This window comes from Coenobita brevimanus, chromosome 112 (genome assembly GCF_032717465.1).
Source record: "Coenobita brevimanus isolate Jiangsu-jjx chromosome 112, ASM3271746v2, whole genome shotgun sequence".
NCBI lineage: Eukaryota > Metazoa > Arthropoda > Malacostraca > Decapoda > Coenobitidae > Coenobita > Coenobita brevimanus.
The window spans coordinates 23,174,367-23,246,455 of NC_137065.1; positions in this window are offsets into that span (position 1 = coordinate 23,174,367).

Below are 72,089 nucleotides of genomic sequence, written 5' to 3' on the forward strand. Positions count from 1 at the left end.
TGGTGTGGATGTGGATGTGATAGGAAGCATTATGAGGAACACACTGAGGTGGTTTGGCCATGTGGAGAGGATGGAGGGTGAAAGACTGACGAAGAGAGTGTATGTGAGTGAGGTGGAGGGGGGAAGAGGGAGGGGGAGGCCGAGGATGAGATGGAGGGATGGGGTGGAGAGGTGTATGAGAGAGGGAGGTGAGAGTTGGGAGCAGGGCAGTGAAATGGCGGGGGATAGGGCGACTTGGAGGCGATTTGTTTGTGGCCACCCCAAACGGGATTGAGGAGTCTGGCAATAGATAGATAGATAGATAGATAGAAATTAAGTTTTTAGAAATTAAGTTTTCTGTCATAGTTTTGGCTAATGTTTACATCTGGAGATGTAAGGAACATTTTGAAGATTTCGTCACGTCTGATTTAACTGCGTTCTATCTTACCAGAGGAATCAGTTCTTGCCATTACTGTTATTGTATATTGTTAATTTAAGTGTAATATTGTGTGAGAAAATGTGAGTCCTCTCCTAGGATCAAGAATATGCATAACTGCATCAGAAAATACAAGCTCTTTACTAGAATATTTTGACTGCGCTAGTAGGGGGAACCGGGGCGGAGGGTATATATTAAGCGGCCCATCTGGCTTGCAAGTTGCTGGCAGTGTGACAAGGGTGTGCCAGACAGTGGGTTTTAGTCAGTTAACCATGAGTGAAAAATGGAGTAAGTTCTGTTTTTTGCTACTGAACAGTCAGTGAATCAGTGACAGAGAGTCAAACAGTGAGAGTAATCAGTGAAGAATGGAGCAGTTAAGTAGAGACTCGGTATGAATTAGCCATTGAAAGAGCAGTAGTGAGTGGAGGACATAGCTGACGTTGAAGAGAGAAGTCAGTGTTTTGCAAGCGCAGCTGTGCTTTGAAGGACCAGAACTCTGAAGTTTTAATCTGCCTTCAGTTCCCTGACCTGTCTATGTGTCTTTCTCGATGTATCAGTGAACCTTAATATTGTAACAACTGGTGTCAAGAGTGGAACGAATCCAGTGGTTGTAACAATTGGTGTCAGGAGTGGAACAAACACCAGTGTTGTGACATCTGGTGTCAGGAATGGGATACATATTAAGAGATGGAGATGCATGAACAGGTTGACAAAGCAGCGGATGTATCTTTTGCAGATATGTTTGCAGTGCTGAGAGAAATGCATCAAGATCTAAAGAGATATACTTGCAATGTCTAGAGCACAGGAAGAAGAATAAAGGACATATGAAGAAGAAAACAAATATCAAGAAGTGCAGCAAAAAGTAGTGTACAGCAAGAAAGAGAGAATAAGTGATCAAGTAAGAGAGGTGAGAGAAGATAGTTCCAGCATAGTGGAGGATAAATTGAGAATTAAAATGCAGGAAGTGAGTGACAGGGTCTAAGTCCATGCATAGTGATTGGATGAAGGTCAGCTCCCAACATACCCCTTAGGTGCCAGTGATTGGTGTGCAGAGGGAGATGGTGAGATTGAGGGAGTAGCATTCCCAATGGTCATTGATCCACAATCAGGGAAGCCGTGTGAAGTGGTGTCATAGGCAACTTCCAGGGACTTTGCAGCAGCTGTAGTGAGTCACAGGGTGCTATACTGGGTTTGGGGGATTGGTGAGTGTCAGGATGCGGCAGGGAGGTAATTAATAGATGCTGGCCGTGGGTGTTACCGACACTGGGGACCCCTGCATCTCGGGTTTGGACTGCTTGGTGTTTCACTGCTGCCTGTGTGACTTCCATTCAAAGTAAATGCGGGTAAAAGGAAGGAGTGTTCCACTAAGGGCCGTGGAGCATGGAAGTATACTAGTGATGACCAGATGTACTACATTTATTCCCTCTGAGCCAGAGATGCTGCTGCCCTGTAATATCTACATTAAAGCTGCACACTACCCTGAGGTTGATGGAGAACATGTGCCATGACATGACAGAGGGGGAGCGATGCTGGGCGAGACCTTTGTCGAACCTACAGCAGAGATCATTTTCATTGCCAACTTTTCACATTGTTCTAAGAAGTTACATCAGGGCAAAGTTATAGGTTTCTGCCAAGAAGTTGATTAGGAGACACTGAACATTGTATGCAAGAGGGCCACAGTTAATCCCCAGGAAGAACTCCCTAACCACTTTGCCAAGAATTCCTAGTATCTGGAGATGCCACGGATGGAGCAGCGGAGGAGCTCTTGGTGAGGCACACTGACATTTTTTCCACAGGAGGCCTAGACATAGGAAGTGCTCTTGGAGTGAAGCTGAGGACCTACTGGACACCGAAAATGACAGGAGGGCCCAGGAGAATGATGGAGTTCACAGCACTGCCAATCCAGCTCTTCACACTGAGGGACCTAGAGAGCAGAGGCGATAGCAACAACCCATTATTCTGTAAGTTTATGCTGTATATACTTCTGTATAGGTAGGATTAGGTGGCTGTGTTAGGAACATCACAGTTTTAAGTGAGGGGCAGTGTTCTGATGGTAATATTAGGGTAGTGTTTTATGTACTGAGATGTGGGGAAACTTCTACAAATTAAGTATTGTCGTAGTTTAACCCACGGCATCCAGCATATACTTCCACCGACCCTTTTCCTAGCTGGGCATTTCAGGAAATAATCACGTTTTTGTTTAACTTTAATATCTGAGCTAAACCTTAACCAAACATAAAAAAACTGTCATAATACTCACCAATCCTTCGACTTCAAGCTGATGGCCTCAGATTGTCTGTGAAGTGCATGTAGTCAGTGAGAGAGAGAGTGGGGAATTGGGGCAACTTTTGGTGTTTCTTGTCCGTGTGCATAATATGTGTGGCTGAGGTGCAGTGACACAACTAAGGCTTATACTAGCCCTCCACAATAATAATACTTCCAGAAGACCACACTCAACCACAAACACCATTTCCGTGTAGGTTTTTCAGGAGTGTGGTGTGAGTGCAGTTGTGAGTATGGTTACTATAGCAATGACCTTGAGGCAGGCTGGCTCTGCTCACCAACAGGCACACAAGCCTTGTAGCCTCACCACCGCGCCACCATGCCTCCACCAGAGCCCCCCCCCCCACATACACACGTGGAGATGTATGTCTGGCTTCCATTGTTGCTTGATTCTAGCACCGCTGTGCCATTAGAAGTCTGGGTATTACTACTAATACTACTACTACCACCACCACCTCTGCTACTACTACTACTATTACTACTACCCTACCACAACTACTACTACTGGTACTACCACTATTACTACTACTACTATTACTACTACTGCTACTACTACTATTGCTACTACTACTACTACTACTACCACTACTATTACAACTACTACTACTACTGCCACCAATTACTACTACTACTACTGCTACTACTACTGCTATTACTACTACTACCACTATTACTACTACATAAAACCTAAATAATAATATTGTGAAAATAGTTATCCACGTACTATCCATAATATACAATATTTTTCACTATAACAAAATTTTTTCCCTGTGATTTGTACTTGTTCATCACAACAAATAAGTACACACACAAAAACTTTTAATAAAAAATACAGTAAGGCACTGATTTCATCATGAAACAAACTTCCTGCTTCCATTATTCACATAAGTATACACTGAGCATTGGTGCGAGGCTTGCCCTATGGCTCTTCCTCCTCCCTCCCTTCTCCACCTCCTCCCTTTCTCCACTCCCTACTTCCTCTTCCATCTCCTCATCCATGCAATATCCCCCTCTCCAGGATCGTCATATCCTCTGAACCATTCCCATTATCAGAAATAGCGGGTGAAAGTACAGGGGGAAACAATGGGTACACAGTGGTGGACTCACATGATCCACCCTCCTCATCCTATGCACAAATATCAACACTCATCATGGCGAGGTCACTTTCTTCAGAGGAAGAGTCACTTTCCCCACTCACAGTTGGTCATAATGTCACTACAAGTCCTCTCCCTATCACACTATCACTAAGACCTTTTCTTTTCTGGTCTTTGGACTTCATTGGTGTTGAAGTCAGCAGCTGCAGGTGCTCAGCTGAGGATCTGGACACAGGGAAAATTTTTTGTGCAGGTCTATCCATTACAGATGTATGCAGGTAACTGGAGCGTGACTTAGACGCATGCAGGAGGGTTGCCAGTGGTTGCATGTGGTGGAAATAACCCAAGGAATATTCAGACAATGCTGCAAAACACTAGATCATGTGTACGTGCCACCCGGATATCCCCAGGTCGTCATGTATACATGACACCTGGACGCCATGGGTCGATAATGTTTACATCTGGAGATGTGAGGAACATTCTGGAGACTTTGGCATGTTGTGCCAGGAAGATGAAGTCGATGGTCATTATTTTTGCATGAAATGTATGTGTGTCTCTGTCTGTGTGGAAACTCAGATCTCAGAAAGTATTGATTGTAGAAGGAAAAGTTATTAATAAAAGTTGTTTAGAGTCACAACTTGAGTTCACATGTCACTCAACCAGCACTGGGAGTCATCCAGGATAGATACAAAATAATCAAGTTTACATTGATATTATTACAGTCTACGTGGCTCATGGATGATGGGTAGTCTTGTATGTTTTACTTTCATTCTATCTTACCTTAGGAATTAGTTCTTGTCATTATTGTTATTGTATATTGTTAATTTAAGTGTATTACTGTGTGAGAAAATGTGAATTATCTCCTAGGATCAAGGATGTGCATTATTATATCAGAAAATGTGAGGTATTTACTAGAGTATTCAAGACTGTGCTAGTAGGGGAGCCATGGGGGGGTAGGGGAGGGCAGTGATAGTTCGGATCTTGTGTAAGTGGGAGAGTCTATTTACATCAACTACACAGAACCTCCAAGCTAGAAACACCAAATTTTCTTATGCAGGTCAGGTTTTATGATTTATTGCATCTCCTATGTAATAATTCGAGTGTACAGTGAACTCTCACATTTGGCGAGTTTTTATTTGGCGAATTCATTTTTGACGATGGGATGGGATTGTACACAACATTCTAATATGGCGACAGAAATCTCACATTTGGTGAGTTGTTCATAATAAAAATATAATAAAAATATATTTTATGCCAATTAATTTCAACAGTTTTTTTTCATTAATCTGAATTAATTTCAACAAAATTTTGTTTGTATCATGAAATTCAAGTCTCATCTTCTCAAACCTCTTGAAGTAGCCAGATTGTGCTACAAGTAGTGAATTGGGCTACTTTTGGAAGCCCTGTGCTACTAAATTTTGTACATAGGCTAATTATGTTGGGCTACTTTATACCAAAATTTGCAACTTTTGAGGCCTGTTTCTGCTACTTTTAGTCACAAGACTCTGGCAACCCTGGTTCCAAGACATCTTTGTTTACACTTCTCTGCCTGCCACCATCACGTGCAGTACACTTCTCGGCCAACCACCATCACGTGTGCAGCATTTTGTCTGTGTTTTATTGCGATTCCTACCTGTGCTGAGGACTTGAGAACACCTAACGGCTGATGTAACACAGAAATGTGGAATGGGTGACCTTGGCAGACCACCAACTAAGGCATCCACTACTCGCCAAATGTGAGAGTTCACTGTATATCATAAGCTCTACCTTTAATATGCAAAGCATCGAACTGTGCATTATCAGGGTGAATCTGTGCTGATGTCGAACACATTACTATGAAAAACGAATGTTAAACTCTCGTGTGAAACTTAAGGGTACCCATCAATTAATTATATTGATTCGGGATGATTCGGACATTCATGGCCATAGCAACTGATAACACTACTTCTTTTAATCATTTAGATATGGACACATAGTGAAACACCATTCTTAATAGTTTATATATTTATAGTTTTATTTATTTAACCTATTCCTCAAAGAGTAAAAAGAAGGAAGAGGTATTACAACTTCTATTTCAGTTTTGCAGGTTACAATATGCATTAAAAGTCTTAAGTTAGCCAGCCAGAAATAGGGAAATAAATTAATAAAACAAGAGGTTAAGTTTCTTTTGAAGTCTTAAATAAGGCCTAGAAAGTGAAAAGTGATGTCAGGATTCCAGAGAGAGAGAGAGAGAGGGGGGGGGAGGCCAATTATGCATAATTTTGAAGCAGAAAGTAAGAGGTTAAGTCAGTTATTTATAAATCTGGTGAAGGTTATTTTGGTAATAAAATATTTTTTTTTTTTTTTTTTTTACAAATATTAAGTGGTTCATTTGGATTCTGAAGGTTAATTTTGTACTCTAGGAATATAAAATGTCTCTGGATCACTAAATGTTTGTTTTTTTCCTATCCAACTTTTATAATTTTAAGAACATGCCCAGTAATACACGTGCCCGAACCATCCCATCCTTCTGTCTGATCCATCACCACTAGTAGGGATGGTTCGGACTATTTAGTCAGTTGCGTTTCGTTAACTATAGCTTAAAGCTGAAAAGAGCTAAGAATTTCATATAATCAGCCTAAAGAGCAAAATGATGTAGCAACGTTTGGATATAAACCATATTACATTCCTGCTTAAACCTGAATTTTTACAAATATATTTTTTAAAAAGTGTCCGAACCATCACTGCCCTTCCCTATGTATTAGGGGGCCTACTTGGCTTGCTGGCAGTGAGCCAAGAGTGTGCCAGACAATGAGTTTTAGTCAGTTAGCCGTGAGTGATAGGTGCAGCGAGTTCTGTTTTTCGCCAGTGAACAGTCAGTGAATTTGTGACATGGTGAATTAGGCAGTGAGAGCATTCAGTGAAAGACGGAGGAGTCTAGATAGTCAGTGAGAATTAACCAGTGAATGAGTAGCAGTGAGTGAAGGACACAGTTAACGTGAGAGAGAGAAGTCAGTGTTTTGCAGGTGTACCTCAGCTGCGCATAGAAGAATAAAATTCAGAAGTGTTCATCGTACCAATGAACCCTAAGGTTGTCACAACCATCATCAGGAGTGGAGAGAATCCTACGGTTGTCAGGAGTGGAACGAACTCCATATATATATATATATATATATATATATATATATATATATATATATATATATAAACCTTCTACACAAATTCCTTGACTGAGCCAATCTTTCCCTTATTCCCTGCAAATTTCCCAATTTCATCTCTCCACCTCCTGTCTGGCCTTTTTTCTGCAACACTAACAATCTCTTGGTATCCAGTCAGTCAGCCTCTTGCTCTATTGGTTATCCCTTATTAATGCTACATGGTCTACCCACCTCCATTTCTTCTTTTTTTTTTTGTGCGAGGAGGAAGGAACCAAAGGCCGCTAGCCCACAATTATTGTTCCTTCCAAGAGAAAAACAAAATACAAGAGAGAGCCAAATTCAAGATCCGATCATTTCGAGATGCCTGGACACACTGCGTTTGAAAGACTGGAGATCATAGGAAGCAGGAAATACAGACAGAGGGAGACAGTTCCAGAGATGACCTGTTGCATAAATGAAGGACTGGGAGTAACGGTTAACCCTTGCATTAGAGAGTTGGTCAGAAAAGGGATGAGAGTTTGCTGCTAGACCGGTGCTACGTGCCCATCGTAGAGGTGGAGGAATGCAGTTCAGAGAAGCAGTGACCATTGAAGTAGCGATAGAAAAGAGATAAAGATGCAACAGTGCGACGAAGAGACAGAGGTTGAAGGGAGTCAGTAACAGGAGGAGAGTTAATGAGACAAAAAGACTTTGACTCCACCCTATTGAGAAGAGCTGTATGTGGGGAGCCTTCCCACACATGAGAGTTGTACTCCAAACAGGGATATAGAGTCAACAATTGTGCAGGGGTAAAGAAGGAACAGAGTCGGCTTAGCACACCTAATCTCATGGAAGCAGATTTTACAAGAGATGCAATATGACTTTCCAAGATAAGTCCCGAGTGAATGAAACCCCAGGCATGTTCAAGGATGATGCAGGATTAAGCTGAATATTATTAAACATTAGTGGGTATACATGTGGAAGATTATGACAGGTTGATAGATGTAAAAACTGAGTCTTTGATGCATTAAAAACAACCAGATTATTTTTACCCTAGTCAGAGATACGAGCCAAGTCAGACATTTGGTGCACCATAGCCTCATCCGTTGTTTGTTGAAGTAACTGCTGAGATGGACGTTGCAAGAACCGAATGGAAAGGTGAAGGGTGGAGTCATCGGCGTATGAGTGGATAGGTTTAGATGTACAGCTTAGGTCAATGATGAATAAAAGGAAGAGAGTTGGTGATAGGACAGGGTCTTGAGGAACACCACTGTTGATAGATCTAGGATAAGAACGATGGCCGTCTACAACAGCTGCTACAGAACGACCAGAAAGGAAGCTATAGATGAAGGCACTGATAGAAGGATAGAAACCTTAAGAGGGCAGTTTGGAAATTAAAGATTTATGCCAGACTCGATCGAAAGCCTTTGAGATGTCAAGTGCAATGGCAAAGCTTTCACCAAAGTTCCGAAAGGAGGATGACCAGGAGTCTGAAAGGTATGTGAGAAGATTGCCAGTGGAGTGTCCCTGACGGAACCCATACTGATGATCAGAAAGAAGGATGTGATAGGAAAGAGGCTTTAAAATTTTTCTATTAAGAATTGACTCAAAAACTTTTGAGATACAGGATGTTAAAGCAATTAGACGATAGAGGGTTGGGAAAGGTCACCCTTCTTTGGGACTGGCTGAATGAGAGCAAACTTCCAGCAAGAAGGAAAGGAACAAGTTGACAGACAAAGGTGCAAGAGTTTGCCTAGGCAGGGTGTAAGCACAGGAGCACAGTTCTTGAGGACAACAGGAGGGACTCCATCAGGCCCATATACCTTATTAGTACTGAGGCCTGAGATGGCAGAAAATACATCAGCTGAAGAAATTTTAATGTCAGCCTTGAGGAAGTCAGAGAGGGGAAGTGATGGAGAAACAGCACCGGAATCGTCTAAGGTGGAATTGGAGGAGAAAGTCTGAGCGAAGAGATTTGCTTTATCAGTAGAAGGAATAGCTACAGAGCCATCTGAGTAGAAAAGAAGAGAGGAGGATAAGGTAAAGTTGTTAGAAAGGTTTTGGGGAAGGTGCCAGAAGGAGTGGGAAGAATTTGAGCTGGAGAGTTGAGAGCATTTAGTACGGATGAAATTATTTTTTGCAGGGCGAAGAACAGACTTAGCACGATTCTGGGCAGAAACGTATAAAAGATGTGATTCAAGGGTGGGTTGGCTCCGGTACTTTTAGGCCCTCTCCTTGTTGCGGACAGCATTAGAACAGACGTGATTAAATCAAGGCTTTCTTGCGTTAGTCAGAGGATATGAGAAAGGAATGTATGCCCCCATGCCTGAGAGAATAACCTCCGTAATATGCAAGGCACACTCAGATGGCTCCCAGCTATGGAGGCAATAATCATTCCAGGGAAAATCAAAGAAGTACTGCCTGATGGCCTCCCAGTCCGCAGCTCCAAAGTGCCACAGACGACGTTTCTTTGGAGGGTCCACAGGCCGTACCGGAGCGATAGGACAGGTTAAGGTGATAAGGTTGTGATTGATGTAGCCCAACGGAGAGAAAAGATTAACAGTGTAAGCGGAAGGATTAGTTTTAAGGAATAGGTCAAGTATGTTGGAGCTCTCTCCAAGGTGGTCAGGGATAAGGGTAGGGTGCTGTACAAGCTGCTCTAGGTCATTAAGGATAGAAAAGGTGTAGGCTTGTTCACCAGGTGGATCAGTGAAAGGAGTGGAGAGCCAAGGGTGGTGGTGAACATTGAAATCTCCTAGAAAGGAGATTTCAGAGAAAGGAGAAATGGAGAGAATGTGTTCCAACATAGAAGTAAGATAGTCAAAGAATTTTTGATAGTCTGTAGAATTAGGAGACAAGTAAACAGCGCAGATATATTTAGTCAGAGAATGACAGGAAAGCCGAAGCCAGAGTGTAGAGAATTCAGAAGAATCGAGTTCAGGAACACGAGAGCAAGATAAGTCGTTGCGTATATATACACAACAGCCACCTTTGGCTTTGAAATGAGTATAGAGAAAGTAGGAGGATACAGAAAAGGGTCTGCTGTCAGTTGCCTCAGACAGCTGAGTCTCAGTTGGAAAAAGAACGTGAGGTTTAGAGAAGGAGAGGTGGTGGTCAGCACCATATACTTCTATAATACTGTATATTTGTCTTTAGTCTGCTCTCTCACTGATGTTGATCTTTTCCTGTCTTTTAAAGATATTCCCAACACTGACCTTCCCACTGCTCTCTGAGAACGGATTAATTTATTTTCCATCGATTGCGTTAGGGTGGTAAGTGGTGGCGACCATTATCCACTCACTTGATGTAGTGCTGCCTACTTCCTTCGCCTTTATCATTCTTTTTCTGTGTCTGCCCTCCTCCCTTCTTGTTTCTCACCATCATCCACCTACTTGATGTAGCTAATGCTGTTTACTTCTCCTTCACCTTTGTCATTGTTTTTCTGTATCTGCCCTTCTCTCTTCCTATTTCTCCCACCTTTTCTGTCACATTTTATTACTATTCTTTCCTTTTCAGGTGGCTTTACATTAAGTGACAAGCCAAATGGTTTCCTGTAAGCCAGGAAACCATTTACAACTCTGGGTGGTAACCATATAACCAACCCATACGTGTTCCCTATGTGTCAGCAAGTGGGTTGGCGGAGGGTTAGTGCACATCCCCATATAGCAACTAACTCAAAGACAAACGGCCACCCCTTTTGGGATTATGACATCTGGCTATAGATAGACAGATTTTGTTAGTTTCCAGGTCTCACAACCATACGTCATTGCTGGAATCATACATTCCTTATATACTAATCGTTTCATACAAACTGGCAAGTTACGTTTCATGTCTCTATGTTTACCGAAAGGTTCCCATCCAACTGTAATGTGTATTTTAATTTCGCTATCATGATCTTTCGTTAAGTTTAGTATTGCCCCAAGTAATTGTACTCCTCGACTTCTTCAAAAATTTCTTAGCTTATTCTGATGATGCTCTTTGGTGTTTGTGGATTAAACATTAGTTTTACTTCGGTTTATCTTTAGTCCTAATTTGAGACTTTCTCTGTTCAGATCATTTAACAATTCATGTAATGTCTCTGCTGTTTCTGAGATTAGGACAGCGTTATCTGCAAATCTTAAATGGTTTACCCTGTGCTTTCGCAGTCTAGCTTTCTGAAAATACTTATGAGGCATGCTGTAAATAATTTTGGTGATATTGTATCTCCCTGACGGACGCCCTTCTCAGTCTTAATTTTTTCGGGTTTTTATGTAATCTAACTGTAGCAGTTCCCTCTTTATATGTTTTGGGGCAGTTTTACAATGTTCTCATTCACTCCTTCTTCTCGCAATGAATTCATGATTGACATGTGCTCTGCTGAGTCAAAAGCCTTTCGTAATCAATAACACCTAAACACAGTCGTTTATTATATTCTGTAGTTTTCTCAGTTAACTGATCCATTGTGTGTAGATGATCAGTAGTCGAATACCCGGTTAAGATATCCTGCCTGTTCACGAGGTTGGTTTTCTTCCAATTTTGTTTTTATTCTGTTCGTAAGGACTTTAGTGAAGAGTCTGTAAATGACTGATAATAATCTAATGGGTCGATAATTACTAAGACCCTTTGAGTCACCTTTCTTGTAAAGTAAAGGAACTATTGCTCTACACCATGTTTTGGGTATTTTCTTCTTTTTTATATTGGGTAAATAAGTGAGCAAGCCTGTTTTGGAATAAAATCAATCACGAGTTCGAAATTGGTGAATGTAGGTCAAGGCCTGTGTGTCTGTTACCACAACATCTTAGCAACTGCTCAAGATTGAATTGAATTGAATTGAATAAATGAAAATATGGCATGGTGGCGCAAAAGCAGAGGTCATATGCCGCTGAACACAAACATTATAAGAACGTCAAAATATATAAAAATCATAAAAAGCAAAGAGAGAAGCGATGCATAAAACAAACCTACAGTATAAAAGAAACTACCAAGACTAAAACAAGGTGGAAAAATTGAGGTTAAACGAGAACATTATAAAACACAAATTAAAATATGGTAAAGCCCTACAGCTTGTGGAGAAGGCCAGAATTCAATACAAAGGAGAAGGTGCCTCCCCCCACAGCACAAGCCTCTTCCCAAAGCACCGAGGAGAGAAAGTACGATCCATTGCTGGCTCGGCATCCGGAAAGGTACTGCCAACGAAGGTCCCCAAGACAGGGGCATTCCACAAGAATATGCCGCACAGTCAAAGGAACCAGACAGTCGTCACAATAGGGAGGGGATGCCCTCTCCATTAAAAAACCATGAGTCAGCCTGGTGTGGCCAATCCGGAGGTGGGGCAAAACTGTTTCCCACTGTCATGATAGTCCCACATGCCCCCCATCGCCCAAGTTCCGACGAATGCTGCGGAGTTTGTTCGCCCCTACTGCATCCCACCTTCTCTGCCAACAGAGACAGACAGCCTCCACAGTGGTTGTACATAAATCCTCAGATGGGACACGGAAATGAGGAGAGGAAGAGCGAGAGGCAGCAGCTCTAGCCAAAGAGTCAGCACGGTCATTGCCCATGACCCCCACATGTGCAGGGACCCATCACAGTTGTACAGAGTATCCTTGTCTACCTAATATGTAAAGCCATTCCAAGACAGACAGGACTAGGGGATGTGATGGAAAGCTATGAGACAAAGCTTGTAATGTACTGGCTGAGTCACTAAAAATGGTAAAAGAAGCTGAAGGAAAACTAAAAATTAATTCAATTGCGATTAATACGGCAGTAATTTCAGCAGTAAAAACAGATGCAGAAGGCTAAAATCACGAAAAATGACACCAAAGCCTGTCCCCACATGGGATTTAGGGCCATCAGTATATACAGGAATTGAGTCACTGTGAGCAGAGGCGTGTTCTAAAAAATAGGACAAAACTGCCTGTGAAGAGAAGGAGGCTTTCCTTTCAAGAAAGTAATCACATGGTCGTACCTCAGGGAGAAGCCAGGGAGCCACTTGCGGAACATGCATAGGGCAAACAGAGTAGGACTGAACACCCAACTCCCCCATGGCAGCCCTCGCTCTGTACCCAAACGGGTGTCGATAGTGAGGGTGGGTGTTATAAAAGTGAAGAAGAGCAACCTCGGAGATAGCCTTACAACTCAGTGAGGCCGGAAGATGGTGAAGACGATGCCAACACTGCACCAGTAAGGACTGCCTGCGGAGATCCAGTGGCAGTTCGTTTGCATCAACCAACAGACTTTCAATTGGAGAAGACCGGATAGCCCCAGTTGACAAACGAACCCCAGCATGATGGACCGAATTTAGTGGCCACAGCCTTGTCTCAGTAACAGATGAGTATACCACACACCCATAGTCCCATTTGCTTCTTACTAAGGTACGGTAAAGGTGGAGCAGGATGGTTCTGTCAGCGCCCCAAGACTAGTGAGATAGAGTCCGTAGGAGAGACAGGGCATAGAGGCACGATAGTCGTAAAGAACGAATATGTGGTATCCACGTCAGTCTTCTGTCAAAAACAAGACCAAAAAACCTTGTCTCGTCCACACATCGCACGCTGTGGCCATATAACTGGAGGTCTGGGTATGGGTGTACACCTCTCAAACGGCAGAAATGCAAGGCCACCAACTTCGTTGGTGGGAAACGGAAGCCATGCATGGTGGCCCACTGAGAGACCCTGTCCAGAGCAATCTGCATATGGCGTTCAGCCATGGACATTCGGGAAGCAGCATCCCATAGAGCCAAATCATCAACATACAACGAGGCTGACACCCCTTCTGAAACTGAGGACACAATACCGTCCAAAGCTAGAGCGAAAAGGGTCATGCTGAGGACACTTCCTTGAGGCACCCCTTCCTCCTGAGGGTACAAAGGAGACTGGATGACACCAACCTAACCCTGAATGAGCGGTCACACAGAAAATTTACTATAAATAGGGGCAGCCTGCCACATAAACCTAAAGAAGGAAGTTGCTGGAAGATACCAAACCGCCATGTAGTATCATATGCCTTTTCTAGGTCAAAGAAAATGCACACCAGATGCTGCTGCCTAGCAAAAGCATCACAAGCTGCAGGCTCAAGACAGACCAGTGCATCTGTTGTTGAGCGATATTTTCGAAAACCAGACTGACACGGAGAAAGACATTCATTTCTCTCTAGGAAATACGTTAGGTGACTGTTGACCATTTTCTCAAGTAATTTACACAAGCAAGATGTTAAGGCAATTGGCCGATATTCCAGGGGACTGAAACCTGCCTTCCCCGGCTTCTGGAATTGCAGGACAATAGCCTCACGCCAAGAGGAGGGAAGAGAAGATTCCTTCCAGATTCTATTAAAAAGGCTGAGGAGAAAAGACAATGCCTCATTATTCAGGTGTCAAAGCATTGTCTAAGGAATATCATCTGGCCCTGGTGAGGTGTCATGACAGAGGGAAAGGACAGATTGGAGTTCATGATAAGAGAAAGGGAGGTTGTAGGACTCCACATTCCCCAAACGAAAGTCCAACACCCTTGCCTGCTCTATCTTCCGTTGTCTGGCGAAATTTGGTGAGCTAGTGTCTTTCTGACTGACTGCTGCAAAGCCAGATGCAAAAATATCGGCTACAATTGCAGGGTCACCAACAGGCTCACCGTTAGACATCAGCACTAGGGACTTGCTTTGAGTGAATTTTCCTGAGATCTTTTGCACCCTCTTCCACACCTGAGACACTGGCATCTTTGAGTTAAGAGATGACACATAAGCCATCCAAGAGTCCCACCTAGCTTGTTTCAGTACCTGACGAGCTTTAGCCTACGCCCTTCTGAACTCAGCAAGATTATGCTCTGTTCTGCATCTACGATAACGGGAGAAAGCTAACTTCGTAGCATGTACAGCAACACTGCAATCCTCATTCCACCATGGGACAGGTCGATAGCAATACATGCCAGAGGTTTTAGGGGCAGCATGAAGGGCAGCAGAATGCAGAATGGAGGTAAAGAACGAAACAGCCTCATCAATATGCAGAAAGTCTTCAACTTAGACATCCAAAGAAATCATACAAGAGAAAAGGGACCAGTCTGACTTATCCAATCACCACCTCAGTAGACAGGAACAGGGACTAGAGGCTGCTGCAGCAAGGAGGATGGGAAAGTGATCACTTCCATGAAGATCCTCCATAACCTCCCAGATAAAGTCCAGGAGACAGTCAGGAGAGCAGATGGAGAGGTCAGCTGCAGTAAATGAACCCATATGGGGGTGAAATGTGTAAACACCCCAGTATTGAACAGGGCAAGATCCTCATCTTCCAATAAGTACGCCAACAAACTCCCACGTTGGTTAACAAGACAGTCACCCACAAAGGGTGGTGACCATTAAAGTCCCCCAAGAGAAGAAAGGGTGTAGGTAATTGACCAAGAAGGTTCTCAAGTTCCACCCTACTGACTGCTGTGTTGAGCTGTAAATAAATGGAACAAACCATGTACCAGTGGTGGGCATACAACTGCACAGCAACACACTGGAAGTTAGACTGGAGGTGGACTGGCCGATGAGGGATGTCAGCTCTCACCAAAACAGCACTACCTCCAATGGGACCCTGGGTTGGCGCTGAGTAAATAGCATTGTACCCAGGTGGTGCATGGGGAGTGGCAAACCCTACAAGAGTTTCCTGGAGACACACACATAGGGGAAAAAGTCAGAAGGGTCCGCAGCTCCTCCCAACTACTGCGCAGCCCTCGACAATTCCACTGTAGTATACTGGCTGAGAATGCCATAGTACCCATAGTGAAGGAAGAATCAGGATAAGGGGCAAGACAACCTTGCCCCCCCAGTGGGTTTGGACTGATGCTTATGATAGCCCTTTGGAGGATCCTGCCCAGCACTAGACCCCCGCACCCTCTGTTTAACCCACGGCGTCCCGTCGACGTTCTTTAACGTCCACACGTTTTGTCATTGCCAATCCCATCGATGTATATAAACGAGAATCAATTGCAAGGTCCCTAATTTGCACAATTTTCAATTTTCGCGAGTGATTTTTGGTACGTATACACGTGACACCTTCCTCTACAAGATGCCAAGCAGGGACAATGTCTTACCCAGCATGACTTCCTCCCCCCCCCTACACACCATTGTCTCAGCAATTCTCCTGTTATCAGTGACCTGGCCAGTAAAGCCATGTCATGGCACGGTATGAAATTCAGGGCCAGAGTGATTCCCCAATCAATGGCAATGTGGAGGACAAACTTTACATAGCATTAGAGGAAGAAACAGTCAGAAATGATGATCAGGTAATGTGGCAAAAAAAGGTCAGGTATGGTGATGAGTTAGTGATTGAAACAATGCTTATAATGCCTATATTACTGCTTGAAAACCAATATACTCTCGTACTACATATAAATTTGTACCAAGTAAATAAATAAATACCATTTATTAGTGGTGTGAAATAATTATCCTCCCATAGAACTCGTTTTCTTTGGTGCCAGCCTGTTAGAAAACCCAGTAAGGTAAGGAGGTACTCCTACCTGTATCGAGTATTTTAAACCTCAGGTGAGCAATTTCTCTATGAATTTTCGATGTTTCTCACCAAAAGCAGTTTGAGCCAAAAAAAAAAAAAAAAATCCAAAAATGGTCGGGATTGGGGGGAGTCAGTGGTGGAAAAATGGTTGGGATGGGGTGAGTTAACATATGAAGGCAAATGTGAAGATGAGGAAGTCATATTTACTACACTCTTTCTTGGAGTGGGTATACCAGTTTGTTTGAAAGGGGGCTTGGGGGTCACCTTTAGAGATGTAGGACGGCCAGTGCACTCAGCAGGAGCCCCAGAAGTGGAAGGAGAGTCCATGGGACCTGAATCATTTGAGGAAGCCATCCTATGCTTAAGATCTCAATCACCAATGAGCTGTCCAACAACCTCTCCAGGTGCGGACCAGATCAGAGCTGAACCATCAGCTTCAGCTGTCACCTGGCTAGATCCTTCAGCCGGCTGGACAGAGGGAACAGGAGAGGTGTCGACAGAAGGGTCAACAACAGAGACCTTAGGTGGCCGGTCTTCATGTACAGAGGACTCTGATGAACAACGATGACATTTGCCAGGGACAGATGGAACCTCAGGCATACTAGCTATGATGGGAGGAGTCCGGTCAACGTGGACATCTTCCACCACCACAGAAGTGTGCATGTCATCAGCCACCGAAGTAGGGGCAGAAACTGTCAGAGTAGCGGTCAGGCAAACATCATTCTTACCAGCAGTACTAACACTGGGGACAGCATTCTGCGTATCACGAGCTGAAGGAGTGGGTACTGGGATGGGTCGAAGCTGCCTCTGAGATACAGGGTGACACACTGGTGTTTTAGAAAGGACAGAAGCATAAGTAACTCCCGGCTGAAAAAGGAGTGTCTGGGCTATCCTCTTTGCTTCAGGAAATGAAACCCTCTCTCGTGTACGTATGGACAAAATGTCCCATTCCAGGCAGTATCGTGGACAGCTCTTAGAAGACACGGCATGAGGACCTCCACAGTGATAGCATTTAAGGGGTCCTGGGCGGTCACTGGTATGACTTGGTCTGCCACATGAGATGCAGACACCAGAAAGGCCAGCTTGTGCACGATGGGAAAACCGGCTAACATGCCCATACCCCCGACAGTGGAAACACCTCTTTGGGGTTGGAACATAGGGCTTCACAGGAAGAGAAAGCTAGGCTAGTTTCACAGCTGTAGGCAATGTTAACCTATCAAATGTCAGGAACAATGTTGGTGTCAGGGTCAAAATACCGTCGATTTTCTTTTGAAGGCGCTCTACTTTCACCACACCAGAAGACTTCAGTTCCACTAACAACCGTGCCTCTGAGTATCGGAGGAGGTCATGAGAAAAAATAACTTCCTTGCACTGGTTCAAAGTAGCATTTGGTATGCAGGAAACAGCTGCAGCAGACACTAAGGTTAAACCCATTAATCTTGTCTCTCTTCTGGGGAGGACACATCGATAAGGATGCTTCCATCCCCCTGAGATCATTTTAGGTTCGCTCCCACAAGCAGATATTATGGCACGGTGCAAATCGAAAATGTCCATATCTAGTACTGACTTACCTAGCAAGGGCTTCAGCACTAGATATTTTTTATAGGTTACTGGCACCATTTCGTCTTGTACGAACCCCAGAGTAGAACCAGCCCAACGAGACCTCCTCCTAGTCCCAGTTGAGTGCTGGTGCAGAGGAGGGAAGTCTCCAGGGGTCTGGAAAGGCTCCAGGGTGGCAATTAGGGAGGTGTAGTTGGTAGAATGTCCGAGGACAGATGCAGTGTCATCAACAAGAGCCTGAATTTTATTGGCACTCTCCATTCAACAATCAAAAAACCTTCATTCCCCCTCCCCTCCACCCACCATGGAGCCCAACAAGGGGAGGTCGTATGCCAGAGACAACACCAGTGGCAACCCCAGAGGTAGCAGGAGAGTATATGCGGGTAACCACAGTGAGACCTAGGCAAGGGTGACTCCAGGACAATAGGAGCCACCAGGTCCCCCAGTGCCCACTTGACCCTAGCCAATGCATGACCAGCCGATTGACCTGGCCAGGCCCAACCAGGCCGCCTGTCTAGCCAAAATAAGTGACCAAAGAAGTGTATTGCTAGCTGCAGGGTGCATCGTGTGGCATCACTCAACCTCCAGGACTCCCGTCTCCCAGATTATGGGATGCCTCACACAGCAAACACATGGGGAGGCAACAGTCTCGCCCTAGATGGCAAAAGGGCAGGGACTAACATCACCAGCAGGCCTCCTCCACCAGTGATGTAGGGGGTGCTTGGTCCATGAGGCCAACAAATATCAAACCTACAAAGGTAGGCATGCCTCCAAAGTAGGTGGCACCGCCAACCATGCTTCAAGCCCTGCTACCACGTCAAGGTGATCCCCTGCAGCGAGGAACTGCTCAAGATACCATCACAAAATTTTACATGTGTGTAGTAGGGATGAAAATATCTCCGAATGCTGTTTTCAGTTTGTGTGTCTGTGCGTCGGTTAGCACGATAACTTCGCAACTGCTCAAGATATCATCAAGAAATTTTACAGGTGTGTAGTAGGGATGAAAATCTATAAGATCAAAATTGGTGAAAGTAAGTCAGGGTCAAGGTCATATTCCATGCTGCGCTAGATATGTATCAGCTCATGGCTTGTGTGGTTCCCTCCCTGGGGGAGCCTCTAGTTTTAGTTTAGGAGTGACCTCTTGAAGTTACGCGGTTACTGAACAGTGTAGCTAGTTCTTCAAGCACTAAAAATATGTTCTCAGAATATAATTGTATGATTTGTTGTTTTTGTTGCTTCTGGCTAGTCAAAAATGTGAATCCGGTGGACTACAAATTTAATTTGGCCTTTTGCAAACTCTCCTCCTCATTTTAAGAAATAGGAAAGCAGCCGAGGGACTTTTGTATAACCAGTCAGTGCAGCCACCAGCTTATCTCAGTGCCAACATATGAAGTGTCTGTTTCTGAGTGCCAAAAATGCTGTGTAAATAAGAATCTGGACATTCCATTATATAGTCATACAATGTGTGTGCTGCAGGTGCCCCACAAACTGCACATGGTGCAGGGTCATCTCTGGTGAATTTCCAATAATATTTATTACTAAGTCTCAGTCTCATGACAACAGCATCATAAGGTCCACCTCTTTTGCCACATGTTACTTGAGTATTTTGGGAAACATTTACATAGTGAAGAGAGGTATTACTGCCATTTGTTATGCCAGCATGAAGCTGTCTAGTAATATCATGACTAACGAAAGAGTTGATCATACTTTTGACAGAAGTATTGTGTAGCTGTAGTCAGCATTAAATCAGGAGAGTCCAAAAGCAGAGCTTTATGAACTATCATCAGCCTTTTCACTGAAGGATATCCCAGCATGGAACGGAATCCATGTGAAATTGGCCCTATGAGCTGTGCTTTCAATGCAATGGATAGTTGATAGGCAACTATTGACTATATCACAATCTGTGAGAGCAGTAGACAGTAATTCATACAGTGCTCCTTGACTGTCATTAAAAAAATAAACATTCTTAGATAAAGATACTACACAACCAGGCCCCTCTTCTATTGAATATACTGTAGTTCTGCCCTTGTAAGGACACGAGAGTCAGGGAGTCTTTTTGAAATAACAGTGTCCATGTAAAGGGTGGGAGATTCATAATACCTAATGAATATCCCACACCCAAACTTGGTGCCACCAACAGAGCCGTCACAATATACAGTACTGTATGTGCACAGACTGGTGGCGATTTATCGTCTCCAACTTTTTCATGAAGAGGGATTTGAGTTTACAAGGCAGCTAATGATCCTTGGGCTTGAGCAGTTTCTTTATGTCCACAGTCACTCCCTGAGGACTCCAGGTGGCCTCACCTTGTGTTTGTATTAAATTAATGCTAGGAGTAATTACATTACAATTGCTGAAGAGTTTGTACATACAACCAAGATACGTGTTTGGAGATGAATGAGTATTGTTATGAAAGTACATCAAGGAGTGTCCTAATTGTTCAGATCAGTAATTAATCATCCTGACAAGTATCCGTGACGTAATTTCTTGTATCCTAGTCATGATACTTGTTAGTTCCAGTTCAGCCTGCATTACCTCAAGTTTGGTTGTCTTGGAACAACCTAGGACAATCCTCATGATCTCATTTTGCACAATTTCCAATTTCTGAGGGTGTTCCAAACTATGGTGTACCAAGAGAAGGGCTGCATAATCTATCAAGGTTCTAAGGGTAGTAATGTACATACTTCTAGGAACTGGGATGTCAACTCCTCTTCTCCGGTTAGCCAACACTTGCAATGGTGCATGTCTAGGGAGACATTGATTACAAATGTAATCAATGAATTTTGGGTCTTTTTCATGGCTGAGCTGAACCCCAATTTTTTTTCTTGATGTGTCTGACTCTAGGCATAGGTCCTACAGCCTGCTCCCAAGGCCCAGTAGTCCTCCTACATGCCATACACCTCTACATGTCACCACTTCGGTGCTAACACCCACTGTCCATATTGAATACATGCTAGGGCTGTCTCATACAGGACTGGTGTATTGGTATTAGCGGAGGTATTTTTACGACATGTCGGCGGGGCTTCTGGTAGATCAGTAAAGTTTGATTTTATGAATTTCAAATCCTTAAACTGTTCCCTGCCCCAGCGGGGATTAGAACCTGAGTCTAGTAGGACCGTAGGCCACCTCTACCAATGAGCCACCACCTCCCTCATTTGTAGGAACTAACTCTTTCTAGTTTATGGGAGTTTATACTAGGAATCTTGCATCTCTTATCCAATCCCTGAAATTTGATTTTTTATTAATTAATAACGAGTCACATATACACACACAGATTCTCTAACTGTTGCAGGGCTTTACATAAAAATGGAAGAGAATTCGCCCTGGAGTAAAATGTCATTGGCTCATATAATTACCTCTGTACCTGGAGGTAATGTGGAGTGCAATTTAGTCCATTAATATATTGAAGAGCATCAGACTGAGAACACCATCTTGTGGAGTGCCGAGTTCAATTTCTCATTCATCAGAAAACTGTCCCTGCAACCAAGCTCTTGCTGACTGGTGACTGAGATTGGATCTTATCCACCTAAGTAATTGCCCTTTATCCCCTCTGGCAACTTGTTCCTCCAAAATTACTTCCTTGCTTGCTGTATCAAATGCCCCTTTCAGATCAATGAAAGCCCTGCAAGTGGCTCTGGCACCACTGAGACACTTTACAAAACAATCACTAATTGGCTTCCCTTTCAAAAAACCATGTAAGTTAGGAGACAACTGATCTCCAGTCTCGTACAATAACTTACTGAGAATGACTTTCCATCATTTTACAGATACAGCTAACTGGGGAAATGAGGCAATAACCACCACAGCCCTTTGGAATCGGAATTATCACTGCACTCTTCCAAGATGTGGGCAATTCATTGTCTGAGTACGACACATTGAACACATCCATTAGGGAAATGTCATAAGAAGCAAGGAGAGCATTGATAATGTCATAAGTTATACCATCCTTGCCTGGAGAGGTCAATTTTCCTCTTCTTACAGCACAAAGTAATTCATTCTATGTTACAGGAAGACAGGTGTCATCTCTCACATTAACATTTGCATTAACCAGGAAATTCCTGAGAGGCCTGTGGTGGTCATGACTCTCTCTGTGACTGGCAGATAGGCTTGACTGTGCAGAGACAGTGGCCTACTGGTTGATCAAAGCTTGGGCTTCGTCACGAGGGTTTGGTATACATTCTGTGTACTTATTTTCCCCTCTTATCCTGTTTACATGGTACTACACTCACTTAATCCACCATCGCCCACTCCTCCTTATGGGGAATTTCCGAGATTTTAGAAAACGTACCCTTATATCAAACCCTATTATCTGCCAAACTATAATACCTAGAGAAAAAATGGAGGTACGTAAGACACATGAAATCATCCTCTTTCAAATGAAATTAACACGAGGTCTCTAGGTGGTCCCGTCGATGAGTAAGGATAAGTTGAAGACAACTCGCTTTACACGCTTAGGCGGGCTTGTTCCGAGCAAGCGCCACTTTCAGTGACCTCGGACTCGCTGGCTAGCATCGGCAGCACTGACTGGAGTGATGATTGTAACACTGCCTGTGCGTGCTTGGAAGGAATATGGAAAATTCCACTCGATCCTCAACTCTTTCTTGCTCACCATAGTAAGGATGAGTCATTACCCTTGTTGATGTGGCTCCCCAAAGGGTTTTCCACCCATTTCATAGTGCCACTATGCACTGCAGGTTTGTGGGAAAAAAATAGCTCTTTGTTTTTCTGTACTCACTTCTTGTGTCAGTTATAAAAATTTCGCTTTACTACGACATTTATGATTTCGCTGGACATTATGATTGTGGGTAATTGCACTTTCACAAGTAAATACTGTGGTTGTTTCATGCAGTATGTTTGAGTTTGAGGTAAATTACTTGTACCATAATTCACACTGATTTCTACTAATCAGGGGCATCATGAAAATCTTACAAATGTTATACACAACTTATTCAAAGATGCATGAAGAGAACATTATAGCCGGTTGTTGAATGAGAAGTTTGACTGGGACAGGGAAGGTTTGGAGCCAGTAGATCCAGTGTTTGGCCCTTGGCCGTTGATTGATGCTGCTACTGTGAGTGAGGTGGGGAAGGCAGCAGGTGTGTCTGGGTTGACTGCCGAAATGTTGAAGGCCTCAGGAGATATAGGGGTAAGGTTAGTCACTGACCTTGTAAATATGATTATTTATGAGTGTGTTGTCCCAGATGATTGGCTGAAGAGTGTAATTGTAAATGTGTATAAAGGGAAGGGTGATGCCCTGAAAAGAGGAAATTATAGAGGTAAAAAGCTTTTAGATCAGATAATGAAGGTAATGGAGAGAGTTTTAGAAGGTGTGATTAGAGAAAGAGAGAACATTGATGAGATGCAGGTTGGGTTCATGCCAGGTAGGGAGACCACTGATGCCATATTGATTGTTCAACAGCTTCAGGAAAAATATATTGGTAGGAGAAGGGATCTGTATTTTGTTTTTGTTGATTTGGAAAAGGCCTTTGACAGAGTCCCTAGAGAGGTGGTGAGGTGGGCAATGAGAAAGCTTGGTTTGGAGGAGTGGCTGCTTAGGGTGGTTATGGCCAAGGGTGGGCAACGCAAACGAAGAAGGACCTTGGGCAAGTGCAATGCACAATCCACAGTTCATTACCTTGTGCAAGCACACGTGCGCAATCTGACAAATATTTAGCTTGCGCAATGTCACAAAGTGCAAGTGCAAATCATTTGCATATATTTGTGGGAATTACTGTATAATACTGAGATATTCAAATAAAATAGCATACTTACTTTTATTTATTATTATTACTTTCTATTATTTGTAATTTGCTCAAGTGCGCAATCTAATATTTAGGTAGTGCAATGTTGCTAAGTGCTAGTGCAAACCATTTGCATATATTTGTGGGAATTACTGTAAAATATTGAGATATTTAAATAAATTAGCATACTTACTTTCATTTATTATTATTCTATCTATCTATCCGTTGCCAGACGCCTAAATCCAGTAAAGGGTGGCCACTGGCCACAAACAAACAACAAATCGTCTCCATGTCGCTGTCCCCCTCCATTTCACTGCCCTTCTCCCAGCCCACACCCCCTTCTCTCATATACTTCTCCACTCCATCCCTCCATCTCATCCTTGGCCTCTCCCTCCCTCTCCCCCTTTCCATCTCACTCACATAGACTCTCCTCGTTAATCTCTCACTCTCCATCCTCTCCATATCACCAAACCACCTCAGTGTGTTTCTCCTAACGCTTCCTATCACATCCACATCCACCCCACAAAGATCCTTGACTTCCTCATTTATCAATCTGTCTCTCCATGTAACTCCACATGCTCCTCTCCAATAACTCATTTATTTCCACAGCTCTCACTCTTGACTTCTGTCCCTCCAACAAGGTCAAATCTTCACTTCCATACATTAGTGTTGGTATCACAATACTGTCATGTAGTAACTTTATCACTCGTGGAAGTTCAAACAGAGGAGTGAGTGGGCTACGGAATGGAGGGACAGGGAAACAAAGGCTGTGATGTAGCCAGTTTTACTTTTATCTGCATTTTCGCATGACGTTATATTTAATAATTTAATATAGATATACAACAGCATGTGTAATTCCTTACAAAAATCATTAAGACATATTATTTAAATCACATATCTACTGCTTAATAAATTATTAGGCTGTCGATATTTGATTTAAATAATATGTTTAATGATTTTCGTAAGGAACTGCATATGCTACTCTTAATAAATAATGTATTTGTAATTTATTATTATTTACTAATAATATTAATTTAAACAAATATCAAAATACATTATCACTGTTGAAGCATTTTAAGAAATGCTACTACCTTCCATCCCTTCCACCTGCCCCCAGCAGAACCGTCGCGACCCGCCCGAGCTTCCCCCATCCCCTGTCTACACATACGGGAAGCTCTCAAGACCACGCGTCCCTTGGATTGCGCAGTGCGCAATCCACAAGACAAGTGCGCAAGGCAGGTGCACAAGCGCAAATTTAGTTGTGCACACGCAACTAAATTTGCGTTTGCGCACCTACTTTTTCATGTGCGAAAGCATAATATTGCGCATCATCTCGTGCAGTGCGCAATGCGCAAACGATATTCACCAGAGCACAACAGTGTGCAATTGTACTTTGTGCAAGTGTTTGGGCACCTGCCCAGCACTGGTTATGGCTATGTATGTGGGTGCTCGCACCAGGTAAGAGTGAATGGAGATTTGAGTGATGAGTTTTCCGTGAATGTTGGTGTGCATCAGGGGTCAGTTTTGACTCCCATGTTGTTTATCATGGTACTTGAAGCCCTCTCACGTGACTTTAAAAACAGACTCCCATGGGAGATGTTGTATGCTGATGATTTGGTGTTGATTGCAGAGAACGAAAGGGAGGTGGAGGAAAGGTTTAGGAAGTGGAGAAATGGTATGGGGCACAAGGGCTTAAGGGTAAATGCAGATGAAACAAAAGTGATAATATCTAGGGTTGGTGGTGGTACTGTCAAAGACAAGGGAGAGTGGCCAAGTGCAGTTTGCTACAAGGGAAGTAATTCCATTGTGCAGTGTTTGTGATAATGGGTGCACATGATATATAGTGGTATCAGAAGTAGACTGTGAGATAATGCTGATTTAAGTGTCTGGTGTGTCGGGAAGAGCAGGTGGAGATTGGCAGGCGTGAAAGGATTGAACTTGCCGGTGAATCTCTTGAGTGTGTGGAAGAGTTTTGCTATTTGGGAGACATGTTGTGTGCTCGAGGTGGGGCTGGAGCTAGCTCTGTGGCTAGGGTGAGAAATGGTTGGAAGAAGTTCAGGGGGCTCTTGCCTCTCCTGACATTGAGAGGACTCTCCCTATGTGCTAAGTGGTCTTTGTATGCAGCATGTGTTAGGAGTGTAATGCTGTATGGAAGTGAGACCTGAGCAGCAAAGGAGGAGGATATTCGCAGGCTCAGACATATAGAAGATTGGGTGGATGTGTAGTGCATCCCTGCGTGCAAGGTGTGGGGGGGCTGGGTTTATGATGGAAGAGTTGAGAGGTAGGATGGGACTGGAGTGTATTGGTGTTGTGATGAAGAGAGGTAGACTGAAGTGGTTTGGGCATGTGCATTGGATAACCACTTTCTGAAACAGACAAAATACCCTGGAAATGACTCCTTGAGCATTGTTAGAATGGGTCTAATTTTCCACAACCTGTCATTCGGTGCAGGCGCATAATTTCTATTGAAATGGAGAAACCTTAGGATGGACAGGTACTTGTCATGGGCCATATACTTACCCAAGACAGGTGTGCCCACGAGTTCATCTACCGACCAATAGTCTTGAGGCACATGTTTTACATGCACCATCAACATGGCTAGGGCTAGCCACACAAACAACTCCCCCACTTCCACAAGTTGCCAGTCCCTCACGTGTGTGCTTTCGCTGGCAGCCACATCCAGCCATCGCACACACACACACAGCCTGCTGGAAATTAATTTAATCCACCAGGTATTACATAACTGGAGTTGTGAATATTTCCCTGAAAATATTGCTAATAGTCCAGGGCCTGGGGGGAAGCTCATCTTCCTGTACACCTGCTCCTTCCTCATCAAACACTAGCACAAAGGGCTCAAATCCTGCTCCTTCCTGCCAGACAAAGGTATTCACTCTACCTACACCTGGTAAAGGGGGCCATTTGCCACGTGCTGCATGTTTTCTCTGCATGTGTGCAAGCCCGGTTCCCACCCACGTGCACGCCCACGGGCAGTGGGTGAGGGGAAAGGAGAGGGGGAGGTGTGGGAGGTGGGGGAGTAAGGGGGTGATGACTCACCTGATGTGGGCCTTACCTGGGGAGACACTTCCTGCTGGGTAACACCACATGGGGCCTATGTGGAAAATTCCACTCCTGAAGGGCCCGGTTGTGGTGATTTTGCCCTTGAAGTACTCAGCTAAGGTGAAGGTGGATGTTCAAGGGCGAGACGACGGCAAGCAGGTGCCGAGAGTGGTGGTGATACAGCTCGTCAGTGTTTATTTTGCAGATGACTGCCAACTCCATGCTCAGCGACCTAGTGTGCTGTATCATCTACATCCACTTCCTCAGTGAACTCGTCACTGTCGAAGGCCCTGCCCTCCTCCTGCAGGATTTTGAGTCTTTTCAGGGGCCTGAGAGCAGGAAGGGGTCAGAGGGCGAGAGAGTTCACTCTCCACATGGTAACTTCTCTCCTCTGAAGAAGTACTCTCACTAAGCATCTGTGAGGATGTGGTGTTGTTCAAGGCATGACAGATGACACTGTCACTGAGCCCTTTTCCTGGCATTAAGGGCAGAATTTTCATGGGGGTTGATGATACAATCGGTGCAGTGGGACGGAATCGGACAACGACTATGATGAGGACATGGCTCCTCACTCTACCAGTGCCGTGTACAGACTAAGCCATGGACCAGTGGGGTACCTGGGATGCCTACCTACCCTATTGTTGCCATAGAAAATGGTCGTACATTCAAAAGGTGGTGGGAAGATGCTTGCAGCTAATTCCATCAACCAGCAGTGCTCTGTACCCTGAATTGTGATGGTTATACACGTGAGCCAGCATGTAGGGGAAGTTAGCCAGTGTCCTCTGCCATCCTAGTATTGCTAGATCAGTGGCATACTGTATGTAGGTTTGCTGGTCACTGCTTTGGGTAATGTGGATGAATTGTAGTGCTTTGCAAATTTTTCAGTAACAGCAACAAAATCTATTTAGGTGTTAACATCTAAAAACTAGAGCAAAGTGACCCGAGGTTACAACATCCTGCCCGTGCCCCAAAGTTGGTGTCCCCGACTCCCATCCTTACCCTTGGTAGATTTTCACCATAACCGAAGCACTTCATCATTTCCACATACCCAACACCTATGCAAAATTTAAATATGATCCACTCATTGGCTCAAGAGTTAATTGATGCACAGACTCAAACAATAGGTGCAACTTGACTTTGACCTTTCAAGGTCATCCAAGGTCAAATGTAATGATGCCAATAGACTCCCTATATATGACTTCCGATTTAGTGATTAAGAGTAACCATATGGCTCAGTCGGTAGAGAGGTGGCCTGCAGTCCTACTGGACCCAGGTTCAAATCCCCGCTGTGGCAGGGAACAGTTTAAGGATTTGAATTTCATAATAGCAGGCTTTACTGATCTACCAGGAGACCCACCGACATGTCATAAAAATACCCCCCCCCCTTCTAATACCAATACACCAGTCCTGTATGAGACAGTCCTAACATGTATTCAATATGGATGATAGGTGTTAGCGCCGAAGTGGTGACATGTAGAGGTGTATAGTATGTAGGAGGACTTCTGGGACTTGGGAACAGGCTGTGAAGCCTATGCCCAGAGTTGGACACAAAGAAAAAAAAAAAAGCCTCCTACAGCACTTTGAAAATTTTACTCCAAAGAGAGGTCCCCCACTCCCACCCTTACCTCTAGTGGATTTTCACAAAAACTGAACCATTTCCCCAGTTCCACATACCTAACCTCTATGCAAGTTTGAAGATTATCCATTAATTGGTTGAAGAGTTAATTGATGCACAGAATCAAAAAATAGGTGTGACATTGACTTTGACCTCTCAAGGTCACCCAAGGTCAAATGTAATGGTGACAAAAGAATCCCCATATATGACTTCCTATTAAGTGATTAGAAGTAACCATGTGTCTATCTATGACCATTTGCCTCCTATGGCACTTAAAAAAATTTGCTCCATATTTTGGGCCCTCCACTCCCACTTAACCCTCGTGGATTTTTACCAAAATCAAACCACTTTCTCAGTTCTACGTACCTAGCACCTGTGCAAAGTTTAAACATGTCCAGTCATTGGTTCACGAGTTAACTGATGCCCATTCTGCAGTGAATGGCGGATGTGTTGAATGATCCCGACGTGTTCCAATACCAGTTCTGGACCTAGCAGAAGAGTTTAAGCAACTGTACACTGGGAATGATTAACTTTTTTCTGGGGTTGTAATTTATAGTACACAATGTTAGAGAAATATCTTGAGCAAAATGATCACTGAGTTTCAGCAGGGCTTGTTTCAAAGTTGAACACAACTACAAAGTCAAGCCTGCCTCCCTGAACATGAGTAGGAACATAAACACCTGTAAGTATTGTGGTATCAATAGCATCAAGATTTTTCCAGTGCATACCATTAACATTTGAGGTTTTAATGTTGCCCAAGTCTGTATCCCTGGCATTAAGGTCTCCAAGTAAAATAGTTCTCTCTTCAATAATACAGGTGAGAAGTGAGTCAGTATGAAAGAACGAGCATGAACATATATATATATATATATATATATATATATATATATATATATATATATATATAGATAGATAGATAGATAGATAGATGATATATATGAACAGAGAAAGATAATGTACACTTTAAGTGAGAATACGAAGAGTCACTACTGTCCCGTAAAGTTCCAGGTTCAAAACAAAAGAGTTAGGTAAAATTACAAGTTAAAGTTTAATGCTTAAATTAACAACAAAACATTCAGGACTCATAAGGATAATGTAATGGCAAATAAACAGGTTAAATATATGGTTAACTGCAATAGCCTCTATTAACACGAAATTAGCAAGAATAAATTTATCTAAGTCAGCCCTGATAAAATGAGATACCAGATAATACTCAGTGAATGCCAGATAAATAATTACAGATACAAACTATTATCAAAAATGACTGACATAAAGAACCCCACACGAATTACAAAAACTTCACTAGGCCTACAAATTAAACTTATGCTATACAGTACAAGAACAAAATGCAACAACGGTTATACTCAAATTACACACAGCTGCTAGATGTTTGGAGATTTCTTGAGCACTCACAATAATAATATCTGTACAGGGGAGGACAGAGATGTGAACAAAATGAGGAGCAGATCTAAGTGGCAATGATGCAGAGACTGAGCTCATTATATAGGGGCCAGCAGAGCCCGACACAACTTGTAATAAGGACGCGCAAATGAAGCGATGGGGACAAACGGTCGACAGTCCCGCACTGAATAACAGAAAGAACGACTTACTCTACTATAACGGTAGAAGGGGGGGACTGAGGCAGAACACGCTCGTGATCAAACATGCAGCAACTGTGCGTTAAAATTACACAAAGGATGATGAAATCATAGGCAATGTAACACCTCCCCACAAAGAAAAAAGAAATTTACAAAGGAAATTTCTTATTACTCTAAAACAATCTGTCTAAAGTCTGGATAAGCAATCTGCAATAACATTTTCTTTCCCCTTGACATGTTGTATGTCTAATGAATACTCCTGAAGAAGTAGACTCCATCTTGTCAATCTCTGATTTTTATCTTTAAACTTACTAAGGAATTTCAGTGGGTTATGATCGGTATAAATGACTATGGGGTCAAAACCAGAACACAAATAAAATGAAAAATGCTGTAAACCCAAAATCAAGGCCAAAAGCTCTTTCTCAATAGTTGAGTAGTTCTTTTGAGGTGGAGTGAACTTCTTACTGTAATAAGATACAGGATGTTCAATACCCTGATCATCCTCTTGCAGCAAAACAGCCCCAGCTCCTGTATCACTTGCATCAACAGCCATCTTAAAAGGCTTAGCAAAATTTGGAGTAGCGAGCACTGGCTGACTTAATAGAATAGCTTTAAGTTTGTTGAAAGAGGATTCACAGTTATCGGTCCAGACAAATTCAACTCCCTTTTTCAGTAGGTCTGTAAGTGGTGATACAAGAATAGAAAAGTTAAGAACAAATCTCCTGTAATAACCTACCATTCCCAAAAATCTTTGTAGCTCTTTCCTACTTTTAGGACTGGGAAGATCACTTATAACCTGAACCTTAGCTCCTGGTGGTGCAACGTGTCCATCACCAATTACATACCCAAGGTACTGAACTTTAGCTTGACCAAACTCACACTTTGATAAATTAGCTACAAGATTAGCCTGAACTAAACGGTCAAGAAATTTACTGACATGGCATAGATGATCTTTCCAGTTGTCACTGAAGATTAATACATCATCAATATAAACAACACATCCTGCCAAACCCTCTGTTACAACATTCATGAGCTTCTGAAATGTGGCTGGTGCATTCTTCATACCATACGGCATTACAGAACATGCAAAAGCCTTTCCTAGTGTTACAAAACATGAGATCTCCCTAGCACGTTCAGTCATAGGTACTTGCCAGTATCCCTTTAACAAATCAAACTTACTTATGTACCTAGCCTTTCCGATCTTGTCTATGCAATCTTCTACACGAGGGAGAGGGTAAGTGTCTGTTTTAGTTATCTGATTAAAACGTCTGTAGTCGATGCAAAGCCTATGTGACCCACCTGGCTTAGGGACTAGAGTGACAGGAGAACTCCACTCGCTCTGACAGGGCTCAATCATCTTGTGGTCCAACAGATAGCCAAGCTCCTTCTGGATGAGAGGAACTTTCACTGGGTTCACACGGTAAGGAGGCAATTTAATTGGCTTTGCGTCTCCAACATCGACATCATGCATCAACACAGTAGTTCTTCCTGGAGTGGCACGGAACACTTGCGGGTACTCCTGCAGTAATGCCGAAAACTCCTGCCTTTCCTTGGGAGGTAGATGAGAAAGCTTAGTCTGGAGATCATTCATGATATCAGGATTCTTCCCCAAACTATCACTCAGGCTCATACTGCATGGGAGAGCTTCACTTGCAGACTCGGGTGGAACAGCTACAGTGCAGACTGGATTATTTTCGTCCCGCCTGTGATATAACTTTAGCATGTTGATGTGACATAGTTGCTTGCTCTTTCTACGATCTGGTGTGGCGATGACATAGTTGACATCACTGAGTTTCTTCTCCACGAAATAAGGGCCACTAAACTTGGCTTGAAGAGGTTGCCCATGAACTGGTAGCAGAATCAAAACCTGATCTCCTGGCTGAAAGTGGCGTAACCTGGACTTCTTGTCATACCAAGACTTCATCTTCTCCTGAGCAGCTCCTAAATTCTCTCTCGCCAGCTGTAAAGCAGTGGACAGCCGTTCTTTGAACTTCATCACATACTCCAGCAGGTTGACGTCATCTTCCTCCGACAGCCAGCATTCCTTGAGTAACTTAAGGGGTCCTCTTACTTCATGGCCAAACAGTAGTTCAAAAGGTGTGAAGCCCAGTGATTCATTTGGAGATTCTCTTGCGGCAAACACAACGAATGGGAGACCTTTATCCCAGTCTTTCTGATGTTCCAAACAGTATTTCTTGAGCATCGATTTGAGTGTTTGATGATATCTCTCCAACGCTCCTTGGGTGATCTGGGTGATGCCCAACTCTTTCAGAGACTGCTTGAAAACGTTTGACATGAAATTACTTCCCCGGTCCGACTGCACCTCCCTGGGCAGACCAAACTTTGTGAAGAACCCCAGCATTTCCTTAACCACGTTCTTTGCTGAGATGTTTCTAAGTGGAATGGCTTCAGGATAACGAGTAGCCATATCAATCATGGTCAACACATAAGAAAATCCTGAAGAAGTCTTAGGAAGAGGGCCCACAATATCCACCAACACACGGGTGAAAGGCGCCTCAAAAGGAGGAATGGGAACTAGAGGTGCAACCTTTTCGGTCTGATTACACCTCCCCACAACTTGACAAGTGTGACAAGACTTATAATACCAGGAAATATCCCTGAAGATACCTGGCCAGTAGAAGTGTTTCAAAATGCGTGCCACAGTCTTCCTCACTCCAAGGTGTCCTGCCAAACTGGAATCATGAGCCACTCTAATGATATCCTGCCTACAAACACGAGGGATGACAACTTGATGTACAACCTCCCATTCACAGTCGGCTGTTGCTGTTGGGGGTCTCCACTTCCTCATAAGTACTCCTGACTTTACATAATAACAAGTAGAAGCACCGGCTGACTCTTCTTCACTGTAAGCAGAGTTAGCTAGACCTTTCAACTCAGGGTCAGCAACCTGCAACTCAACCAACTCTTGACGAGACAAATTATCAACACTACGGGGTACTGCCTCATCTGGTGAGTGGTCCAAATTAGCAAGAAAAGTGTCAGCTAGGATAACATCATCATCATCATTATCCTCTAAATCACCAGTAACTTTAGACTTAGCCCTAGTGACAGCACATGCAGGGAACACATCAGGGACATCACAATCCTGGGACGCAGCCACTGGCTCACTAGACAACTGAGGAGCTGGACACACTTGACTTCCACCAATATCATTTCCAAGTAAGAAAGTTACACCTGACATTGGGAGTGTCTCAACCAACCCAACCATAACAGAACCATTAACAAAACCAGACTCTAAATTCACTCTGCACAGAGGAACAGAGAAGTAATTATTCCCTACACCTTGTAAGATTACAGTTTCATCAGAGGAATTAAAATTAGAGCCTAGAACACTGGTCAGCATAAGGGATTGGCAAGCACCTGTATCACGATATATTTTAACTGATTTCCTGTCATTACTGTCCAGAGGACTGACAAAACCATCAGACAGGAAATTAGCACATGAACTCTTGAGAGTGTCACCCACGTTACTGCTCAAAAGAGGAGCTCCATCATGAGAATTTAAGTTACCCCTCAAAGCAGGTTCAGTTAACTCAGTTAAAGAATTCTGGGAACTCTCAAGAGTGGACACTAGACCAATTGACTGAATATTTAAAGACTCCTTTTTGTTCACATCACGCTGTCTCCTGAAACATCTCTCCGTAGTATGACCAAGCTTACTACAATAAGTACATTACTTTTCTGAAATCTAGAGGTGAAGCTGGTATTTACTTCCTGAGAAACATCATCCTTATTCTCTTTCCTGTTACCTGTACTCTGAGTAGAGGCAACGTACTTACTCTCAGCTTTCCCTTTTTCTGTAGAATATCTCTTGTGAGTGAGAACATACTCATCAGCTAAAACTGCAGCATCAGACAAATTATCTATTCTTTTCTCATCAAGATATAGGCTTACATTTATAAATACACCTTTTGAAGTCCTCCAGCAAAATCATCTGCTTAAATTTGTCAAAATCAGAATCCACATTCTTAGAATTTAACCACTGCTCTAACAAATCTTCTTTGATTTTTGCATACTCAACATGGGATTGCTTATCTTGCTTGTAAGTTGTCCTAAATTTTACTCTATAGGCTTCAGGAACAAGCTCATAGGCCTTAAGAATCAAGCTCTTAACTACATCATAATTATCAGACTGATCCTGAGGCAAAGATGCATAAGTTACTTGAGCTTTACCGGTGAGAACAGTTTGAAGGAGTACTGGCCAATACTCCTTAGGCCAATTAAAACCTGTAGCTACCCTCTCAAACAACTGAAAATACTTTGTTAAATCAGATTCATTAAAAGGAGGGACAAGTTTAACATTTTTAGCCACATCAAAATCATCAGAGCTAGATGATCCAGTTCCACCTTGTTTCATGCGATACTCATGGTCTGCCTGAATCCTAGCAAGTTCAACTTGTGCCTGTATCTGTGCCTCCTGAATCCGAGCCTGAGATTCCGCCTCCTTAGCATTTGCCTGAAATTCAGCTTCTTTAGCACGAGCCTCCTGCAGAGCTAGCTGTAACTTAGCTAATTCAATCTGCGTTTGCTCATTTGGAGAAGTTACATTAAACAAGCTTTTATTAATCATGCCAACAATTTGATCTTTAGAATGATGAGAGTGAACTGCAATTCCCAATTGTTGAGTAACAAGCTTAAGTTCATTCTTTGTTCTGTTTTCTATATCACACACTGTTTGCACATTTGACAAAAAATCTTTGGCTTCATCAAGTGTAGAAATAGTAGCCATCATGAATATATCACAGTCACAAAATATCAAACAATATCCTTATGATAATATCCTGAAGATCCTGGCGAGGTCGCCAAATTTATGTTATGGAACAGAGAAAGATAATGTACACTTTAAGTGAGAATACGAAGAGTCACTACTGTCCCGTAATGTTCCAGGTTCAAAACAAAAGAGTTAGGTAAAATTACAAGTTAAAGTTTAATGCTTAAATTAACAACAAAACATTCAGGACTCATAAGGGTAATGTAATGGCAAATAAACAGGTTAAATATATGGTTAACTGCAATAGCCTCTATTAACACGAAATTAGCAAGAATAAATTTATCTAAGTCAGCCCTGATAAAATGAGATACCAGATAATACTCAGTGAATGCCAGATAAATAATTACAGATACAAACTATTATCAAAAATGACTGACATAAAGAACCCCACACGAATTACAAAAACTTCACTAGGCCTACAAATTAAACTTATGCTATACAGTACAAGAACAAAATGCAACAACGGTTATACTCAAATTACACACAGCTGCTAGATGTTTGGAGATTTCTTGAGCACTCACAATAATAATATCTGTACAGGGGAGGACAGAGATGTGAACAAAATGAGGAGCAGATCTAAGTGGCAATGATGCAGAGACTGAGCTCATTATATAGGGGCCAGCAGAGCCCGACACAACTTGTAATAAGGACGCGCAAATGAAGCGATGGGGACAAACGGTCGACAGTCCCGCACTGAATAACAGAAAGGACGACTTACTCTACTATAACGGTAGAAGGGGGGGACTGAGGCAGAACACGCTCGTGATCAAACATGCAGCAACTGTGCGTTAAAATTACACAAAGGATGATGAAATCATAGGCTATGTAACAATATATATATATATATATATATATATATATATATATATATATATATATATATATATATATATATATATACCTATGCACAATGTGAATACTTACACTATCAAGATGTAAGCACACATCTACATATTCTATCTATCTATTGCCAGACGCCTCAATCCCGTTTGGGGTGGCCACAAACAAATCGCCTCCAAGTCGTCCTGTCCCCCGCCATTTCACTGCCCTGCTCCCAACTCCCCCCCCCCTCTCTCATATACCTCTCCACCCCATCCCTCCATCTCATCCTCGGCCTCCCCCTCCCTCTTCCCCCCTCCACCTCACTCACATACACTCTCTTCGTCAGTCTTTCACCCTCCATCCTCTCCACATGGCCAAACCAACTCAGTGTGTTCCTCATAACGCTTCCTATCACATCCACATCCACACCACAACGCTCCTTTATATCCTCATTTGTCAGCCTGTCTCTCCATGTGACTCCACAGCCTCCTCTTAAATAACTCATTTCCACTGCTCTCACTCTTGACTTGTGTCCTTCCAACAACGTCCAAGCTTCACTTCCGTACGTTAGAATTGGTATCACAATACTGTCATGTAGTAACTTTTTCACTTCCATGCCCACTTCCCTGTTTCTTATCACTGCTTTCAAAGAACCAGCAACCTTTCTTCCCTGCTGTACCCTTTCAAGCACTTCACCCTCCAAACTTCCATCCTTACTCATCACACTACCCAAGTACTTAAACGTACTCACATTTTCCAATTCCTCACCATCCAACCTCGCTGTACATTCGCTGACTTCACCTCTCTCAAAGACCATGACTTTACTCTTCCCTACATTCACCTTTAGATTCCGTTTCTTACACACTCTCCCAAACTCATCCACCAAGCCTTGCAGCTCCCCTTCGTCTTCACTCAACAACACAGTATCATCTGCAAACAACAGTACAGGGAGTTTCCAAACACTATCCTCTCTCACCAGGACCACTCCAACATCCACTACCCTACCTTGTACCTCTTTTATTACCCCATCTATGTACAGATTGAACAACCATGGAGACATGACACATCCCTGTTTCAAACCAACTTTCAAAGAGAAAAATTCACTTAGTTCACCATCCACACGCACTGCAGCCTTCGCACCATCGTACATACTCTTCACAGCATTCAACAACTTCCCATCTACTCCATATATTCTTAATACTTTCCACAATCCTTGTCTATCCACCCTGTCATGTGCTTTCTCCAAATCCATGAAAGCCGCATACAACTTCTTTCCCTTCTCCAGAAACTTTTCCACTAAAGATCTAAGAATGAATATCTGATCTACACAACCTCTTCCCTTCCTAAAGCCTCCCTGTTCTTCTCCAACTCATTTCTCTGTTCTTTCTCTAACTCTGTCAATAAGTATCCTACCATACACTTTTCCTATTATACTAAGAAGACAAATGCCCCTATGATTATCACACACTTCTTTTTCCCCTTTTCCTTTGTACAAGGGAATATTTATACATTACTTCCAATCCTCCGGGACTCTACCTTCCTCCCAGACCAATCTGCACATCTTCCACATCCATTCTACTACTATCTCTCCCATCCAAATGATGCCATTAAATTTGTTCCTGCCCTTCTCCGTCACTCTCCAAGGTCGAGATACTATCACAGACACCAGTCAATACCATGAGGCTGTAGATGTGATCAGAGGGGTGAGGCTCTAGGCGTTTATGGCGATGGCTGAGTGAGGGTATTTCAGCACGCACACCCGCATCCAGCTGCTGCGTGGCAGACACTGGGGAGATCTTTCTATCTGCCATTATTTTTATTAATCTCCACCTATTACCATAGGTTGAGATCTTTGTATCCCTCCCTGTGTGTGTGTGTGTGTGTGTGTGTGTGTGTGTGTGGCAACTACCTGGCCATGGGAGGGCATGTGGAAAGGGTGAGGTCGATTTGTGAGGGAGTGCGGTGCGTGAATATCTCTGTCCCATCCATACACACACACACACACACACACACACACACACACTCACACAGACACACACACACACACACATATATATATATATATATATATATATATATATATATATATATATATATATATATATATATATATATATATATATATATATATATATTACAGCCACTATTACCCTACTACTACCACTAGTCACTAAAATATCACACGTAACTTTTCAAAATTGTTACTACTCCAGACAATAAAGGCCGTTAGTTTTCACAACTGACAGTTACAGTAAAATCCAAGTCCGAAATAATTTGAAATTTACAAAATTTGCAAGTACTGTATTCTGATATAGGATTAAATACAGATGTATTCCAAGGCATGCTTTATTAAGGTAAATATATCACGCACTGTACGTTCATCACTGAAAATGATCATTGTGTAAGTTATTAAATGTACAAGTTTCCAATCTCATAAAGACTATTATATTGCACAGATTCAACATACCTTGCTTAGAACTAAGAATGCTTCAAAATAAAATTGAAATGTTATAATAAATCAGTCTATATTGTACAGAAAATATTTTTATTCATCCTTTTCATGCATTTGTTTTAGAATGGCTTAATTCTTCTTATTTACAGACTCACCCATTATGCTGTTATCGGTTCCTGGTTACTCAGCTCCCAGTACACCGATATCACTAAGTCCTGGGTTGAATGGGAAAGGTCTTAGGGGGGCGTCAGCGATTTGTGTGTGTGTGTGGGGGGGGAGGAGTACGTCCCCCACGCCCCAGCCGGAAGCTACTCTCTCTCTCTCTCTCTCTCTCTCTCTCTCTCTCTCCACAATTTCTATCTATTGTATTTCTCTGATACATGTTCTGGTTCTCTGACACCCCATGGTGTGGTAGATTAATTATGATAATGATTATTTTTTTTTTTTAGTCTTCTTTCTTCCTATATTCGTGCTTTTATTTTTCCATCTTAAATGTTTGAAAAGGTGAAAGAGATGGTGATCGTTGTGTAAGAGCCCTGTGATGACAGAACTGAGGCAGAAAAGAATGAGTTTTGAGCCAGTTGGGTGATATGATTGCAGATGCTCGGGAGTTACTGAGCGTTCGTGACTGCAGAAATGAACGGGAGAACGAACACTGGTCCTGTGAATGATATAATAATTACCTCCGCCAAGGAGGTTATGTTTTACCCCGCGTTGGTTTGTTTGTTTGTCTGTCTGTCTGTCAGCAGGATTACCCAAAAAGTTATGAACGAATTTTCATGAAATTTCGTGAAAAGGTGGGCCATGGGCCAAGGACGAAATGATTAAATTTCGGGGCGGATTCGGATCCGGATCCAGAGTATCCCGCACAATATCTCCAGAAGTTTCGGGTGAATTTCAGTGGAATTTTTTGGAAAGGTGGGCCATGGACCAAGAAAGAATTGATTAGATTTTGGGTCGGATCCGGATCCAGGTCTGGATCCGGATCCTTTTTCTGGCAACGGCACTGGCGGAGGTATGCACTCTTGAGTGCTTTCTAGTTTGTCATGGAACACCAGGGAGGAAGGATAACGGAAGGTGATTGAAAGATAGGTCCAGAAAGGAGTTTATGTCTTTGTAATTCATATTCTGATCACACAGAGAATGGAACACAGAGGTAATGGAAAAAGTGTTAATAGGAGCCTGACTGATTACACTGTGTAACGAAGAATTTTTTTTATTAATTTTTCTTTTGGTCTTGTTAGATTCAGTTTTCCACGCTGATTCCAATGGTGTATGTTTCGTTTGTCTACCACTAGGTTTTTGTCAACAATGGGCAATTATTTATTTCCTGTCTTGTTACCGCACACCAGTGTAATGGCTGATGTATGGCTTACCACGTCACACACACACACACACACACACACACACACACATACACCATCTAAGTCTATGCAGATGTCTCTGATATGACCACTATTGCATCATGCAACGCGGATCGAGTCAGCTCATTCGATGAGCTAGTCTGACATTGCTAGTTTGGCTGGTCGACGTGTTTTTGAGCTGTTCCTAAAGGTGTTTCTAATGATGAGAATGACCAGTAGACGTTATTGCAAGCTGTCAGCCGATACATTTTGTTATGTATGTGGAGAATATATTGGACCGAAGATGATCAAACAAAGTCCACCTTGATACCAAATTTGCTTGTGCATACAAACATAGGCGGATCTAGATGGTTATTTTTTTTTTGGGGGGCAAGCAAGGAAGAGGCGCCATAGATAGTATTCTGGTGAGGCCAAGCAAGAAAGGGGCGGCATAGACGGCTATTCTGGGGGTTGAAGGGGGGGGGGGCTAGCAAGAAAGGAGCACCCCCTAGTAGCCAGCTTATTTAAATTTTCACTTATTATGTATATATCTAATTTTTATGAGTAATTTTTGGAAGGTTAGGCTACTGTAGACATACAGCGAACGATTTCTATAGGAAAACGTTCACTAACGTCCTCATTTCCACACACACACAGACACATGTACTAAAAGATACTTTTTGTGTGCGGCATCTAAATGTCTGGGTAAGGGTGAGGTGCCCGACGCTTCTTCTTGCCTATAGCCCTAGGAGTTGAAAGGAACAAGAGATGCAGCAAACAACTGGAAGGAGCTACAGAAGGGTGCCAACATACCTCCTGGGGGGGCCATGGCCCCAATGCCCCCCCCCTAAAACCGCCATTGCATACAGAGCATATTTTGGCGTTGTAATGGGCGATCAAGATAAGGATTGGGCTCATCACTACACCTGAGATAGCTGTCGCTCTGCATATGAAGCATGACTATGAGAACTGAGAAGAAGATGCCTTTCACAATTCTGAGAGTGTGGCGAGAGCCTTTGAATAACCAAGACGATTGTTATTTTTGCATGGTTGATATAAGTGGTCCAAAGAGCATTAAGGGCAGAAAGAATATTGTATATCCAAATTTGCCTTCTTCGGTCTCTCCGGCGTCTCACAATGATGAGCTGGCGATTCCTGTCCCTGCTACAGACACGGAAGTTGTCTCTGACCATGAGGACATTGTACATGATGGAGGAAAAAGTGATGCTGAATCGTATGTTGGGGAATAATCCGGAGACACTCCACACTTTCTCAATCAGCAAGAGCTGGATGACTTGGTCCAGGATTTAGGACTCACCAAGTCCAATGCTGAGCTGCTGGCGTCACATCTAAGTGAATGGAACTTGTTGGATCCAAGTTGCAAGTTGAGTTATAGGAATTGCCACAGCAAGTTTGCATCCTTCTTCAAATTTTGTGAAGGAGCCCCATTGTGTTATTGTTTTGATTTTAAGGGTTTGTTCCATGACATGGGGGTGGATTAGAAGGCCTCAGAATGGCGACTCTTCATAGACAGTTCCATGAAGAGCCTAGAAACTGCACTTTTGCATAGCAGCAAGGAGAAGAAAGAAGACTATGAGAATGTGAAGATTTGTCTGACAAAGATCAAGTACTCAGATCACAACTGGGATGTTTGTGGGGATTTCAAAATGATTTCGTTCCTACTTGGAATGCAAGTGGTTATACGAAGTATATACTCATGTTTTTTATGCCTGTGGGACAGCTGGAACGATGAAGAACATTTCGTGAGGAAATACTGACCTCTCAGAGAGGGCCTTACACCAGGCTCATGCAACGTTCTGAGAGCGCCACTGATCTCCAGAGAGAAGGTATTGCTACTGCTGCTACACATAAAACTTGGTCCTCTGAAACAATTCGTGAAAGCCATCGACAAGGATGGAGATGCATTTCTGTATATCTGATCAATGTCTCCCAAGCTGAGCGTGGCAAAGGTGAAGGCTAGCATATTCACCGGGCAGCAAGTTCGAAGAATGCTTGCAAGTTGTAACCCCAGGGTAAAATGACTGATGATGAAGAGCGCGATTGGAGTGCTTTCAGAGGGGTTGTGGAAGGTATACTTGGCAACCACAGGAGACCATATTCCACACACCTGGTCGATGACCTGATCAGCGCATTCCACTGGCTTGGATGCAGAATGTCAATCGGATTTGCACAATCTCCATTCCCACCTTAATTTCTTCAAAATCAACCTGGGTGCAGCCAGCTAGGAGCACGGTGAATGGTTCCACCAGAACATTGTGCTGATGGAAACCAGATATCAGGGCAGGTGGAATGAAGTGATAATGGACATTTACGTTTGGGGATTGTTGCGTGATTGTCATCACAGCTACAGAAGAAAGTCAAGATCAAAAATGCATTTCTAGACACTGTGTGCCCTGCATTCCTTGTGATGTTACTGTTTGCTCATTTTATAGTTGTATTCATAATATACACCCATAAATTTTTCTTTGACATTCTCAACATTCTTGAAGTGGTAACAAGTTGCAGCTACTGTCCTTGTACGATACATATGTTGTTGCATAAATCCTGTAACTCTAGATTTACACAAAAACAAATAGCATATTTGGAATCTATGCATTGACACTGATCACAAATAGCATAAAAATCAACATAAACAAAATATTGTTTTAAGTTTGTTACACAGTGTTATGTGTGTGGGGAGAATAAGAAGAAATGAGTATCTTCATTGATATGAGGCGAAACTATTGCGTTCAATTTTAAGTTTTTCTCTTGAAACTCATATATGTGAAAATGTTTTATTGAAATGCCTACTTATGACCAAAATTGAAAACTGCTAAATAATCAGCTAATACAGCAGCTGATATGTTACATCAGTTCAAAATTTCAAGCTGACCAACTTTATATTTCATAAGAAAATCTTTTTTTTTTTTTTATGCTAGGAAGAAGGAACCAAAGGCCACGAGCCCGCAATAACTGATCCTTCCAAGAGAAAAACAAAATGCAAGAAAGAGCCAAATTCAAGCTCCTCCTTATAGCCGAAATTGAAACTCACCTATTAGATGATGCATCAGCTGAGCAAAAACTGACATTATAACTCAAAATTTCAAGGTAAGAAACTTTGTATTTCTCAAGAAAATCGCTCAGAGCCCTCCTAAAGAAGATATTCGGACTTTCCTCGAGAGAGAGAGAGAGAGAGAGAGAGAGAGAGAGAGAGAGAAAAAAGGTCCTCAGGCATATTACTTAAAGACCTGTCGGCTTTGCCGCAGACAAAAATGCATGGGAGTGTTATTGACAGAAGGGCAATGACAGGACATTGCGGAGGTTTACCAAATTACCTAGCCCGGACGGAGTCTGCCAGGTATTGTTTTTTGTCGAGTTTGTTTTTTGTTTTGCAACATTACGGAAAAACGGCTGGATGAAATTACATGAAACTTTCAGGATATGTGGGCACTGGTCCCAAAAGAAAGTGACTAACTTTTCGAGGTTACCAAGTGAACTTGAAAGGTCAGAATCAAGGTCACGGATTTTCAGTAGGCTATGACTTGGAAACGGTTGAAGATAGAAATATTTGCTTTTAGGAACATACAGAAACTCGTAAATATGGGCTTTCATTTGGCACCAAGACCTTTGACCATGAAAGGTCAAACTCAAGGTCACGGATATTCAGGGGGCTGTAACTCGAAACTGGCTGAAGATAGAGATATTTACTGTTTTCAACATATAGGAAATCCTATATGGGTTTTTACTTGGTACCTTGACCTATGACCGTACGTGACCTTGAAAGGTCAAACTCAGGGTCATGCATATTCAAGGGGCAATAACTCGAAACTTGTTGAAGATAGAGACATTTACTATTACCGATATAGGAGGTTACATATGGGCTTTCATTTGGCAGCATGACCTTTGACCTTAAGTGACCTTGCAAGGTCAAATGCAAGATCACGGATTTTCAGAGAGCATAACTTGAAAACATTTGCGCCACCATTACCTTAGACTTTTATCGTGCACTGACGGTAAATGGCAGAAACGATGCAGTATTTAATAGCTATAAAGTAACTCGTTTGGCGAGGTTTGTTGTGCCTGGCACCACTTGTTGTATTATTGTGGTCTACAAGTTCCAGCTGAGAACAGCCATTTGGATGAATATAAAGAAGTGCGGTCAAAGCGAAAGAGTGAAGGTGAAGCTGAGAAACAACGAAATGGCAGATGATTACCAGGTGCGGCCAGTGGAGAAGTTAGAATCCGTGAATTGGGAGCAAATGGATTTCAACATCATATGGAATGCACATAGCGTTTATTTAATTATAAATGTCAGAGCAGTGTGTTGTTTTGAGAGGCTAGGAACTAATAAGAATAGTACAGCTAGGTGGAATGAAGAAGTTGAAGGAGTCCCATAGGAAAAGAGCAAGAAATGGCAGAAGTGGATGCAAAGATAGGGATCAAATGGAGACAGAAATAATTCTGTGTGGGTGAAAAGCAAGAGAAGATATGAGTAGAAAAAGATGAAGTAGACAAACGATTATCTCGTTAGAAAAATAAATGTACATTATTAAAAAATTAAAAGCTAATGTAGAAAGAGGTATGAAAATGTAGAAATGAAGATGCAGGGAACTGTGAATATGAGGAAATTAAATGGAAGAATACTAAGAAATTAAACTAACAGATGGACCATTCTGAAAGGCTGATGAATGGGACTGAAAACACCAAAGAGGTTGTTAATATGATTGGTTTTGGCAGTGTGCAGAAAAGAAGTGTGGTGCCAGGAACGTAACTTTATCAGAATTGAACGAATGCTATGATGCGACTGCAGAATGAGAAAGCAGCAGGTGTTGATGAGATGTTTGCTGAGATGAATAAGTGCTGTGGAGAGGATGGAATGAAGCGTTTGTTAATAAATAAAATAATGCTTCAATCAGTGGAGGTGTGCTAGTAGAATGAAAAAAAGATGTGATTGTGCCCCTGTATTAGAATAAGGCCGACAGAATGCTAAAGCCATCGAGGCACAACTCAGTTGAGCAGTTGAATGTTGTAAGGAAGGTAAATGGAAGTCTTGTCACAAAAAGATTAAGGGATATATTAGAAGGCTTGCTGAGTGATGAACAGGACGACTATAAGAGTGGTGGAGGATAGGATATGTGAATAAAATATTTACAATGAGGCAGAATGTCTGTATAGTGGAGAAGGCCTGTGAGATGGAGTGTAAAGACTCTATGGCATTTACGGACCGAGAATACACTACAAGTTAAAAGAAGAGGGGTGAAAGATGGCTTTGGAAATGTATGGTGTGGGTGGTAAGCCGATGAGTGCCGTCAAGAGTAAGCTACTTATGACGGTAGTGAAGCATCTGTGTGGGGTAGATGGTTTAACGTCAGTGTTGGAGTTAGAGAGGGTTGTATGATGTCTTACTGAATGGTGAAGGGTGGTGTATCCCAAACCTGGTGAATGCAGATGATGCAGTGCTAACCGCAAACAGTGGACATGAGCTTGTTAGAGTGATGCAGAATTTTGTGAATTTCTGTGAGTCTTCTGCCTTGGAAGTAAAGTGACTGGTGTTCAGAGTGAAGGTGGCTACAAAGGTGATGCTATGATAAATGGAGAGAGAACTGATATGAGAGTTTATGTACCTGAGTGTAGTGATGGAAGAAGAGAGATAGATGTGCAGAGGAAATGGAAAGTACTGTGATTCAAGGACGGACAGTGGCTGGTGCTACCAGCATTGAAATGTCGCCTTACACCCCGAGGATGCCTAAAGAATATTGATGGCTATCTACGTACCAAGTTTCATGCCTTTACGACAATCTGTCTGGCTTGTGTCCCTCTTTTGACGATTTTCGACATGCTGCACTTGGCGCGTGTCACCCACCATGTGCACCGCCTGAGTGTGATGAAACCTGTCAAAAAAAAATCTTAAAGAATTGGGCTATCATATGGTGCAAACCACACGATAATCGGCTCTGACTGATGACGTATAGACTTCTCAAAAGCGTTACGGTTGGGCCGGGTTCGCTCATATGTGAGAAAATGCCACTATTTGACGAGAGACTTGCGAGGGCTTCGCCCTCGCTCGTAAAGAAGACCTTAATAAGAAATAAGAAATCTGAGGGTCACTGTTGTGAGACTCTTGCATGAAAGACTTTCTTTAAGGGCATACATTAACAAACGGGCGAGAGGCTATGAGGTGACAGGGAAATAAAAAATCTAGGATAGAAGCATTTAAAATCGGGTTGTTGAGGACTGTGTACGTCTATTGGGCAGAACAAAGTATAAGTGATTCGTGAAATATGTAGAGTAATGAAGTCTGTGAGTACTAGATTCGAAGAGAGTGTGCTTGGAAGGTATGATCATGGCCATGGGAAGAGAATTAGTATAAGGATATTTGTGTCCTGCGAAATAGGTGTATCTGAGTGAATGAAGGTGTGGGGAAATATGATAAGTCAAAAAGGTGAGTTGATATGGCAAAGGAGTGTGTGAAAAAGTAAGGTATGGAGAATGGTGAAGTTAGGGAATTGGCAGTGGGTTGAGCAGGCTGGACAAATTTTGTTTGGAGTGTATGGCCAAGGTGCGGCACACCTGCCTTTTCCCGGTAAAATGATAGTTGACGGAACGCCTCGATGTGTTACGTGGTATATTGATATCTATCAGGTGGAGTAAGGATTCTCTGGGTATAAATGGTGAATGAATGAAAGTGACTCATTCAGCTGAGAAGAGTATTGGTTGGTTTCTATCATCTCTCTCTCTCTCTCTCTCTCTCTCTCTGGACCCAACTTCACTCCATCTTTAGAATGGAAGATATATCTGGATGATTGATGATTAACTGATGATCCTTGGTTGATGGATAAATAAAGAATGATGAATGATTGATGAATAAATGATTATTGATTAATGCTATCTATCTATCTATCTATATATATATATATATATATATATATATATATATATATATATATATATATATATATATATATATTACGCTTGGTATCCCCGAAGGGCTAAGGCTTTGCCCCTGGGTAGAGGACTTTGGATTGGAGCGTGTAGCATTTTATGACCGGATGCCCTTCCTGATGTCTACCAATGACCCTTGGGTGGATTCGATCCTTCAACCCTTCGGTCAAATCGGAGCACTCTTACCCACTGAGCCACGACTATATATATATATATATATATATATATATATATATATATATATTGTTACATAGCCTATGCTTTCATCATCCTTTGTATAATTCTAACATACAGTATGCTGCATGTTTGATCACGATTCGCCTCGTGGCTTCCATAGTGCGTGTTCTACCTCACTCCCCCCCTCCTCCCTTATAGCAGAGTAAGTCGTTCTTTCTGTTGTTCAGAGCAGGAGTGTCAACTCTTTGTCCCCTATGGCTTCATTTGGGCGTCCTTCTTACAAGTTGTATCAAGCTCTGCCGGCCCCTATATAATGAGCTCAGTCTCTGCATTAATTGCCACTTAGATCAACTCCTCATTTTGTTCACATCTCTGTCCTCCCCTGTAGAGTTGTTATTATTTTTGTGAGTGCTCAGGAAGTCTCCAACCATCTAGCTGCTCTGTAATTTGAGTATGTGTTATTACATTTTTTCTTGTACTGTATAGCATAATGTGTTAATTCGTAGGCCTGGTGAGGTTTTTGTAATTAATGTATAGTTTTTGCTGTCAGCCAGTAGTAATAATATTTTGTATCTGTAATAATATATCTTGCATTAACTGAGCATTATCCGGTTTTCTCATTTTATCAGGGCTGACTTAGATAAATTTACTCTTGCTAATTTCGTGTTAATAGCAGCTATTGCAGTTAACCATATATTTAACCTGTTTTTTGCCATTACATTATCCTTATGAGTCCTGAATGTTTAGTTGTTAGATTGAGCAACTCTTTTGTTTTGAACCTGGAACTTTGCGGGACAGATTTCTCTGTTCCGTAACATAAATTTGGCGACCTCGCCAGGATATTCAGGCTATTATTATAAGGATATTGCTTGATATTTTGTGACTGTGATTTATTCATGATGTCTACTATTACTACTCTTGATGAAGCCAAAGATTTTTTGTCAAATGTGCAAACACTGTGTGATGTAGAAAACAGAACAAAGAATGAACTTAAGCTTGTTGCTCAACAATTGGGAATTGCTGTTCGCTCTCATCATTCTAAAGATCAAATTGTTGACGTAATTAATAAAAGCTTGTTTAATGTAACTCCTCCAGATGAGCAAACGCAGATTGAATTAGCTAAGTTACAGCTAGCCCTGCAGGAGGCTCGTGCTAAGGAGGCTGAGTTTCACGCAGAAGTTGAACTTGTTAGCATTCAGGCAGACCATGAGTATCGCATGAAACAGTGTGGAACTGGATCATCTAGCTCTTGTGATTTTGATGTGACTAAAAATGTTAAATTTGTCCCTCCTTTTAATGAATCTGATTTAACAAAGTATTTTCAGTTGTTTGAGAGGGTAGCTGCTGGTTTTAATTGGCCCAAAAAGTATTGGCCAGTACTCCTTCAAACTGTTCTCACCGGTAAAGCTCAAGTAACTTAAACATCTTTGCCTCAGGATCAATCTGATAATTATGATGTAGATAAGAGCTTGATTCTTAAGGCCTATGAGCTTGTTCCTGAAGCCTATAGAGTAAAATTTAGGACAACTTAAGCAAGATAAGCAATCACATGTTGAGTATGCAAAAATCAAAGAAGATCTGTTAGAGCAGTGGTTAAATTCTAAGAATGTGGATTCTGATTTTGATAAATTTAAGCAGATGATTTTGCTGGAGGACTTCAAAAGTTGTATTAATAAAGATGTAAGCCTATATCTTGATGAGAAAAGAATAGATAATTTGTCTGATGCTGCAGTTTTAGCTGATTAACATGTTCTCACTCACAAGAGATATTCTAAAGAAAAAAGGAAAACTGAGAGTAAGTACGTTGCCTCTACTCAGAGTACAGGTAACAGGAAAGAGAATAAAGATGATGTTTCTCAGGAAGTAAATACCAGCTTCACCTCTAGATTTCAGAAAAGTAAATGTACTTATTGTAGTAAGCTTGGTCATACTACGGAGAAATGTTTCAGGAGACAGCGTGATGTGAACAAAAAGGAGTCTTTAAATATTCAGTCAATTGGTCTAGTGCCCACCCTTGAGAGTTCCCAGAATTCTTTAACTGAGTTAACTGAACCTGCTTTGAGGGGTAAATTAAATTCTCATGATGAAGCTCCTCTTTTGAGCAGTAACGTGGGTGACACTCTGAAGAGTTCATGTGCTAATTTCCTGTCTGATGGTTTTGTCAGTCCTCTGGACAGTAATGACAGGAAATCAGTTAAAATATATCGTGATACAGGTGCTTGCCAATCCCTTATGCTGACCAGTGTTCTAGGCTCTAATGTTAATTCCTCTGATGAAACTGTAATCTTACAAAGTGTAGGGAATAATTACTTCTCTGTCCCTCTGTGCAGAGTGAATATAGAGTCTGGTTTTGTTAATGGTTCCGTTATGGTTGGGTTGGTTGAGACACTCCCAATGTCAGGTGTAACTTTCTTACTTGGAAATGATATTGGTGGAAGTCAAGTGTGTCCAGCTCCTCAGTTGTCTAGTGAGCCAGTGTCTGCAACCCAGGATTGTGATGTCCCTGATGTGTTCTCTGCATGTGCTATCACTAAGGCTAAGTTTAAAGTTCGTGATGACTTAGAGGATAATGATGATGATGATGTTATCCTAGGTGACACTTTTCTCGCTAATTTGGACCACTCACCAGATGAGGCAGTACCCCGTAGTGTTGATAATTTGTCTCGTCAAGAGTTGGTTGAGTTGCAGGTTGCTGACCCTGAGTTGAAAGGTCTAGCTAACTCTGCTTGCAGTGAGGAAGAGTCAGCTGGTGCTTCTGCTTGTTATTATATAAAGTCAGCTGTACTTATAAGGAAGTGGAGACCCCCAACAGCATCAGCCAACTGTGAATGGGAGGTTGTACAGCAAGTTGTCATCCCTCGTGTTTGTAGGCAGGATATCATTTGAGTGGCTCATGATTCCAGTTTGGCAGGACATCTTGGAGTGAGGAAGACTGTGGCACGCATTTTGAAACACTTCTACTGGCCAGGTATCTTCAGAGATGTTTCCTGGTATTTTAAGTCTTGTCACACCTGTCAAGTTGTGGGGAAGTGTAATCAGACCGAAAAGGTTGCACCTCTAGTTCCCATTCCTCCTTTTGAGGCGACATTCACCCGTGTGTTGGTGGATATTGTGGGCTCTCTTCCTAAGACTTCTTCAGGATTTTCTTATGTGTTGACCCTGATTGATATGGCTACTCGTTATCCTGAAGCCATTCCACTTAGAAATATCTCAGCAAAGAACGTGGTTAAGGAAATGCTAGGGTTCTTCACAAAGTTTGGTCTGCCCAAGGATGTACAGACAGACCAGGGAAGTAATTTCATGTCAAATGTTTTCAAGCAGTCTCTGAAAGAGTTGGGCATCACCCAGATCACGTCTTCAGCTTACCATCCCCAGACCCAAGGAGCATTGGAGAGATATCATCAAACACTCAAATCGATGCTCAAGAAATACTGTTTGGAACATCAGAAAGACTGGGATAAAGGTCTTCTATTCATTTGCCGCAAGAGAATCTCCAAATGAATCACTGGGCTTCTCACCCTTTGAACTACTGTTTGGCCATGAGGTAAGAGGACCTCTTAAGCTACTCAAGGAATGCTGGCTGTCGGAGGAAGATGACGTCAACCTCCTGGAGTATGTGATGAAGTTCAAAGAACGGTTGTCCACTGCTTTACAGCTGGCGAGAGAGAATTTAGGAGCTGCTCAGAAGATGAAGACTTGGTATGATAAGAAGTCCAGGTTACGCCACTTTCAGCCAGGAGGTCAGGTTTTGATTCTGCTACCGGTGCATGGGCAACCTCTTCAAGCCAAGTTTAGTGGTCCTTATTTCGTGGAGAAGAAACTCAGTGATGTCAACTATGTCATCGCCACACCAGATCATAGAAAGAACAAGCAACTTTGTCACATCAACATGCTAAAGTTATATCACAGGCGGGACGAAGATAACCCAGTCTGCACTGTAGCTGTTCCACCCGAGTCTGCAAGTGAAGTTCTCCCATGCGGCATGAGCCTGAGTGATAGTTTGGGGAAGAATCCTGATATCATGAATGATCTCCAGACTAAGCTTTCTCATCTACCTCCCGAGGAAAGGCAGGAGTTTTCGGCATTACTGAAGGAGTACCCGCAAGTGTTCCGTGCTACTCCAGGAAAAACCACTGTGTTGATGAATGATGTCGATGTTGGAGACGCAAAGCCAGTTAAACTGCCTCCTTACCGTGTGAACCCAGTGAAAGTTCCTCTCATCCAGAAGGAGCTTGGCTACCTGTTGGACCACAAGATGATTGAGCCCTGTCAGAGCGAGTGGAGTTCTCCTGTCACTCTAGTCCCTAAGCCAGGTGGGTCACAGCGGCTTTGCATCAACTACAGACGTGTTAATCAGATAACCAAAACAGACACTTACCCTCTCCCTCGCGTGGAAGATTGCATAGACAAGATCGGAGAGGCTAGGTACATAAGTAAGTTTGATTTTTTAAAGGGATACTGGCAAGTACCTATGACTGAACGTGCTAGGGAGATCTCATGTTTTGTAACACTAGGAAAGACTTTTTCATTTTCTGTAATGCCATATGATATGAAGAATGCACCAGCCACATTTCAGAAGCTCATGAATGTTGTAACAGAGGGTTTGGCAGGGTGTGTTGTTTATATTGATGATGTATTAATCTTCAGTGACAACTGGAAAGATAACCTATGCCATGTCAGTAAATTTCTTGAGCGTTTGGTTCAGGCTAATCTTGTAGCTAATTTATCAAAGTGTGAGTTTGGTCAAGCTAAAGTTCAGTACTTTGTGTACGTAATTGGTTATGGACATGTTGCACCGCCAGCAGCTAAGGTTCAGGTTATAAGTGATCTTCCCAGACCTAAAAGTAGGAAAGAGCTACAAAGATTTTTGGGAATGGTAGGTTATTATAGGAGATTTGTTCTTAACTTTTCAATTCTTGTATTACCACTTACAGACCAACTGAAAAAGGGAGTTAAATTTGTCTGGACCGATAACTGTGAATCCTCTTTTAGCAAACTTAAAGCTATCCTATTAAGTCAGCCAGTGCTCGCTGCTCCAAATTTTGCTAAGCCTTTTAAGTTGGCTGTTGACGCAAGTGATACAGGAGCTGGGGCTGTTGTGCTGCAATAGGATGATCAAGGTATTGAACACCCTGTATCTTATTACAGTAAGAAGTTCACTCCACCTCAAAAGAACCAGTCAGCGATTGAGAAAGAGCTTTTGGTCTTGATTTTGGGTTTACAGCATTTTTCATTTTATTTGTGTTCTGGTTTTGACCCCATAGTCATTTATACCTATCATAACCAACTGAAATTCCTTAGTAAGTTTAAAGATAAAAATCAGAGATTGACAAGATTGAGTCTTCTTCTTCAGGAGTATTCATTAGACATACAACATATCAAGAGGAAAGAAAATGTTATTGCAGATTGCTTATCTAGACTTTAAACAGATTGTTTTAGAGTAATACGAAATTTCCTTTGTAAATTTCTTTTTCTTTGTGGGGAGGTGTTACATAGCGTATGATTTCATCATCCTTTGTATAATTCTAACGTACAGTATGCTGCATGTTTGATCACGATTCGCCTCGTGGCTTCCATAGTGCGTGTTCTACCTCACTCCCCCCCTCCTCCCTTATAGCAGAGTAAGTCGTTCTTTCTGTTGTTCAGAGCAGGAGTGTCAACTCTTTGTCCCCTATGGCTTCATTTGCGCGTCCTTCTTACAAGTTGTATCAAGCTCTTCCGGCCCCTATATAATGAGCTCACTCTCTGCATTAATTGCCACTTAGATCTACTCCTCATTTTGTTCACATCTCTGTCCTCCACTACAGTTGTTATTATATTTGTGAGTGCTCAGGAAGTCTCCAACCATCTAGCTGTTGTGTAATTTGAGTATAAGTGTTATTACATTTTTTCTTGTACTGTATAGCATAAGGTGTTAATTCGTAGGCCTGGTGAGGTTTTTGTGATTAATGTAAAGTTTTTGCTGTCAGCCAGTAGTAATAATATTTTGTATCTGTAATAATATATCTTGCATTAACTGAGCATTATCCGGTTTTCTCATTTTATCAGGGCTGACTTAAATAAATTTTCTCTTGCTAATTTCCTGTTAATAGCGGCTATTGCAGTTAACCATATATTTAACCTGTTTTTTGCCATTACATTATCCTTATGAGTCCTGAATGTTTAGTTGTTAGTTTGAGCATTAAACTTTAAGTTGTAATTTTACCTAACTCTTTTGTTTTGAACCTAGAATTTTGCGTGATAGTTTTCTCTGTTCCGTAACAATATATATATATATATATATATATATATATATATATGCAGAGAGAGAGAGAGAGTGTATGTGTGTGTAATGCACTGGGTCGGTCAGTATCACTTGATGGTCGTGATCGTCAGCTTTTACCCTCCCGGCAGCGAGCTGAGAGCTCATATAGTCCGATCTAAGGGCAAGGCTGTGACCTTCACACACGCACACACCCGTCCCCTTGCTCAAGGGGGACAGTAACTACCCACTTCGCCAGTGAAACTTTTCGCAACCTGAGCGAGGCGCGAACTCCCGTCTACTAGATGGCAAGCGAGAACGTTACCACTGCACCAGCGAGCGGTGTGTGTGTGTGTGTGTGTGTGTGTGTGTGTATGTGTGTGTTCCATTCAGAGAAGGTGCCAAAGACTTGGAATTATTCTTCACAAGTAATCCTGATCAATACAGGATAGAGGTACTGTCACCACTTGGATCCTCTGACCACAATCTCATCAAAGCCTCATTCGTTGACCCCCCCACACCTCCCCGTTCTGAACCTGTCAGGGTGACCCAATGGCACTTTGATAGGGCAAACTGGAATGGATTTAGAAATTATCTTGCTGACATTCCATGGCAGTCTTTCTTCTCTAGCTGGTATGGATTTATTCATACCAAGTCAACAGTTCACTAAAAGACCGAACTCTCCAAAATGGTTTGATGGCAACAGTGCCAGAGCAATAACCCAAAGCTCATTAATATATAACTCTTATTTAAAATAAAAAAACATCTGAATCACTCTCTCAATTTAAAATTGCTAGAAATCATGCAAAAGCTGTAATAAATAGAGCTAAATAAAACTTTCAGCAAGCATCAAAACTACTTAACAACCCTAATGAGAATAGAATATTCTGGTCAACAAGTAATTCTGTCAATAATAACTTTAACATATCATTATCCATTCCCCTACTAAAATCTTCAGATAACAACATTGCAAATGACCCACGTGCGAAAGCAGATATTTTTGCCAGTACATTTGACAGAAACTCTACCATAGACGATGCCAGCCAGAACGTCCCAGTACTAGAGCTTGACTTTCCCGAAACTGTTCCACTTAAAATACAGACAAGATATGTAAAATCCATCCTAGACAATTTACCTACCAACAAAGCTCCAGGCCCAGCTGGAATTCCGCCAATTGTTTTGAAGTGTTCCCCTGAACTTGCTTCTGTTCTAGCTAAATTATTCAGACTATGCATATGTACTTTTTCATTCCCAAATTCATGGAAGGAAGCCAATATCCACCCAGTTCCGAAGAAAGAAAGTTCCTCTGACCCCTCTAATTGCAGACCAATAGCAGTCACATCTTCTTTTGGTAAGGTATTTGAAACTTTAATTAATAAGCACATTGTTAAAATCTTGAATCCAACAACTTAATTAGTGATAGATAATATGGTTTTCCCCACGAAAGATCCACCATTGACATACTCAATCTCCTAACTCATACCATCCATCAATCAATGGACCTACATGGAGAAACTCATGTAGTAGCCCTTGATATTTCCAAAGATTTCGATTCACTATGGCACCGATCCGTGCTGTCCAAACTCCCTTGCTATGGACTAACGTCTTTTGTTCCTTTGATTTCTTTGTATCTCAGTGACAGGAAAATAAGAGTAAAAGTAGATGATGTATATTCCAATTTCCACTCAGTTAACGCCGGCATGCCGCAAGGATCAGTTCTGGCCCCAACCCTGTTCCTTGTTCATTTTTAATGATCTCTCATCTGTCACCCACAATCCCATCCACACATATACAAATGACTCAACACTGCATAGTTCATTCACACTCAGAAACCCATTTACAAAGTCTAATATCTCTACATCTCAACTCAGTATAACCATCTCCATAAATCAAGACCTATCTACGATCAGTGAATGGGGACAAAACGACCGTCTCTCATTTAATGCTAGTAAAACTAAATATATACAGTTTACTAATAGACAGATATTGCCATATGCTTATATTACTTTCAGTACTATTATACTAATATTCCCATCTCCAAAAATATTGAAATTCTCGGCGTCTCAGTGAACAATGCACTCAGCTGGACCTCTCATGTTAGATCACTTGCTAAAACCGCCTCAAAGAAACTTGGATTAATGTACAGAGTCTGTAACTTCTACGATGATGAGCAGTTAGTTATAAGTCATGTGCACTCTCAGCTTGAACATTGCTCACCCGTGGAATGGATGTGGAGAGGTTGCATTAAAGCAACTAGACAAAATTCAGAACAAAGCTGTTAGAATTATTAACAACCCTGCCATTACAAATAAACTACCTTCCCTACAGGTAAGAAGGAATGTTGCCTCCCTTGCATTATTTTACATATATTTTTATGGCCAATGCTCAGACGAAGTTGCTTCCACGATGCCACCCCTTCACGCCTAGCCTCGTGCTACTCGGCATCTGGTAGCGCACATGACTGGAATGTCACTCAGTCATATTGCAGAAATTCTGCCTATCAGAATTCTTTCATTCCCCGTACTGCATCTCTTTGGGACTCACTTCCCCAGAGTTGTTTCCCTCCAAACTTCAACCCACAACTGTTCAAGTCCAACTGTTACAGATATTTTATGAACAGAGGACACCAGTAATCTGGTGTATGGATTTTTATGTTTATTCATCGTTTTTTTCCTTCCTCTGTTATGTTATTTAAAAAAAAAATAAGAAACTATTCGGTCGCACAGAGATGATGGACACTCTGGATTCTACATTACACACACACACACACACACACACACACACACACACACACACACACACACACACACACACACACACAACACCGCTCGCTGGCGCAGTGGTAACGTTCTCGCTTACCATCTGGTAGACGGGAGTTCGCGCCTCGCTCAGGTTGCGAAAGGTTTCACTGAAGAAGTGGGTGGTTACTGTCCCCCTTTAGCAAGGGGACGGGTGTGTGGGTGTGTGAAGGTCACAGCCTTGCCCTTAGATTGGACTATATGAGCTCTCAGCTCCCTTCCGGGAGGGTAAAATGCTGACGATCACGACCATCAAGTGATCCTGACCGACCCGGTGAATTACTCATACACACACACACACACACACACACACACACACACACACACACACACACACACACACACACACACACACACACACACACACACACACAGAGTCAACTAAACTCTCATTAGAAACCTGTGAGTCATTACCTTCAATTTCATCAAGGATATAGTTGGTCTATAATTAACAGTAGCTTTTAATGACAGTTGATATAAAGGATAAGTGGCACGGTTATTTGTTGGAAAATTATAGGGCAGTTGTTAATAGATCTGCCACTTTAACTGCCAGAGGATAACAATATAACTCAATGTAACCGAAGCTCGAATTAAGGCGATTTTAATGCTTAATAATACATATGCTGATCGTACTCTAAATGGCTTTGGAGATTTCGTAAGACCTTGTCAGCAACTGATTCTGCATCTTACTTATCAGTTACTGATGTAAGTCTATGTCTGTGTAACAGTTATGTAAATAAAATTGAAAAGAGTCGTAGAGTGTAACAGTCAAAATAAATCGCCAGATAAGAGTACTTCTTACAAAGCTTCCTAGATTATGCGACTCCCGAGTTATGGCAGTGTTGGAATAAGTGAAAGGGCCGACACACAGAGGAAATCTTTAAGAGAATATGATTCGCAGTAATTTCCTGTACATCCAAGATCTTAAAGTACAACTTTGTACAACAAACTGATAAGCCCAAGAATCAATATTGGGTTTACCAACTGTAGACTTCAAGATTTAATCATTACACCAGAAGTTCCCCTTCATCTAGAATTTGAAGTTTTTTTTTTTTTTTTTAATGCAAGGACGAAAGAACCAAAGGCCAGGAGCCAGCAAACCGTTCCTTCCAAGAAAAAAAACAAAAACAATAAAAAGGAGAGTCAAATTCTAGATCCGTTCATTTCGAGATGCCTGGACACACTGCGTTTGAAAGACTGGAGATCATAGGAAGCAGGAAATAAAAACAGTGGGAGAGAATTCCAGAGTTGATCTGTTGCATAAATGAAGGACTGGGAATAACGGGTAACTCTCGTTTTAGAGAGTTGGACAGAAAAGGAATGAGAGTTTGTTGGTAGACGGGTGCTATGCACCCGTCGTAGAGGTGGAGAGATGGAAGCAGACAGTTCAGAGGATCAGTGACCAGTGGAGTAGAGATAGAAAAGAGATAAAGATGCAACAGTGCGACGAAGAGACAGAGGTTGAAGGGAGCCAGTAAGAGGAGGAGAGGTAATGAGACAAACAGCCGTTGACTCCACCCTGTTAAGACGAGCTGTATGTGGGGAGCCTCCCCACACATGAGAGTTGTATTCTACACAGGGACGAACAAAACCCGTGTATAAAGTCAACAACTGTGCAGGGGTAAAGAAGGTACGGAGTCAGCTTAGCACACCTCATCTCTTGGAAGCAGATTTTACAAGAGATGTAATATGAGGCGTGTTTTTGTCGTCCAAGCTGAAGCTTGGGATTTGAAGCGCGTCTTGGGGCGCTTGATTTCTGTCTGCAAAAACAGTCCGGGATACGTAAAACCGAAAAATTACGTGCCAATCGCCAAGTTAACAGAGTGGTTCGCCGAAGATCTTTTGACGAATATGCAACTTACATGTGGCCGTTATTTGTGCTGAACTGGCTCTATATGTCGTTAATATTAGCCACCTGCACCCTAGTTTTATGTACATAATGCTAATTTCATTATATTTATCATTTATGTGTCCTTGCTGGCCAAGCTTACTCTCCCCACGCTTGGGTGAGATACGAAGACGGTCTTGGTTTCGATGACAGAAGCTTGGGCCGGCTTTGTATCACTTTGGCCGACAAAAACGGGGCAGCTTGGTTTCACCGAAGATGGCTTCGAATCCGATCCCTCAGCTTGGACGACAAAAACGCGGCTATGATCTTGCAAAGGTAAGTCCCGAGAGAATGAAACTCCAAGTATGTTTAAGGATGATGCAGGATTTAGCTGGATATTATTAAACATTAGTGGGTACTCCTGTGGAAGATTTTGTTGGGATGATAGGTGTAAGAACTGAGTCTTTGATACATTAAAAACAGCAAGACTATTTTTACCCCAGTCAGAGATACAAGCCAAGTCAGACATTAGGTATGCCATAGCCTCATCCCTTGTTTGTTGAAGTAACTGCTGAGATGGACGTTGCAAGAACCGAATAGAAAGGTGAAGGGTGGAATCATCAACTTATGAGTGGATAGGATTAGATGTACAGCTTAGAAGGTCTTTGATTAATAAAAGAAAGAGAGTTGGTGATAGGACAGAGCCCTGATGAACATCACCGTTGATGGATCTATGAGAAGAACGATGGCCGTCTGCAACAGCAGCTCTAGAACGACCAGAAAGGAAGCTATAGATGAGGGCACAGATAGAAGGATAGAAAACATATGGGGGCAGTCTGGAAATTATAGGTTTGTGCCAGACTCGATCGAAAGCCTTTGAGATGTCAAGGGCAATGACAAAGCTTTCGCCAAAGTCTCGAAAGGAGGATGACCGGGAGTCTGAAAGGTAGGTGAGAAGATCCCCAGTGGAGCGTCCCTGACGGAACCCATACTGACGATCAGAAAGAGGGTTATGATAGGAAAGATGTGTTAAAATTTTTCTCTTTAGAATAGTTTCGAAAACTTGAGACACAGGATGTTAAAGCAACTGGGTGATAGTTAGAGGGTTGGGAATGGTCACCCTTCTTTGGGACTGGCTGAATGAAAGCAAACTTCCAGCAAGAAGGAATGGTACAAGTTGATGGACAAAGGCGAAAGAGTTTACCTAGGCAGGGTGTAAGCACAGAAGCACAGTTCTTGAGGACAACAGGAGGGACCCCTCTAGCCATTAGCTAACTTTCGTTTGATGAAGTAACGGTCGCTAAGCAATTCTGTGTACACTAAAATACACTCGCCTCCACATAACATTATACTGCCAGTGGCCAAGGGCGCAAGTAAATCAACAACAAATTCCTTGTACACAGTTAGAAGAAATAATGTAACTAGGGACACATGACATAACGAGTTAAATAAAGGTCCAAACGTCTAGCTTAGAGATGGGAAAGAGACTGGCTGTCCACCGGGCATAAAGTAGACAGTCACATGTTCATGATGCCAAATATATTGCGACGTTGCCGATAACTGATTTATTCAACAGCTCGATTCATGCACAAGGTGTAAAAATTTTTCAAGCTGATCGACAACATGCGAAAATGCGATCCCACGCCACGATGCGTATGGGGCCATGATTAGGAACAAATTTTGCTGCATTGATATTTTTATACACCGTTGATGTTAGGTCTCAAGTGTGTTAATGTAACTGAAACTCGACTAAAGACTGTCCATAATGCTGAACTATGAGACACATTTTCCCAGATGTTTTGCGAATTTCACCTCAACAGTTTCATATTGATATTTCTTCTGCTACTTACGTATAAATTATGTAAATCTGTATGTATATTTCCAATATAAAATTTTATAAGTGCGTCTGTCTGTCTGCTATAGAACTTTATTTGGAACAATCTAGCTCGCTCCAAAGGGGTATATCATGGGTAAATTTGTAAGAGGAAATTAATGGTGTCGTTTATTGCTGCTAACCTTGTGCCTCTAATGACCAAAAGCAGAACTAATGTGGCCAGCATGATGGATCTTGGTGGCCAATCACCGTAGATTGTTTTTAACTTCCTCATATTACCTCTATCAGTAATAACATTTAAAAATCATTATATCGTCAACATGGTGGAGCTTGGTGACCAGATGAGTAGGGTGGTGGGCACATGGATCTGTTGAGCTGGGAGAGTGGGTGGGTGAGTGTGGTGAGGCATGGTAGGGCAGCATCTGTGGGTGAGTATGGTGGGGCAGGATGGGACAATTTGGGTGTGTGGGTGGTTAGGTGAGTGTGGGTGAGTGGGTGGGCAGGGTGGGTGGGATGTGTGAAAATAGGTCCATGGAGATTGAGTCCATGGTGTGAAACAGTCCATGGCTGGAATAGGTTAATGGGGAATAAACCCTGGGGATATGGGTCGAAGGGGGAACATTGGTCGCTTCTCTTCGTTTTTGAAGGCTCCAACGTGCTTGCATGCGTAGGCCTTGGTCACATAATGGCGTCTCTCCAAGCTGCTCGATCTCTGTCAGATTCCCTATTCAGTCCCAAATCCCTGCGGTCACACTCAAAGACCTCGTCCCAGGTCTTTTCGGTCTACCTCTCGCAACCCTACCCCTAAGGTTAACACTTCTCACTTTTTGCACCCAGTTATCATCCCTCATCCTTTCCACATGCCCAAACCACCTCAGTCTACCTCTCCTCATCACAAGACCAACACACGCCAGTCCCATCCTACCACTCAACTCTTTCATCGTAAACCTAGACCCCCCAGGCCTTGCACTCAGAGATGCATCGGTATTTCTGTATATTTGAGCCTGCGTAAAATGGAACCCCAGAGGTCGTCTCCCACAAGGGGTGGTCCCCAGGGTTCCATGCATTGCTGGTATGCATGGTCATAGTTTTTAGCCCAGGCAAGACCGGGAACATTGCTAGTTAAGCGATATGAATCGCATACAGAAAGAATGGTAATGTTTAACAGGCAAAATAAATTGGTAAGGAATACTTGCTGCAAAACTTTTTAGGCCACCAAACTACAGTCCAAGGTGTCAGTATTAAAAGACGAAGGGTAAATCATAGAGGAAACCTTTAAGACAATAAGACACACAATAATCTAATGAACATCCTTGTTTTTAATACTCAGAATTTGCCCAAGAGACTGATCAGCCCAGAAACTGAACTCGGGTTTTTCCAGTTGTGGACAAGATGAGTTACCACTGCATCACCAGCTTCCCTTCACGAGGAACCATAAAGGAGTAGGGGATTATGATGAAGGAGAGGGGAGAGTGAGGGTGTGGAGAGGGTGAAGGAATTTGGAGAGTGATGGAGTGGGGATGGCGAGGAAATGGGGAGGGCGAGGGAGTGGTGAAGGCCAAGGAGAGGGGAGAATTCAGATTAAGGTGTAGAAATGGGTGAGAATGGGAAGTGAATGGGTGGGGGAAGGGAATGAAGAGTATTAAGGGAATGCTGGGGGAGAGGGAGTGGGAAAGATGAGGAGAGGGACTGGTCATGTGGAGGGTAGGGGTGGGTGGGGAAGGGGAGAGAGTGGGGAAGGGGAGGAAGTTGAGAATGGGAGGGAATGGGGAGGAAGAGGGAGTGAGGAGAGTGTGGAGAGGGACTGCGAATGGGAAGGGTGAGGAGATGGACTGCGAATGGGGAGGGAGGGTGAGAGGGGGGGAGGGTGAGAGGGGGGGAGGGTGAGAGGGGGGGAGGGGGAAAGGGTAGGAAGCTGAGAAAGGGAGGGAGTAGGCAGCAGAGGGGGGGAAGGGAAAGGCAGTGGGGAGGGTGAAGAGAGCGACTGGGGATGGGGAGGAAGAGGGAGTGGGAGGGAGTGGGGAAAAGGAGGAAATTTAGAGGGAGAGGGAGTAGGGAGGAGGAGTAATAGGGAAAGGGGAAGGATCTGAGAGGGGCAGGAAGTAGGGAGGAGGGAATAGAAATGGGCAGTGGAGTGGGAATGGGAGAGAGAGAGAGAGAGAGAGAGAGAGAGAGAGAGAGAGAGAGAATGTGGGAATGCGTAACAAGCTGTGTCAGAGGATAAGCCTTACCAAGTCTTGTTTAATGCTGCCCCTCATAAGCTCGCTTACTTGTTTGTCCACCTTCCTTTTACCTGTCTACCTTTATGCCTTTCTACCTATCTATTGTATTCTTTATATCTACCTTTATACCTATCTACCTGCATACATACCTACCTTCATACTTTTCTACCTACCTACATCATATATTGACCTTCATACCTTTTTACCTACCAACCTCCTTATCTACCTTCAAACCTTTGTACATACCTATTCACCTCCGTCCATACCCTTTTATCTACCTATCTTCATACCCTTCTGCCTACCTCTCTGCCTTCCTATCTGACTGTGTGCCTACCCAACTTCCTTCTAATTAGTGTTCTATCTTCTTCCTTCCTGCCTACCTTCTCTCCTAACTACATATTCATTTTCCTACTTTCCTGTCTATGTTCTGCCTGCCTGTCAACTTATGTACTTACCTACTTACTTGCCTTCCCAGCTAAAACTCTAGCTGCCTGTCTACTTACCAACCTATCTACCTGCCTACCAGCCTACCTGTCTGTCTGTCTACCTACCTACCTTAATAACTTATTGCCTGACTGTTGAAGTATTATCTGACTAACTACCTACTTCCTTACTTACCTTCATTTCACCCTCTCTGGCTATCAGAAAATCTACCCAGTATTGTACCTATCTCTGCACCTACCTTCCTGAACTCCTGTTTATTTCTCTATGTTCCTCCCTGGTTCCACACCTACCTACCTACCAACAATTTATTTACCTTTGTTCCCTACAGTTACTAGTGCCAGCTACCTTCCACCTAACAACCTACTAGTCTTCCTTCCAAATAATCTTCTGTCCACTTAAGCCACCTACTTTCCTTTCAGCTCACATACCTTCCATCCTACCTACCTATCTCGAATTCTTTCTTTCTTCCTAGTCACCATCTTTAGTTCTGCCTTCCACCCAAGCAACCTACCTTTTACCCAGCATTCCCTTCTAATAAAGTATCATCCATCCTAGCCATCTACCTCCCATCCTTGGTACCTGTCTTTCATCGTAGCCTCCTGCCTTCCATCATAGGCACCTACTTTCCATCGTAGCCATCTACCTTCCATCCTAGCCACATACCATCCCTCCTAGCAACCTACATTCCATTCCAGTAAACTATCTGTCATCCGCGCTGGTCACCTAACTTTCACCACAGGAGGAGGAAAGGGACAGTAGTTTTTAATGATGATGATGATGATGATGACGACGAGGAGAAAAGGGAAGAGGAAAAGGAAGAGGATGAAAATAATAAGGAGGAATGGAAAGAAGACAATGAGAATGAGGAAAAAGAGCAGAAAGAAGAGGAGGAAGAGGAAAACGAAGAAAAAGATGGGAAAGTGATGTGTAAACATAATAAGCTAATGCTGCTCTCACACTCTCGGCGATTTACCAAACAAGCAGCAAAAAAAAATAAATATAAGACTAGAAAACGCTCAAAGAGCGCATTCCTCCGCTAATGCCATTGCCATTAAAAAGGATCCGGATCGGGATCCGTGGATGTAGGATCTGGATCCGGACCAGGTTCTCCTCCCAAATTCAATCAGCTCTCTCTTAGTGCATGTCCCACTTTTCCACAAAATTTCATTGAAATTCACTGAGAACTTTTGGAGATACTGTGCAGGATACTCCAAATCCCGGTCAGCATCCGCCCCAAAATTAAACCATTTCTTCCTTGGCCCATGGCCCATCCATCCTTTCCGTTGTCCCCGCTGCGGAAGGACGTATACGCTCTCACTCACCAGTTTTTACACGATTTGAGTGAATTAGAGAGATTATTCCTTGCGCAAATAGTGCATCTGTGTTTACAAGTGTCTTGGAAGTATTATTCCAGTGAAAGGTGTGAAAGTCCAGTGTATGCTAGAGTTTTTGCTGCGATTTAAGTGTGAAAAGCTCTGTCTGGTCGTGTGTTTGTTTATCCACGTTTGGGGCCAAATAGAGTGACTGCAGTGGGTGGTTATTGTTCTCGTGGACGTGAATAGTATTACAATGTGTAAATTTAGAGCTACGATTGGGTGAGTGTTAACTGTACGTTGTTTCGCCAGTATGAACAGTTTATAAACCAGTATAACCATTCGAAACTGAGTGACTTTGCTTTGTTCTGATTTCTTTGTTCGAGTTGATGCTGTAGGCTGAGTGGAATTTTGTAATGTTTTGACTTGTCTTTGTTCTAACTGAGCTTTATTTTCGAGTGATACAGCAGTTGCTTTATTTTCGGGTGATACAGCAGTTCAGTGTAATTGTTGTGTATTAACAGTAGTGTGGGAACGATTTTTGTGACGATTTAAGCCGTTTGTGGCAATCATCTGTGACCGGTTGGTGCCGTTGTGTTGGTAGATGTAAACAACTGCAGTCTGGTACAGTATACTTGGTGTATTTAGTGTTAAGTATTCCCCTGTGCACAGCGTTGTAAGTGAGTAAGTACTATACCTCATACCAATTAATCTGGCCAGGCATGTATGGCAACAGTGTTCCTGCCGAGATGCTGATTGGCTGGAGGTGGTTGTTCGATTTCGTTGTTGCTTAAAGCGATACTCTCTTTATTATCAGATGTGATACTAAGTTTGTCGACAGTACAATCGTCAAAAGCAATAAGATATCCGTTATATACTTAACAACAACGAAATTTTTATAGGAGGATAAAGATATGAGTCAACAAAGTATTATAACAGTCCAAGTCAAGGTCAGCATTCGAATAATTCCGTAAAATCTCCGACACTCCTTAATATAACAGAAATTTAAGGAAACCTGCTAAATCTAAGCATTGGTATAGCACACATTTAAATTATAAGATCAGTCCTCACCCTTAAATCGTACCACAACTCTGAATAATTAAAAATTCCAATAAAAAAACAAGTTCTGCGGGGAGGGATGATTGAAAAAATCGCGAAATTCAAAGTAGGCTAAAGGAAAACTATATCATTATATCTCCTCTATTATCATAGTAAGGACTGATCTCAAAATTTAAATGTGTTATACCAACGCCTAAATTTAGCAGGTTTCCTTAATTTTCTGTTATAATTAGGAGTGCCGGAGATTTAAAGGAATTGTTCAAATGCAGACCTTGACTTAGGACTGTTATAATACTTTGTTGATCATATTTCTACCTTCCTACGAAAATTTCGTAGTTGCTAAGTATTTAACGGATATCTTATTGCTTTTGACGATTGTACTGTCGACAAACTCAGTATCACATCTGATAATAAAGAGAGTATCGGTTTAAGCAAAAACGAAATCGAACAACCACCTCCAGCCAATCAGAATCTCGGCAGGAACACTGTTGCCATACATGCCTGGCCAGATTAATTGGTATGAGGTATACTCCCTTAGTTTTTTTTTTTTTTTTTTTTCACCAGTGAAAACAGTTTATATTTCAGGTTTACAGTTATCCTTACAGGTAAGATATAACTGTATTTCATATGTTGTAACTTTTCAGGTGATAATAAACTTATTTGTTTATTGTAAGACTCTGTTGTGACTTCATTGTTGTTGTATTTCGGGTTGTATAATTTTAGTTCTTCATTCCATGTAACGGTTAGCTTTCCATTCTTTGTAACAGGTGTATTACTAACCAGTAAGGCAGCTATTCCTGTACAGTTCTAAACAACAACAAGACCCTCACCAGTAAAACGTGTAGCCATTGCATAAATTGTCACTGTTCTAGCAGCCTCTGTATGTAACTTATTCTTGTCCCAATATCTCTTCCAGGTACTAATCAGTATTATCGGATTCTTTTTCTCTGATAAATCCTTGCAGTTACCTTTCATTTCAGAATGCCACGGAACATTATTTGCGTAACCTGCTCCGGTAGTTTCACCGGATCCTTTTATACAGACCGCACCTTTGTTTGCAGGATGTGCAAATTACGTCAGAGCCTAGAAGACAAGCTGACCGAGGTTACAATCAAAATCAACAGCCTGACCCGAAAAGTTGATGTGCTGGAGGAATTCATTGCAAGTAATGTCGGACACACTGCAGAAGATGTCACTGCTAGGCCAACTGCTGTCCAGGCTGACCATCCTCCTCCTGCTGTAGTTACTTCTCCCCCCACCGTACAGAATAAGTTCCAGCCAGTGCGGGATGGTGCAAGGTTTGCAAGGAAAAGGAATATCATTCCAGTAACAACATACAAGTTTCAGATTCTCGCAGAAGTAGAAGAAGAACCCCATGAGGCACGGGTTGTGGGGGACTCCATCATCCGTGGTCAGTTGGTTGAATTTTGCGGCAGGGCACCCTCTAAACAAAAGCGTTTTTGTATCACAGGTGCAGGAGTAGACGACATAACGGAGGCTGTGGAAGATGTTTTTGAGAATGCAGAAAATGACAGCCTAATCATCATTCATACAGGTACAAATGACGTCGTAAGGACCCAATCGGAGGAGCTGATAGAGAAGTACAGGAGGATGATTCAACGCTACAAGGAGAAAACTAACAACATCTTAATTTCAGGAATACTCCCAAGGATTGGTACAGGGAATGCCTTCTTCAGTAAAGCATTTAGTATAAATAATAGGGTCAGATCACTGTGCCTGCAGGAGGGAGTTGAGTTCATTGATACATGGAACCAGTTTTACAAGCAGCGAACACTTTTTGTGAATGATGGAATACACTTGAATGCCATTGGCTCTGCCCATCTCAGTCATTTGCTTAGTGATGCAGTTAGTTTTTTCTGGAGAAAAAACAAGTATCAAGAGATGAAAACGTAAATGTCATACGATCCGATGAATCAATAAGTAATTGAAGCTTCACACATCAGAAACGAAAACACATTAAAGCTCTTCTTATGAATGCGCGTAGTCTGTGTAATAAATTTTCTGATTTAGAGGCCCTTGTCTTTAATGAAGATTATGACGTAATTGGTATAACAGAATCGTGGCTAAATACTGAGCAAAGAGATTTTCTAGCAGAGTTTAATTTAACAGACTATCACATTTTCAGAAGTGAAAGGAAGAATCGAGCTGGGGGTGTGTGTTGTTATATATTAAATCAGGATTTCATCCAGTCATAATTACCAAACCATGTATTGAAAACATTGACACTATTTAAATTCAGCTTAGGAATGAATCTTGTCATAAAATCACACTTGGGTTAATTTATCGTCCACCCAGTCAGCCACTCAACATCGATAATGAAATCTACAATCAAATTGCCGAAATATCTTGTATGCAAAGCACTGTAATATTTGGTGACTTTAATTTACCACTTCCAAAATGGGGTGAAGCACTATCTTCACACACCAGGTTAGACATATATACAAACTTGCAGGAAAGTTCTCTGTATCAATTTGTAAATTATCCGACACGTGGATCTAACATCCTAGATCTTGTCTTAGCCACATCAGATAACGTAGTGAGTAATGTTATTGTAGGAGAAGAATTTAGTACAAGTGATCATCGCACAGTTACATTAAACATTAAAATCAGTGAAGATAATGTCAGGGCCAGTTGTGAAAAAGTGCCTGACTTTAAGAGGGCAAATTATAAGAAATTAAAGCTAATTGTTGGTGCAGGTAACTGGCATCCTATTGCCGAAACCTTAGATATCGTTGACGCGTGGAATTATTTTACATAAACCCTTAACAGTGCTGTCAGGATATGTATTCAAATGTGCAACAGAAGGCCTGCCAAAAATCCTAAACCCAAATGGTGGAACTCCGACATTAAACACTGTCTGGAAGCAAAAAATCTTGCATATAAAAATTTTAATACCACAAAAAGTCAAAGTGATAAAATTAAATATGATGCCCGTTGACAGAAAACAAAAATAATAATTGAATGCAGTAAGAATAATCTTGAGGCACATATTGCAAGTACCAGGAAATCAAATCCCAAAGAATTTTCAAGCAAAAAGGTAATAACTCTGACAATTGGTCCCTTAATCACAGATAACGGAGAGCACACTGATGATGAAACTATGATGGCAAAAATTCTCAATACTTTCTTTGCATCAGTATTTACTACAGAAAATATACATACGATTCCTGCTGTTTCCCACATTCCTATAGAAGAGGACAACACAATCACTGACATTACAGTTAGTGATCGTGACTTACTACTTGCACTTAGCAAATTAAAAGAGAATAAAACACCGGGACCGGACACAATATCTCCATGTGTTTTGAAGGAACTAAGAATGAAGTTGCAAAGCCTTTATTTGAACTTTTTAACTTATCGCTTAAAAGCAGTAAGGTGCCATATGAATGGAAACTTGCTAATGTAACTCCAATATTAAAAAAAAGCAACATAGCACAGCCAGAAAATTACTGCCCCATTAGCTTAACATCGGTGATTTGCAACTTGCTTGAAACTATTATCAGAGGTAAGTTTGTGAAACACTTAGAATCAAAGAATCTCATCAAAGATTCTCAACATGGTTTTTGTAATAATCGCTCTTGCTTTACGAATCTGCTGGACTTTTTCAATGATACAGTATACTGAGCATGTATGACGACACTAAGTCTGTTGATATTGTGTACCTCGATTTTCAAAAGGCTTTTGACAAAGTTCCACTCAAAAGACTCCTTCAGAAGCTAAAGGCACATGGTTTCAGCGGCAGTGTTCTTGAGTGGGTAGAAGATTGGCTTACCAGATGAAAGCAAAGAGTTGTAATAAACAGAAAAAAGCCAGACTGGATAAACGTTACAAGTGGAGTGCTGCGGGGTTCAGTGTTAGTCCTATTCTTTTCTTACTATATATCAATGATATTGATGAAGGATTATGTTGTAAAATTTCAAAATTTGCTGATGATACTAAAATAGGTAACAGAGCAGATACAGCACTGCAAAGGCGGGCAATTCAGAGAGATCTTGATCGACTGTTTAACTGGGCCCAAGTCTGGCAAATGGATTTCAATATTAATAAATACAAAGTGCTAAACATTGGCAGTAAAAATGTAAGAGCTAGTTATAACATGAATAATGTCCAAGTTGATAGGTTAAACCGTGAAAAAGACTTAGGAATTATAATAGGAAACGACTTGAAACCAAGCAAACAATGCACAGAAGCTGTGAAAAAAGTCAATAAATTGATTGGATTCGTAGGCAGAGCATTTGAATTTAAATCTGATAATATTGTCCTCACTTTGTATAATTCCTTAGTACGCCCATACTTGGAGTATTGCATTCAGTTTTGGTCACCACATTATAAAAAGGAAATGGAAAAGCTTGAAAGGGTGCAGTGAAGGATGACAAAGATGATACCTAAATTGAGAAATAGACCGTACAAGGAATGTTTGGAAGCCCTGAATTTATTTATCCTGACTACACGGAGGTTACGAGGAGACCTAATTCAAGTATTCAAAATATTCAAAGGACATAACATGGCTGTTGATAAATACTTCACAGTTGATCACTTGAATTATACTAGAGGCAGTGGGTATAAAATAATTGGCCAACGATTCCAGTCGCATGAATCTAAGCATTTCTTCTTAATAGAGTTGTAAATATATGGAGTAAATTGCCCTCCAATGTAGTAAATTCTAATACAGTACATACTTTTAAAGGTCGCCTCGATAAGTATTTGTCGACTAACCCCCAGCTACAGTAAAATCTCAAATTTCGACAGTTTAGAATTCGATGATTCAAATTTAGATGCATTTTGGAGTGGTCTGCCTACCTCACTTTTCGATGCAAAATAGCGAATTTCGATGCTGTCATGGGCTTCATAAGCATAAACAAAGATCATCACCTTCTTCAGGCCAATTACTAGGGTGTTGCAAGATATAACCATCCAAGAGGGTGAGGAGGAAGATGTTGACACTGCAGATGTCCAGATACTCAAGGATGATTTTCATTTTGAGGAATTTGGGTTGGATACCTCCACAGAGGAGGCTACTTCAACTAAGTGGTCCACCCCTGCCACACACCACCAACACCAGCCAGCCAAGTGATAATATTCCATAACCTAAGGTTAGTACTGAACTGTACAGTGTGCTGTAACTACTGTAATAAAAGCTGTGACAGGATACTGACAAACTGTAACAAATTTTTGCTGTATTCTACACTACAGTACAGTATGGCAATACAGTGCAGAAATACAGTTACTTAACCACATTTATAGTTCATAAACTTTACAGGGAGTGTGGGCAAAAAATCATGATTTCATGTGGTGAAGTTGGGAGGCCCTGGACCCAAACTGATTTCTCCCATAAGAAGTTCAGTTTAAATTTCGATGTTTTGAATTTAGATGCAGTTTTTTGGTACATATGTCCATCGAAATTTGAGATTTTACTGTAAATACGTTTACTCCTGAGTAGAACACTTGTGTATGTGTATTTTTTTTATTTTTTTTTATTATTTAGAGCCTGGATCAACTTATGGATGCAAATATAGTATATGCACAGACTAGGATATGCAAAGATAGCCCCGAGTTAACGGTCACTACTCATACTTTCGACCTGTGATGGGCTGTGGATCAATTAGGGCCCCTGTTAGTAAGTGACCACCTTCGTTTTTTTTTTTTTTTTTTTTTTATGTACCACGGGTCACTGCTTCAGGAAGTGACTTGTGTGCTTGTCCCGCATGGGAAAGCTCCTTGTGTCAGTGGAATGAACAGAGCTGGGGCCTGATTGACTGCTGCCTACCTTAATAGCGCCAGGCAAGGCTGCCGCACCACCCCTGAATATCCACACTGTGCACTATGTAATTTCCACACTGTGTCCGCAACACCCCGTTAACTCAAAGTACCCATACGTGTTGTTAGGCGTTATTTATTATTCAGTTATTAATTTTACTCTTCTACTTTCTCTTTCAGGTTATTCATACATGTAGCTTACAGATAAAGTATTATAGAAAGTAACTTTTCCATTTCAGTCTTTCCTATGAAAATTCCATGCCAGTTTTTCCATGCTGCATGGTGGTTTTCCTCACTTTTTCTTACCAGTTTTAACTGGAGGGTTTGGAGGTGGGGGGAGCCTTCTTGCATTACTATCCTTATCCTTCAGGATGTAGAGTTAGGTCTTGTAGTCATAGTCTACTCTGTAACAAACTGCCTCGAAAGGACCATAAGGTCTGTTGCTATTTGCTTTCCTTTGTACTCCTTTGTACTAAAATTTCATCAGAATCCTTTCGTAACATTTTGAGTAATCCCAGATCCGGATCCGTGGATACTGGATCCTGATCCGGGTCAGGATCCGCCTCATATTTTGATCAATTTCTCTCCTGAGGCATTGCCCACCTTTCCACAAAATTTAATTGAAATTCATCGAGAACTTTTGGAGATATTGTCCGAGACACTTCGGATCCGGATCCGAATCCTCCCCATAATATAATGATTTCGTCCTTGGCCCATGGTCCACCCTTCCACAAAATTTAATCAAAATCCGTTTATAAATTTGTGAGTTATCCTGCTAACTGACAGACAGACCAACATACCAACGCACGGTAAAACATAACCTTGTCGGAGGTAGCAAGCACGATGACGGAGAAAAGTTAGTGGAAGACTATGAATAAGAAAGTTAATGAAGCGACATGCTTGGAGGAAGAGAAAAATTATTGTACAGTGATACGAGTATGAAGAAAGAAAGAGAGAGAGAGAGAGAGAGAGAGAGAGAGAGAGAGAGAGAGAGAGAGAGAGAGAGAGAAAGAGAGAGAGAAATTCATGCAGAAGGTAGTAGACAAATGTTTGGAAAAATCATTTCTTAAAAAAAAAAAAAAAAAAAATTACAGTAGAGTCCATCTATCCACCCATCATCCAATCCTATGTCGCCCCATGAGGGGCGTAGGTGCCCGGGGATAGACAAGTTGGTGATAGGCAAGTTGGTCCTGACATTTAAGATGGGAGTGACAAGCTTCATTCATCCCTGAGTGGCATTACGTGAGCAATAAACCCCATCCACCCATTATACATATTAACTTCACCGGCTGAATCCTACCGAAACGCCTTAATTACCCACTAAACCACCAGGCCCCACAATTTGGCAATATAGTTACCACCCAGCGTAGTAAATGGTTTCCTGGTGTACAGGAAACCATTTGGCTTGTCATTCAGTGTAGAGTTACCCGTAGACAGACGGACGAGGAAAGAATGAAGGAAAGAAAGAACAAGGAGTATAAAGCCACCCTTAGGCAGAAGGAAGGGGAAAGAACGAAGGAAATAAAGACAAAAGAAGAAGGAAGGAAGGAAGAGAGGAAATGTCTGACGCCCAAAGCAGCACTACATTGAGTGAGTGGATGATGAGTGTCTCCACCTACCACTGTAGAGTCATTTAAAACAATTCGTTCATACTGAGTCGGATGTGCACAGAGGTCTTCTGCCTTTTATGCGCACACACACACACACACACACACACACACACACACACACACACACACACACACACACACACACACACACACACACACACAATGGAAAAATTAGAAGAAAAAACGCAAAAACACACACACAAGAACACATACAGACAAGCATAAAAACACGGTACAAAATCATACTCTTTTACATACATACACACACACACACACACACACACACACACACACACACACACACACACACACACACAGTCTATTAAGTTCTCTCTCTCATTAGGAACTTTTGAGTTATTAACTGATATTAGGCTTATGAAGGATTTCGTTAGTCTATAATTTGCCGTAGTTTCTCATGACGATCGGTATCATTATGGATAAGTGGATGGGTTTTTGGGTGGAAGATAATTTCTGGTTTCAGTATTTTTGTCACTA